Source organism: Muntiacus reevesi, chromosome 1 (genome assembly GCF_963930625.1).
Source record: "Muntiacus reevesi chromosome 1, mMunRee1.1, whole genome shotgun sequence".
Lineage (NCBI taxonomy): Eukaryota > Metazoa > Chordata > Mammalia > Artiodactyla > Cervidae > Muntiacus > Muntiacus reevesi.
The window spans coordinates 87,237,801-87,309,889 of record NC_089249.1 but is presented as its reverse complement, the minus strand read 5'-3'; the positions used below and the strand labels follow the sequence as shown (position 1 = coordinate 87,309,889).

Sequence of the window (72,089 nt, the reverse complement as noted above, 5' to 3'; positions counted from 1 at the left end):
CTTTGTGAATTCAGGATTTCCAAATACCTGCAAATATGATTTAAAATTCATCTTACTTTGAATTTTTTTTTTAACTTCCTAACTTATCACTTATTTGCCTGAATTGTGCAAGAGGTCTGAGTTTAGTTCATTATTTTCTGTTGCCTGGTCATTACTCACTGACTTATTTAGAAAAAAATTTTTTTTTCCAGTGTCTTCTCACATCATGACAGTCATAAATGAAAAATCTTCATTCTTTTTACACTGTTATGCTTGCATTAAGTCATTCTGGTTTTTTTCCTGCCAAGTATTTTTTCTCCAAGTCTTGACTGGGGTTGGGTCTACATGACACCAAAACATCCAAATGAGAAAGAAAAATTCAGTTGAACCACTCAGATGTTTATCCACCAAATCCAGATGTTTGGCAAGTGGGAATGATATTTTTGGATAATGAGTGATTCCCCTACAGTCAACATTTTCATCTTAATGCTTTAATAAAGACACAGCTTGACTATGTGCACGCACTCTGTAAAGAATGGTAGTTTCTGATAGGCTCAACTCCTGTATGAAAAGAACCTCTGCCCATCTCCAGGTTGAGATGAAGTATCTTCCTATGTGGATACAATGGGCTTATTACCATGAAGAATTGTGGATTACGAAGTGGGCATCTGTCCCAGCATAAATAAATCCAGATGCCATAAAAAAAAAAAAAAAAAAAAATCAAGAGAGAAAGAATCAGGAACTTGAATCTTCTTTGGCTGTAGAATCATGGTAAATACTTCTAGATATCCTCCACACTATTCAATTCTTTAAGTTTGCATAATTTGCCTAACTTATTCCTTAATATAATTAAATGAAAAACACACATTTTGCATTTAGACATTGACATTCTGCAAGATTTGAAATGCTGAACACACAGTGCCTTTTACGTTCTCTCAATATTCCAGTGAAAATAGTTTTATTATCTTAACTGATCAAATGATGAGAGTGAGGCTTAGACAGTTTCACATAAAAGGCAGAGAACATTTGAAGATTAGACTTGAGTCTAGGATTATAGCTTTGAAGGATCTTAAAGGCCTTTTCAGGAAAATCCCCACCCAGTGCTTCCACATGCTTCCCATGTGGCACACTTGTTGCGGGGTATCCAGGCAGTTCCAGAAACAAGGAATGGTCTCATCATTATTTAAAAATTTCCCAAGAACTACTTCTTGTGGCTTCCATTTCCTTACCCTCACTTCCTCCTTGAAGCCCCAGGACAAGCCAGGCTGTCTTTTCTACATCATTGTTATTTGAAGTAATTTATCTTATCCTTTACATCTGACCACCCACTGGTCCTAATATTTCGCCAGGACGCCTCTTCTCCAGCCACCTCTGCCCCTCCTATCATGAGGGCTGAGGTTCTTCCCAGAATGTGCTCCAGTTCATGTTTCTCTTAAAGTGCTAAACGCAGGGAGGGCATGCGCTTCCCCACGGCTCCCCTCCCCCAGACCACTGCCCCTGCGTGGAGTCTGGCAGCAAGCCCCTGAGGTTGGGGGGCTCACCAGCCAGATCTGGGTGGCTTCCATCCTGGGTTGTTTCACTTCCGAGTTCATCCGCACTGTGGAGGCCTGGCTTTTTTGACGATGAACATTACCTTGAGTACTGCCTCTCTCCAACACAGTTAACGGCTCCTCCTAGCAGCGGCCACCGCCACCAGGCCTCTCCTGGCAGGGTTCCAGCGCGAGGTGGGGGCTCCAAAACTTTCACATAGCATTAAATAGGTCAGGCTTTCTGACAGGTACCCGGACCACCTAACGATGGAAAGTTTGACCTGGCAGGTAGTAATCACCAGCAACAATCCTGGCACTGAGGGCAGAGTTGAGAAGCAAATGTCCATGCTCCCTCTATTCGGCAGGGGCGGGGGAGTCGCCCCCTTTTCTCACCTGAGCTTTCCTGAGGCTCCCACACATCTGCAGTGTCTTTACAGCTTCCAGCAGCCATTCTTGAGACCCCCATGGTGACTCCTTAGGTAAGAACACTGAACTTTCCTCCGACGTTTTTAGCCTTTCTCCAGGTACAGTGTAACATCGCCTGTTCCAGAACTGAAACCTCTTTGAATTGTGGTTTGTACCATGAGCACCTTGGGTTTATAAAAAAAGGGTAAATTTTCTGCCTTGTACTCTGGCTATAAAATCCCTTAACCTAATTTTCCAGCTGAGCCAATTTCAAATTAAACGGCTTCATGTCAGGAACATCAACATCTGGACAAGACTCTAATAGATCCTGTGATAAATCAGCAGCTGCTGTGGGCGAAAGGTCACTCTAATTCCAGATTCTTGGCCTGGAAAACACCGAGACGATAAATTACCACAGAGATTCTGTAAAACCCACAAGGGGTTCATGTGGGAGAGAGACTGAAGGTGAGCAGGACGGCCTTGGGTGGCAAAGTGGATGACTTCTATGATGTTGCTGTTAGCCTGAATGAGCTGGCAAGGGTGCAAACCAGAGGTGAGTGGGCAGCTTTTGCTCTTAGTCTGTGCCCCTTCATAGCAGAACCCATCACAAAATAGATCCAGCAGAAAATATCAGTAAAGACTTGATGGGGAAGGTGGTGGGAAAGAGAGGCTACCTGCATCACAGGCTACCTGACAAAGCCTCGTAAAGTCCTGTTTCAACATCTCAGTCAATTCCCAAGATTCCCCTATGGGCCTTTGTCACGTCATCTTTCCTCTCCAGTCTTTTTCAGGGCCAGCGTCTACCTCCTCCTTTCAGCTCCTACTCTCAGCCATAGCTCCAGCCCTACCCTGGGCCATCCGAGGGTTTCTCTCCATCCTTTTCTTATACAGAGCATTGCCACACCTTCTCAGCTTCTAACTGGCCACTCCATACCCGTGGCTGCATGCTGCAAGCTAAGGACTCACCTATGATGGGAGGGACGGGAGTGTGGTTGTAGCTAGCAAAAGTTCCCTAGAAACAAATAATTTTTCCTTGACACATGGTTAAATTATTTAGGACTGTATCTAGCATACAGTTCATGTACCAAAATGGGAGATTCTAGCATTGTTATTAATATTATTTTAGAGGGGAAAAAAAAAAAAAAAACAACAAAAACCTCTGAAACTCATTCATCTGTTCTCTTTGGACTTGAAATTCTGTTGATTTTTCAGCTTGAGGACTTTGATTATTTGTAGTTCCTTACCCTGGTGTTCAAAAGAATAACCTAAATACAGGAATCTCTATTTTAACAATCTCTGCAGGTAATTCAAGTGTAGGTGGTTTGGCCCACCTTGGAGAAATACTGTGTCACAACTTCCAACTTCTTCCTACTATCGATACATTCCTTCAACCATCTTGACGGCCAGATCAATTTTCTGGAAGCCTGATTCTGATCATTTCCATGCCCCCATCCCGTGCACCCTTCCTCTCACTGCACTGTACCATGGCCACCCTAACCTCTCTGAAACCTCACCAGAATCATCTGGAAACACTCCCAACCACCCTCCCAGATCCTGCCCTCACCTCCCTACAGTGAACACTTGGAACAGTAGCCGCGGTTGCCCCAGAGGCATTCTTTACTAATCACGTTTAGGTGTTTCTCCTTAGCTCAGAATCCCCCAGTGGTTTCCAGTTTCACTCAGAGTAAAAGTCTTCCTAGTTACCTCGTGTGCGCTGGCCCGTCATCTCCCTGGCCTCATTTCTTACCACTCTCCCCCTCTCACATAGGTCAGGGCACAAACGCTGTGTTTCCTGTTACCTCCTTCTCCTTGAGCAGAGGAAGTGGACTCTGCTGATAAGAATGAGATTCTTGGATGAAGCGCATCATGTGAGTGTCTGAGAAAGCCATGGGAAGTTATATTAAGTCAGGGCCTGACCCCACACACAGCTGTATGGCCATGGTGGCTTTGGCTGGGTTTCTCAACTGCCCCCGCTAGACTGTGAGCTTTCAAACACTGATATTCAGGGCTTTTGTCCACCATTACCCTTCTCTTCTCAGTTTCTGCACAAGAGCTCATAAATGTTTGTTGGGGAAATAATGATGTTACTGCTACATAAAAAAGATGTCTCTGTTCTACCATAGTATAACGACCTCAATAATAGCCTTTCCTAATATTATTCTGGATTATTCTGGATTCAATCTTTTGGAAACTCTTAAATGTGGTTCAAAGAATAATAACCACTGTACGTTTATTTGTACTACACCAAGATGGTACCCTTCTCTTCTATGTTATGAGAATGTACCTCTCTCTGGAGCAAAGACTAGAGTGCTTTATTGAGGCTGTAGTTTTGGGTCCCCAGGATACCTTTAAGGGATTCAGAATTAGCAAGAAGAGAAGCGTTTAAGAAATAGCTATTGTTAAGACTTCCCGCCTTACCTGTTCAAGTTTGTATTGCACTGACTTTCTGGTTCCAGTGAGAATAGCCAAGATTTTGACTGAGATTCCTTCCTTCTTTAGTATCATGGACAAGGACCATAGCCTTCCTAGATTTCAGAATACTGTCCAGTTGTCTGGTTCCTTGGAATGTTTCCTCCTAGCTGACACTGAGTAATAACTCTAGAAAGCTTCACAGGGCCAAAGTGGTAAGGAGCAGGAGAAAACCACTGTCTATAGAGCAGTTCCTCATCACAGGGATATGCTGCCTATCACTGGATTTATATCAAGCCCAGACTACTGTTGTGTTTCAGCATTCTTAAGGACATTATTATTTGTATCAAGCATGATACTTCTCTACAGAATGCACAGAGTATGATTTTTTAGGGCACAGGGATTGAGAAATGCTCCTTTGAGCAACTGGCTTTTTCTTTTCTTACAGATGCTGTGACTCCTGTAATTGATTATCTTTCTCCCTCCTCCCTTTTTTTTTTCTGGTTTCTAGGAAGCTCAGAGTCAGATTTACAGCAAATATGCAGGATCTTAAGGCCTTCATGTTTTATATTAATAATTTTCTATGTTAATAATTAATCTACTTGTTCTACATCCCCTTTTCATTAATTTTCTCACTTTAAAGACTATCTTTGTATAATCTTCCTAAAATCCTTTTAGAATAGGGAAGAGTTTTATAAAGTAATAATCCTTTACTATAACGGGTGTTCCCACCATGCTCATCAAAACACCAGCCACTAGCTCATCACAACACCAGCCACTATCTTCAGAGAATCCAGAAAATCCAAGGGCCTAGAGATGCAAGGCTTCCCTTACTGAGGCAACAGAGAAACAAGACCAAAGCATTTCTGCAGACTGTAGCTAATAAGTTGTACAAATGCCCAGAAGCCCACCCAGAAGCCTGAGAAATGTGGGTAGACTTCCCAGGGTTACAACAACTTAAGGCAAAGTTAGTAGTCAGAAAGACAAGCTCCACCCTTGCCTGGCTGTTTTCATTCTATGGATGTAGTTGGATGCTCAGCTGGTCCCAACTGGCACAGCTGTCTCCAGCTGGGGACTTGAGTACCACATAAGCCAGCAGCTGGGGAGAAAGAGGCACTGTAGCTTGACTATCTCTGCTCAGAAAAGCCATTAGCTTTAAACACCTCTTTGGCATAAGGAAGTCTCCAGACACATTGGGCTCATTCATTCATTAACTGGCTTCCACCGAGAGTCAGGCATCATGACAGGAAGTCTAAGAAAGGCAAACGTGGGTGATGCAGACTCCAAGGCAAGCAAAATAAGCCTGACACATAAATAGCCCTAATATAAGGTGAAAGTGCTAAGTGCCAAAAAAGCATAAGTAAACTGCTATAGCAGTTGGAAAGAGGGAAGGGCTCCTTTTAGCTAGGAGATCAGAGAAAGTTTCAGAGAATTTTCACTGCATTCCTGAAGTGTGCAAAATTTCAGCAGTACAGGCAGAGGGAAGTGTAAGAACAAAGCTCTGGAAGTATTTAAGTGCAGGGTATGTTTGGAGAATAGTAATTAGGTCAGAATGTGCCTGAAAGTGCAGGAGACTCAAGAGAGGTGGTTCCATTCCTAGGTCGGGAAAATCACTTGGAGGAGGAAATGGCAACCTGCTCCAGTAAACCCCATAGACAGAGGAGCCTGGTGGGTTACAGTCTATGGGACCATCCAGAGTCAGACATGACTAAGGATGATGAGTGACTAAAAGCGATTAAGCAGTACCAGCAGCACGAAATGGTAGGGGATGAGGCTGAAAACAGAATTGGCAATGGGAATGTGCTTTATGAGAATTAACCTCATAATGACAGACACCAGAGGCAGAAATTCTACAAGGGAACTGCCCTAACAGTCTAACAAGAGGTAACACTAGAAAAACATGCTAGTGACAGTTCAGAGAAATGTGAACAAAGGTACTGTCAAAAAGACAGATGTCTTCAGTCTCTGCCTTAGGCTATGCCCTCCCCATCTCTTCCACCCCCATGTACACTTTCACACAAACCTGCAAATAATTCCCATTGCTTGTAATCACCACCGAAGTTAGTTGCTCAAGAGTTGCCAAACTATTCGGAAGGGAAGCATATTCCCAAAGTAAACTGGAAAATCAAGGTATGAATGCAGGGAATATGTTGAGGAAAAATCTAAAGAATGCAGATAAATCTTTATGACTTTTAAATTTAATAAGTCACTTAACTACTTCAACTCTTTCCTTTTTTTATAGACAGAGGCTGAGTGCAGTGAAGCAGGCCCGTCACTCTCCCTGATCCAAGTGCAACAGCAGTGCTGAGATGAATATGGCCTTGAACTCGTGTAAAAGGTTTACTACCGTTGAACTTGGGTAGGGACTGATTCTTTTCCTTCCAAGAGTTAAGAGTCGAGTTGATTCTGGATTTCTCTCTTTATTGTATCACTGTTCCGCAGGACCAGGGAATTTAAGTGTAACTGGAGCTTTGGATCTTCAGATAAGCAGTTTAGATCTCTGAGTGGTATCCTTAAGAAACCCTGTTTTCTCATGACTAAGGGTGAGCCATATTCCTAAATCTTAGCCTGCTCCGCCTGCATCCTCATTCATTGCCATGCCTTCACCTTACCACCCAATCCTTGAAAACAATTTGAAGTTCCCCAAGCATCTGCAGTTTTTCATGTTTATGCATTTACATAGGGCTTCCCTGGTGGCTCAGACGGTAAAGAATCCACCTGCAGTGCGGGAGACCTGGCTTTGATCCCTGGGTGTGAAGATCCCCTGGAGGAGGACATGGGAAACCACTCCAGTATTCTTGTCTGGAGAATCCCCATGGACAGAGGAGCCTGGTGGGCTACAGTCCATGGGGTCACAAAGAGTCAGACACGACTGAGTGACTAAGCGCAGCACAGCACGTGTATTTACATACACTTCCGCCCACGCCAAGAAAGCCCTTTCCTGTCCTACCCAACTTGTTGGGCCCTCCTTGACCTTCAAGTTCATTCACATTTTCATCCCTTGAGAAGCTTTCTCTGACCTCCTATCTCAGATGCCTGTCCATGTAATCCCATGTCACTGAGGTTTACCTCTATCATAGTGCTTTGTTCATTCATTTCTTAAATTAATATTACTAACTGACTACCAGATGCCAGGAACTATGCTGAGTCCTGCATAAACCAAAAGTAAGCAAAGACTCCACAAGTGTGTATGTATACACACACACACACACATATATGGGGAAGGCAACCTATAAAAAAAAATGGCCATGAGACCCAGTGGGTTGATTCTAATTGCTGGCTTTCTTTTCTGATTTTCCTGCTCTGCTGTGAGTTTCTTCAGGGCAAGAAAATAGCTCAGTATCTCTTACATATCACGTGTCTAGTACTGAAAGAACAAATGGAAGCTGGCTACTAATAAGGAAGACTCAGCAACTGTAGATGTCAGGTCTTGGAATTACAGTGAGGTAAGCAGTTGACTGAGTTATCATCAGATTGGAGTCATTTGGGATTGGAAGGGACCCTAAAGGAAATGTGATTACGCATCCTGGTTTGACTGGGACAACCCCAGTCCCAGTCAACCCCCCACCTGTTCTCTAGCATCTGTCTGAGTTAGCATGTATTCCAAATTTTTCTTTATTTCAATGACATATTATTTTATCAAAGTAAGATGGGATGGATTTGGTAGACCTCCACTCTTTATTCTCAGATTATGCAATGAGGAGAGGGGCTGAGGATGAAGTTAAATCACCCATGGTCAATGATCTGATCAATCACGGCCATGTAGTAGAGCCTCCATAACAACCCACAGAGTTCAGAGATCTTCCAGATTTGCAAACATGTGGAGATTTGAGGGTGGAGGTAGCACTCTAGGAGAGGGTATGGAAGCTCTGTGCCTCTGTGCATCTCTTCTAGCTGGCTATTCCTGAGTTATATTCTTTTATAATAAGCAGATAATTAAGTAATTACAATGTTTCTCTGAGCTCTGTGAGCCACTCTAGCACATTACTCAACCCAAGGAGTGGGTTGTTGGGACCTTCAAACTACAGCAGATAGGTCAGAAGCACAGATCATAACCTGGATGACTTCTGGAATCTGAAGTGAGGGACAGGAAGCTGTCTTGTAAGACTGAGCCCTTAATCTGTGGATCTCATACTGTCTCCAGGTAGACAATGTTAATGTTTCCAGCTGGTTTGGTGTGGGGGAAAATTTTTAAATATTGGAACTGTAGGTGCCAATGTTAAAAATAATAAATATAATAACTTTTAGATAAATAATAAATGCAATGATACATTTTAATAGTTTCTAGTAATATTCAGTTACACAATAGACAACTGCTATCTTCATGATTTTTACATCCAATTCCATCACAAGTAAAAGGGTGTTACTATTGTTCAGACACTCAGTTGTGTCTGATCTTTGCGAGTCCATGGATTGCAGCATGCCAGGATTCCAAGTCCTTCACTATATTCCAGATGTTGCTCAAACGCATGTCTACTGAGTCAGTGATGCCATCCAACCATCTCATCCTCTGTCATCCCTTTTGCTTCCTGCCTTCAATCTTGCCCAGCATCAGGGTCTTTTCCAATGAGTCAGTTCTTCACATCAGGTGGCCAAACTATGGGAGTTTCAGCTTTAGCATCAGTCCATCCAACAAATATTCAGGACTGATCTCCTTTAGGATGGACTGGTTGGATTTCCTTGCAGGCCAAGGGATGCTGAAGAGTCTTCTCCAACACCACAGTTCAAAAGCATCAATTCTTTGGCACTCGATTTCTTTATAGTCAAACTCTCACATCCATACATGACCACTGGAAAAACCATAGCTTTGACTACAGGGAGCTCTGTTGGCAAAGTAATGTCTCTGCTTTTTAATATTCTGTCTACATTGGTCATAGCTTTTCTTTCAAGGAGCAAGTATCTTTTAATCTCACGGCTGCAGTTATTTTGGAGTCCAAGAAAACAAAGTCTGTCACTGTTTTCATTGTTTCCCCATCTATTTGCCAAGACATGATGGGACCAGATGCCATGATTTTCATTTTTTGAAAGTTGAGTTTTAAATCAACATTTTCACTCTCCTCTTTCACTTTCATCAAGAGGCTCTTTAGCTCCTCTTCGCTTTCTGCCATAAGGGTGGTGTTATCTGCATATCTGAGGTTATTGATATTTCTCCCAGCAATCTTGATTCCAGCTTGTGCTGCATCCAGCCTGGCATTTTGCATGATATACTCTGAATATAAGCTAAAAAAAGCCGGGTGACAACATACAGCTTTGATGTACTCCTTTCCCAATTTGGATGAGTCCACTGTTCCATATCCAGTTTTAACTGTTGCTTTTTGATCTGCATACAGATTTCTCAGAAGGCAGGTAAGGTGGTCCGGTATGCCCTTCTCTTGAAGAATTTTCCAGAGTTTGCTGTGATCCACACAATCAAAGGCTTTGGCATTGTCAATAAAGCAGAAGTAGATGTTATTCTGGAACTCTCTAGCTTTTTTGATGATCCAACAGATGTTGGCTATTTGATCTCTGATTCCTCTGCCTTTTCTAAATCCATCATGAACACCTGGAAGCTCATGGTTCATGTACTATTGAAGCCTGGCTTAGAGAATTTTGAGCACTGCTTTGCTAGCGTGTGAGTTGAGTGCAATTGTGCAGTTGTTTGAACACTCTTTGGCATTGCCTTGCTTTGGGATTGGAATGAAAACTTATCTTTTCCAGTCCTGTGGCCACTGCTGAGTTTTCCAAATTTGCTGGCATATGGAGTGCATTGAATGCATATTGAGGTAAAATGGTTGTCTGAGAAGGCCTTACAAATAGCTATAAAAAGAAGAGAAGTGAAAGGTAAAGGAGAAAAGGAAAGATACCCATTTGAATGCAGAGTTCCAAAGAAAGGCAAGGAGAGGTAAGAAAGCCTTCCTCAATGATCAATGCAAAGATATAGAGGAAAACAATAGAATGAGAAAGAGTAGAGATCTCTTCCAAAAAATTAGAGATACCAAGGGAACATTTCATGCAAAGATGGGCTCAATAATGGACAGAAATGGTATGGATCTAACAGAAAGTGAAAGTGACAGTGAAGTCGCTCAGTCATGTCCAACACTTAGCGACCCCATGGACTGTAGCCTACCAGGCTCCTCAGTCCATGGAATTTTCCAGGCAAGAGTAGTGGAGTGGGTTGCCATTTCCTTCTTCAGGGGATTGTCCCAACTCAGGGACTGAACCCGGGTCTCCCACATTGCAGGCAGACGCTTTACCGTCTGAGCCACCAGGGAAGCCCAGAAGATATTAAAAAGAGGTGGCAAGAATACACAGAAGGACTATACAAAAAAGATCTTCATGACCCAGATAATCACAATGGTGTGATCACTCACCTAGAACCAGACATCCTGGAATGAGAAGTCAAGTGGGCCTTAGAAAGCATCACTACAAACAAAGCTAGTGGAGGTGATGAAATTCCAGTTGAGCTATTTCAAATCCTGAAAGATGATGCTGTGAAAGTGTGCACTCAACATGCCAGCAAATTTGGAAAACTCAGCAGTGGCCACAGGATTGGAAAAGGTCAGTTTTCATTCCAATCCCAAAGAGAGGCAATGCCAAAGAATGTTCAAACTACCACACAATTGCGCTCATCTCACACGCTAGCAAAGTAATGCTCAAAATTCTCCAAGCCAGGCTTCAATAGTACGTGAACCATGAACTTCCAGGTGTTCAAGATGGATTTAGAAAAGGCAGAGGAAACAGAGATCAAATTGCCAATATTCGTTGGATCATCGAAAAAGCAAAAGAGTTTTAGAAAATCATCTACCTCTGCTTTATTGACTATGCCATAGCCTTTGACTGTATGGATTCAACAAACTGTGGAAAACTCTTAAAGAGATGGGAATATCAGATCACCTTACCTGCCTCCTGTGAAATCTGTATGTAGGTCAAGAAGCAACAGTTAGAACTGGACATGGACCAACAAACTGGTTCCAAATTGAGAAAGGAGTACATCAAAGCTGTATATTGTCACCCTGCTTATTTAACTTATATGCAGAGTACATCATGAGAAATGCCAGGCTGGATGAAGCACAAGCTGGAATCAAGATTGCCAGGGGAAATAGCAATAACCTCAGATATGCAGATGACACCACCCTTATGGCAGAAAGTGAAAAAGAACTAAAGAGCCTCTTGGTGAAAGTGAAGAGCAGAGTAAAAAGTTGGCTTAAAACTTAACTTTCAAAAAATGAAAATCATGGCATCTGGTCCCATCACATCTTGGCAAATAGATGGGGAAACAATGGAAACAATGAGAGACTTTATTTTTGGGGGCTCCAAAATCACTATAGATGGTGACTGCAGCCATGAAATTAAAAGATACTTGCTCCTTGGAAGAAAAGTTATGACCACCTAGATAGCATATTAAAAAGCAGAGACATTACTTTGCTGACAAAGGTCTGTCTAGTCAGAGCTATGGTTTTTCCAGTGGTCATGTATGGATGTGAGAGTTGGTCTATAAAGAAAGCTGAGCCCTGAAGAATTGCTGCTTTTGAACTGTCATGTTGGAGAAGACTCTTGAGAGTCCCTTAGCCTGCTAGGAGATCCAACCAGTCCATCCTAAAGGAAATCAGTCCTGAATATTCATTGGAAGGGCTGATGCTGAAGCTGAAGCTCCAGTACTTTGGCCACCTGATGTGAAGAACTGACTCATTTGAAAAGACCCTGATGCTGGGAAAGAGTGAAGGTGGGAGGAGAAGGTTGCAATAGAGTATGAGATGGCTGGATGGCATCACCAAGTCAATGGACATGAGTTTTAGTGAACTCTGGGAGTTAGTGATGGACAGTAAGGCCTGGTGTGCTGCATTCCATGTGGCCACAGAGAGTGAGACATGAATGAGTGACTTAAGTGAACTGAATGCATCACTTTCACAGCATCATCTTTTAGAATTTGGGATAGCTTAACTGGATTCCATCACCTCCACTAGCTTTGTTCATAGTGATGCTTCCAAAGACCCACTTGCCTTCCCATTCCAGGATGTCTGACTTTAGGTGAGTGATCACACCATTGTGGTTATCTGGGTCATGAAGATCTTTTATGTATCACTCTTCTGTGTATTCTTGCCACTTCTTCTTAGTATCTTCTGCTTCTATTAGGTCCATACCATTTCTGTCCTTTATGTGCCCATCTTTGAATGAAATGCTACCTTCGTATCTCTAATTTTCTTGAAGAGATCTCTAGTCTTTCCCATTCTGTTGTTTTCCTCTATTTCTTTGCACTGATCACTGAGGAAGGCTTTCTTACCTCTGCTTGCTATTCTTTGGAACTCTGCATTCAAATGGGTATATCTTTCCTTTTCTCCTTTGCATTTCTTTTTCTCAGGGATGGTCTTGACCACAGCCTGCTGTACAATGTCACCAACCTCTGTCCACAGTTCTTCAGGCACTCTGTCTATCAGAGTTAATCCCTTGCATCTATTTGCCACTTCCACTGTATAATTGTAAGGGATTTCATCTAGGTCATAACTGATGGGTCTAGTGGTTTTCCCTGTTTTTTTCAATTTAAGTCTGAATTTGGCAATAAGAAGTTCATGATCTGAGCCACCATCAGCTCCCAGTCTTGTTTTTGCTGACTGTATAGAGCTTCTCCATCTTTGGCTGCACAGAATATAATCAATCTGACTTTGGTGTTGACCATCTGATAATGTCCACATGTAGAGTCATCTCTTGTGTTGTTGGAAGAGGGTGTTTGCTATGAGCAGTACGTTCTCTTGGCGACACTCTGTTAGCCTTTGCCCAGCTTCATTTTGTACTCCATGCATGCAGAAAAGTCCCTAAAACCTTTGAAGCAATAAAGTTTGTATTTATGGTTTTTATTGTCATTGTTATCATCATAATAGTTATTATTATTTAGCATTTGTTGTTGTCTAGTTGCTAAGTTGTGTCCTCTCTTTTGTGATCCCATGGACTACATAGCCTGCCAGGCTACTCTGTCCATGGGATCTCCCAGGCAAGAATACTAGAGTGGGCTGCCATTTCCTTCTGCAGGGAATTTTCCTGACCTTGGGATCAAACCCACATCTCCTGCATTGGCACATGGATTCTTTACCACTGAGCCACTGGGGAAGCCGATTTTTTAGCATATATTTACTGAAATATGGGTGCTAAGACCTGCAGATACCTGGACAATGATTATGATACTAGGAATAGAAGAAAAGCTTATCATGAAATATCTTCAGGCTGTATAGGAAGATTGCCTGTTTTTTCATTTTTCACCATCTGCGTAGACCTTAGCTGAGTACTGTCAGTGGAAAAGCTCCAGGCCCTTAAAATACCATGGAACTCGGTACTGTTCCTGGCTCAGCCACCAACTAATCTTAATTCTCTCATCTAGTAAAATGGGGATAAAAGTGCCTAGATGTGCAAGATGGTTGAGAAGAGATGAGACCATAGTTGTAAAGAGGCCAACATAATTAGTGCCTAGAAAATCTAGATGTAAAGGTATTTAAAATATGATTGACTTCATGAAGTCTACTTGTATCCCACTTGGATGAAACTAGCTTGGTCAGTTCTGACATGGGCAGGCTCTTTGGCAGGAATAGCTGAATGAACATTAAAGGCCGAAGGTATAGCTCTTGATGGGCTCATGGTTGAGGACACCGCAGGCAGATTTCTCCAGTCATCACAGCATCACGGGTTAAAGGAAAGAAAATATTGATGCTTTATTGAATTACTCCTATAGGTCAGATCATGTATCACTGCTGTGATCTAAACAATGAGCCGGTGCAGGAGGAATGCACAGCTGAGACTGATGAGATAAGCCTTCCCCAGGCCTGACTCCTCCAAGAGTCAGTAAATTGCTTCCTTTATTTAATTACAAATTAATTGAAAACACTCCCATGCTGATAAAACAATACTAGTCCCCGATTTGTTGATAATAGCCTAATCCTCCTGTAATAGTCCCATAGACACCACCGCATGATTATGTCATCAATTTTACACTTGCGGGGTCTGGATAAACATGGCTGCCTGAGGCTCAGGAAAAGGATAGACACAAGGAGAGGTGCACTTCAGGAAGGCTGATTAGAGGTAAGTTTAGTGTCAGATGGTTCTTGGTCGAGTCCCAGTTCTGCCACTCATGAGCTAGGAGGCACTTTGGAGGCTTTGAAGCCCTTGAAGAAGAATAAATATATTAACGTATCTAGCATTGGGTTTGTCACAAAGTGTAGGACTCATTAATGTTAGCTGTGTTCTTTTTTCTCCTCTTCTATGCAGTTAGGGGAACTCATGCTTTTCTTATCAGTTCAGAAGGCTATCTTAGTTCCAGGAGATCAGAAACTACGATGATACCCTCTCTAGCACCCAAAGCCCCTTATCAGTCTGGTCTTCTGTATGCACCAGGGCAATTTGCACCCCATGGTCACTCCTTCCTGCTTATTATATACTTGCTTATGCTTGATCCCCAGATTGTCCCATCTTTCCAAAGTGAGCAATGGATCCAGTTGTGTGAAGTGGGCACCAACATTGCTGGCTGGTAAAGCACATGAGTTAGGGAGACTACTCACCCTTGGGTAAGGCAACTAGAGAAATGTTACTGCACTTAAGGACAGGGACACATAATAGAAAGTGAAGCAGAGTCCCAAAGCATAGGCTCATTTAAAAGGGCAAGTAAGAATGAGTTAACATTAAAACTCAATGAATTTTGGAGGCCAGGTCAATTGCTAAAATAAGATAATGGTCCCTATTAAAACAAGAATAATCTCTCCACTATAACTGTTAGAATAATAAGATTCTACCAGGAAGGGAAATTAATTTTCGTGCACTTTTGTATAGAGCAGAAATCAAGATTCTCTGTCTTTATTTTAGTGGATGAAACTTTGAGAACAGGGCAGAAGAAAATCAAATGCTGGTTTTGCCTACATTAAGAGGATGAACTGGTCTCTCAAAGTTTTTATCTTCAAGCTGAAAACAGGACATGGGCATGTCTATAAAGCAGAGAGGGACACTTCTATCATTTCTATGAGACTGGCCCAGGATTCATCGCTTCAGAGTTTTCAGACCACTTTCTATTTTCCTCCAGAACTCCATACCTTCAACCTATGGAAGAAGGCCAAGAAAGGAAGTTCTTTCTTAAGACAGTATCACAATCCTTATTACATGTCCATGTCATTTTTGCAGGAGTCATTTTTGAGATTATCTAATTGCAAAATGAATTGGTATGGGATAAGGGAGAATTTTTAAGTAAACCATCAGTCCAAAAAAAAAAAAAAAAATCCAAAGACTCTGATGCTGGGAAATACTGAAGGCAGGAGGGGACGACAAAGGATGAGATGGTTGGATGGCTTCACCAACTCAATGGACATGAGTTTGAGCAAGCTTCAGGAGAAGGTGAAGAACAGGGAAGCCTGGCATGCTGCAGTCCATAGGGTCTCAAAGAGTTGGACACGACAGAGCAGCTTAACAACAAAATCTTACAGCAGGGGTTTAGGGACTTATGAAAAGTCTTTATGTGGGATCAGAAAGAATGACTTTCTCTCTCTCCTCTGTAGTACATGGCTTACACCATCTCACTGGGTTTTTCTCCTGGCAGGCCTGACACTTCTCTAGGCATGAGAGCTCTGAGGGTAGGTTATGGGTCTTGTTCATCATTGAATTTCATTTACCCAGTGACTGTCTGACACATAGTAGAATATCAATAGCTATTTGCTTTATGAAATAACTAGAGAGAAAAAAAAACAGAGGAAAAAGGACAAAGAATGAAAAATTCTTTCAATCACAGAACTTTGTTTACTTCAAAGTTAATCAGAAAGTAAAAGCTGATTTTACATGTATTATAAGAAAAGATATGATGTTTTTGGATCTGAAAGTTGATAAGTCAGTATCACCTCATGTAACTATTTAAGCTACACACAGACATCTCTGGAGTTAGAGCCACAACAACTTGCAGCACAGTGCAAACACCAGTTTCACCAGGTGAAGATAAAGTAAACTTCTCAAATTCAAAGCACGTTTCGGCCAAGCCTATCACCCTGACCAAGGGACTAAGGTGCTATATTGAATAAGATCATCTAATTGACAAAGCCAAGATAAAATACTAATGGCAGATGTCAGTAATTCAGATGTCTGCTAGATTTCATTTTGCTAAAACTAAAGAAGGCATCAGATAAATTTTTGATTAAGATGTCTTACCGTTTCACTTTTTTTTTTTTTTTTTAGTGTATAGGAGTCAATGAAGGGGCTTAGTCTAAAATTTCATTCTGATCAACCAAGCATAATGGATTTACATCAATTAGAATGTGTTCAGCCACAAGTATATTAAAATCTGTGTATTGTTTAAAGGAAATACATTCAGTTCAGTTCAGTCTCTCAGTCGTGTCTGACTCTTTGCGACCCCATGAATTGCAGCACGCCAGGCCTCCCTGTCCATCACCAACTCCCGGAGTTTACTCAAACTCATGTCCATCGAGTTGGTGATGCCATCCAGCCATCTCATCTTCTGTCGTCCCCTTCTCCTCCTGCCCCCAACCCCACCCAGCATCAGGGTCTTTTCCAGTGAGTCAACTCTTCGCATGAGGTGGCCAAAGTATTGGAGTTTCAGCTTCAGCATCAGTTCTTCCAATGAACACCCAGGACTGATCTCCTTTAGGATGGACTGGTTGGATCTCTTTTCAGTCCAAGGGACTCTCAAGAGTCTTCTCTAACACCACAGTTCAAAAGCTTCAATTTTTTGGTGTTCAGCTTTCTTCATAGTCCAACTCTAACATCCACACATGACCACTGGAAAAACCAGCCTTGATTAGATGGACCTTTGTTGGCAAAGTAATGCCTTTGTTTTTTAATATGCTATCTAGGTTGGTCATAACTTTCCTTCCAAGGAGTAAGTGTCTTTTAATTTCATGGCTGCAATCACCATCTGCAGTGATTTTGGAGCCCCAAAATAAAGTCTGACACTGTTTCCACTGTCTCCCCATGGAAATACATTAGCTCACACAAATGGAAGAGCAATCATAACACACATTTCTCAGTTGGTTTGTCCAGTGGCTCAATGGTGTTATCAAGAATTCTTAGCATTCTCTTCTGCTGAACCATTGGCCGTTGTCAGTTTGAGCCTTTCTAGTTTCTTTCATGGCAATGGAATGGCTGCTGGTAGTAACTGGGTCTACTTTCTTCATCCCATCTAGTGGCAGAGAAAGAAAGGCCTCATTGCCTTTCTTTTAAGATAGAAGAAAAAATATTCCCCAAACTTTCACCAAATCCCCTCCTCTCATCTTATTGGCTAAAATTCGGTAATATACTCATTTCTGAATCAGTCGTTGGCAAAGAGATAGGATTTCTCTAAGACCCATCAGATCCATCCTTGAAACTAAGAATGGAGACCTGCTTCCCCTGTCTTGGTAGCAGAATGGGAGAGAGAGGAAGACTTTGACCTAGCATGTATGCATGCATGCATATATATATACAGAGAATGGGGAAAACAGATATGGAGATGGCAAACAAGAGGGTTTCTAAAAAGCAAAGCTGGACCAAATACACATTTTAACAGAATCCCAAATGGCCAGGAACTAAAATAGATATCTGGTTAACATCAAGACTTAAGTCAGATGTTGCCATCATAAAATTGACTTTTGGGATAAGAATAAATTGATAAACTTCCAAGATTATTATTGTGATTTATTATTTAAAGTATTATTGGCTCATACTCACAAGAAGATGAAGTGAGCACTACACATGTTAAAAAGATACTTGCAAAAGGATTGCATCTCGCTTTTGAAGCAGTAGAATTGAAGGAGAAGTCTCCAAACCCATGGAATAGATGATAGAAAATTCAAAGCAACAAGACTATGGATGGTTAAATGTTTCATGCTTGAAGCAAACCTGTCATTAAGGCATCAAACATCAATCTGGGGACTTCACTGGTGGTCCAGTGGCTAAGACTCCATGCTCCCAATGCAGGGATCCTAGGTTCAATTCCTGGTTGGGGAACTAGATCCCACATGCCACAACTAAGACCCAACACTGCCAAATAAATAAATAAATTTTTACTTTTTAAAAACATCCATTTGTCATAAACTCCCTGCTGATTAAACATATAAACATTCTTTTAAGAAATAACTTATATATGATACACTGTATTATATATGTATTATACATATATAATGTATTATAATGTATTATATTATACATTATTGTAATGCATTATACATTAAATAATGTATTATACATTATTATTTTTGTGTAAAAGATGATATTGTCTGGAAAAATGCAGATGAAAAATTATATAGAGGAGTTGGACTCACAAAATCATGGATGACAATTTATTTTGCTTCTGTTTTCCTTTTTATGTAAGCACCACCATAAATGGGAAAAAACTATATATAAATTACTATGAAATTTATTTTAATAAGAATAAATAAACATTCTAAATAATTAAAAAATGTTGGGGATTACATTTAAAAGTTTGACATTACAATGTAAGAACAACCTATTCTTGGAGACATTTGATGTTAGATGACTCCCGGGGCAATACTGCTCATTTGTGACCTTATTTAGGTACCCATTATTAACTAATATCAGTGGAAAAGCAAAATATTATTTGGCAAGCTCATGCTAGAAATGTTTTCTGTCTTTCCAATAGCAACTAAGGTGAAAACTTACCTTTTCTTTATCTCCTGAATTGAAGACTTGGCCCATGATTATGGCAGTCTGGTTGAAGCAATCCCTAACTGAAGGGACTTCCTGAATATTTTCAGAACTAGACTTAAATTGTTCCTCCTGGTTTTCATTTTATTTCTAACACTTTTGCAATCACTTCCTGCTTTTCCTAATTGGTTGGGTTTTTATCTTTTGATCTATTACTGTAGCTTTGGAGCTGTATCACTAGATTTCAAGATAACCACATGGCTCTGCCTTTTCATCTATACCTGCCTTCTTGGCGTGCACACAAATGCTAAAATCATAGCTGGAGCTGAGTGATAGAAGGCTCTTTACCATAGGATTCATTCATCAGTCAATGACTTTGCAGCAGGCTCCAGCAAACCACTTTCTTTGGGCAACCTTTCTTTTGTTAAATTCTGCTTTGTTAGGTACTGTCATTTACAAATTACAAAGTTCAGAGTTGTGTTATTGTTGGAACAGACTTTTAACTTGTACTTATTGTGATTTCATTTTATTTTTTATCAATCTTTTTATATTACAAAGTGCTTATCAAACCAATTAGCTGATAACAGGGACCCACTGTCTTTCTGGGTCTGTGATTCTGTTACATTATGCTGTGCTGTCACCCTGCTGAAGGCTGTGAATAAAATATCTTATGTTCATGACTTCTAAATTACTTCACCTGATTGTTCCACTGTCAATGTCAACTGCATCACATTTTCTCAGTCTGTAATTATTTCTTCAATTAGATTTACTATGCTGTTAGCTGTATAGGGACCCAAAAATCACCTGGCAGAAGAATAAAGCAATAGTGTGGTTTAATTCATCTTTAACCTACCATTCGGTGAAAAGTTAAACAAGAGTTGTGTTTGCAGTTGCAAACTGTCTAAACAGTGTGAAGAGTTATTAAAAGTGCTACTGCTTTGTCATGTAATTAGATTTTTGTTTGAATAAGTGTCAGATTTTCTTGAACACTACAGACTTTAAATAATAAACTCAAATCATAATATTCCTAAACATAACAAAACACTAAGAGTGTGTGTTGATTTACTGTATCATTCCTACATTAAATTCTACTAATTCCCAGGTTTGAAATGCAGTTTCACTATGATGAGGAATAGTTTTTCTATCTTAAGCAAGCTGAAGTTTCAAAACTGGATAAGATTCAAGAGAAGAATATGGGACTTGGGTTGTAAATATTTAGGATGAGTGTACTGGTGACACAGGTGATTATGAAAAAAATATAGGATATCATTTTACCATCTTGGGAGATTAGCCATGATTGGATGAAAATACATGAGACCAAGTTACAGTTATTTTTTAAGTAGAGAAAATGAGGCCAGGACACAGCACCTCTGTATTACGAAGTGTAAGATAATACTACCGCAGGGACTGATGGGCTGCTGGGCCTTCTGTATGGCCCTTAAATCAACAAGATTTCAAGTCTATATCCTTAGATCGGGTCAATTTCGTATCTTGTGTCCCTAGGTTCAGTTTAGCCACCTCCCTAGTTCTGTTTGTGCCTGCTAAGTCACTCAGTCGTGTCCGACTCTTTGTGACCCCATGGACTGTAGCCCAGCAGGCTCCTCTGTCCATGGGATTCTCCAGGAAAGAATACTGGAGAGGGTTGCCATGCCCTCCTCCAGGGGACCTTCCAGACCCAGGGATTGAATCTGCATCTCCTACGGCCCCTGCATCTGCAGGTGGGTTCTTAACCACTAACGCCGCCTGGGAAGCCCCCCACCCCAGTTTTATAAACATATTCAAAGCTTATTACCTGATTCAGGTTATCTACCTAAATTTCAAAAACCCCACTCAGACTATTTTCAATTAATTTATTTGATGTGTATTTGATTCTTCATTCTTTTCACCTTCCTGACCAGTTCTGGTCATTTTAACGTCTTTACGTTTAGCTCTGGTCAGAACTCTAATATCATTCCACTGAATTGTGAATTTCTGTACTTTGGCTGCCAATCAAAACTTTAAAGACAGAAACCATGAAAATCAAGAAAGCATAATTTATAAGAAAGTGAATGTTGCAAACCATTATGTAGTTTCTTCTCCTTTGTAAATGTATAGTTGGATTCTTACCAGCTGAGCCACCAGGATGGCCCAAGAGAAAGGATACACCAGTTCTTATTGTACTTTATGTAAGAACAATACTGTTTTGGTCTATCTGGTTCTCCTGATAAAGGAAAGATGCTGATACCAGGCGGCTCAATGTCAATTTATCAAAGGACAATTCCCTGAACACCAAATTGCCAAATAGCTAATTCACAGACTTGCTAATTAACTAGATTTATTTGACTTTTAAAAACTACTTATAATGTTTATAGTAATTCATACCAGCTTTTGGAAATTTCTGTGAAGAAGTTTTGATTGATTTTTATTTTGTACTTGTAGTAGCATGCCGAGGAATGTTCAGTTTGTTCCTGGCTAAGTCCCTGTTCAAGCAGCTGGAGAGACCTAAGGCATATTAAAAGAATCCTCTGCAGTGGAAAAGACTAGAAAAGAGTGAGCACACAGCTCAGAGTGGGCTATCAACCCTAGAGCAGGGGATGCCTGAGGGCGGGACTATAGGGCAGGGAAAGGAGCAGACAGAAGGACTGGTATTGGACATACCCTTGAATATAGTATTTTCTTCAGCTTTAAGCTTTACTGAGGTATAAATGGCATAATAAACTGCATATATTTAAAATACTCAATTTTCAAAGTTTTGGTATATGTGTATATCCATGAAACCATCAGCACAGTCAAAGATTATAAACATAGCCATCACTTCCATGATTTCCAAATATATATACAGGAAGACATTTGAAGTCATCGTAAGATGACTGCTATTCTGTTCATTTTTCTTCAGTATTTTTCTCTCTGAGTTCCTTTTGGGTAGAACTTATTACTTGTGACAACCATGGGGTTAAAGAATGAGATAAACAGACAAGCCTAAGGTAAGTCCTCACTTTTCAGCCTGGAAGACTGGGAAAAGTGTAGTAATGTTAAAAGAAATTAGAAGTCCAGAGAAGCAGGTCCAGATGATGACCTAACTCCTAAATGACAAGACTCTTTTCAGGAAGACTGAATTGGGGAAGCCTCCTGGGAAATACAGTCTAGTTGTGAGAGATCAGAACTAGAGTTAGATTGGGAAAACTGTCAGCTCAAGGGTGCTGGGGAGGCTTACTAATTAAGATGAACCTGACATTGAATCCCTGGTGGGGAGCTCATACACTTAGGGGACACAAAATGTATGGAAGGTGTTTCAGTCTATGACTCATCTCAAAATGAGATGGATACACACAAAAGATGGGGGAGTGCAATGAAAAAGGCACAAGCTTTGCAGACGGGTGGAATGAGGCAGCTTCTACCAACTGACCTGTTACCTGTAGCCCAGACTCTTTCCATATTTTGGCCTCAACTTGCCTACTGTGTCACTTTCAGCAAGTTTCTTATCCTCTAATGTTCAGTTTCTTTATTTCAAAATGGGGATTATAATAACTAATCATAAAGTTATTGTGCATCTTATCAAGGTAACAGAGTAGAACCGTGAACAAGACTGTCTTGTAAGATACAAAATCATAAAGCAACTCTTTCTCCCCTTGTTTCCTCCTGCCCCTCTATGAAAACTTGAACAAGTCCCATATATTTGCTAGTTTTGTTCAGTCGCTCAGTCATGTCCGGCTCTTTGTGACCCCAGAGACAGCAGCACACCAGGCTTCCCTGTCTTCTACCGTCTACCGGAGCTTGCTCAAACTCATGTCCACTGAGTCAGTGATGCCATTCATCCATCTCATCCTCTGTCTCCCCCTTCTCGTCCTGCCTTCAATCTTTCCCAGCATCATGGTCTTTTCCAGTGAGTTGGCTCTTCCCATCAGGTGGCCAAAGTATTGGAGCTTCAGCTGCAGCATCAGTCCTTCCAATGAATATTCAGGGTTGACTTCCTTTAAGATTGACTGGTTTGATGTATTAGTCTGCTATTGCTGCTGTAATAAACTACCTCAGACCTGGTGGTTTAAAACAACACACATATATTATCCTATAGTCCTGGAGGCTGGAAGTCTTCAAGGGTCAGCTGGCCTGTGCTCCTTGTGGAAGCTCCTTGTTTCTAACTTCTCAAGGCTGCCTCATTCCTTGGCTCCTGGTCTCATGCTCCGTCTTCAAAGCCAGCAGTGGAACATCTTCTGATTTCTCTGTTGCTCTGGTTCTGTAATCACATTGGCTTCTGCGTCTGTGACCCTCCTACCTCCCTCTTAGAAGGACCCTTGGGATGACACTGGGCCAACCTGGAAACTCCAGGATAATCTCCCCACCCCAAGATTTTTAACTTAACTGCATCTCCAAAATCCCTTCTGCCACTTAAGGAAACAGACTCACAGGTTCTGGGGATGAGGTTGTGGACATCTTTGGGAGCCCATTCACCCTATCATACCCTATTACTTCTCCGGTTGCTCTCAGGTAATCTATGTGCTACATTGTTCATGTCACAAATATTTCAATTAAGAGATTAGAAACCACAGTTTCATGTAACAAAGCTAAATTTTATTTAACTTGATGCTTCTGCTCATCAGCATCTCATGCTTCTTTGAGCAGAAAGTGCGCAGTCAGTCCTAAAAAGAGGTTGCAATGGGCTCCTCTTCTCTTTCCTCATGGAGTCATCCTCTATTCTGATAAGCGCTTCTGATTTCCCCAGGGTTAGAGCAGGTGGGGAGAAGGGAGAGGTGAGGGAAACAGAAGTCTGGGGTGGTCCACAGTCAGCAGCCTGTGGACCTGTAGATATTTAAATGACTCTTCCTTTACTGGATGCTTCTTGAAAGTCATCACTAGGGTTTTCTCACCTTAAGTTCTCCCATGCATTAATACCTGGCTTCTTGTGTGGCCTCTGGGCATCCAGGAGTCTACCTTTGGCTTCCCTACTCTTTAGGTCCTCTTGTCCCTCCAGGAAGTTCTCTCTAATCATTTGGTTCATAGGAAATGCACAAAGTCCTTGCCCTGACTCTGGGAGCATATGCAATTCCCATACCTTAGCTGCCTACTCTGTTTCAGCCAGCCTCTGCTTGTTTATATTTTTAATAGGTGGTTCAAACATCAAACCATTATGGTCCCCAAAATTCACAGGAATCATATTAAGATCTTGAATTGGTCTCTTCAAAATTCCTCTTTCTAGATTTGGGTTTAGGAGGTGGTATTCTCAACCCTCTCTCCCTCAACAGGGCAGGGGAGAAGACACATAGTACTGGTCTCTCCGAAGAAATCTCTTCAAATATGTACCTCTTGACCTTTTATATCCTTAATGTGGGTAAGTAATTGACCCTGTAAGAGTTTCTGGACATCTTCTTTGCCAACTGAACAAACTGGAATGAATTGTTTCCTTGGTGTCTTAGTATCAAGTTCCATTTTACCATCCTGTTATATTTGTCAAATAGCTACCACAGTGACTGGCACAAAAAAAGCACTCAATAAATGTTCATTCCCTTGTTTCCAAGGAAATGAGCAAAGCATAATTACAGATACATAATTAAATTAGTCAGATGTTTTGAGATATTCCAGATGGAAACACCAAAGAAGGTGTAAAGCACTATTCTTAGAGCAATTTTCATCCTCTCTCTTCATTCTGGGCAGCTGGCAGCCTTCTTATATGGAGTGCTGACACATTCTGATGTGTCTTTCTCTGGGACCAATTTTGATGACAGGCAAATACAATTTGACATTATTCAGAGCTGTAAAATTCCTCCATTCTCCAGGAAGCATGTACATCAAACTGATCATCTCGGCTTTTTAGTTGCTTTTAATATTTCAAAAGTATAGCAGGTAAACTGAATTTTTAGTATGTATCATTGATGCCACTTACCTGGAAAACTAGCCTATCACTATACATGTGATGTACCATGATTTAATTGACCCCGGATGAGTAAATTACATTGTTTTACAATGACGCTATGATAGGCAATAACGGGGCAATGAATGGTTGAATTGATCTAAGTTTACTGGTGAGATTGCTAAAATAAAGTTTAAGGTCTGTAAGCCACCTGATACATGAATTGGGTGGGTCAGTCAGGGCTTGATTTGATCTTTTAAGAAGGTCAATCTGTTAGTTTTCGGGCATTTAAGAGCAACTGGACCCTATTGACCTCTGCTTCTATCAAAACTGTCAGCACAACCTCAAAACTCTTCATGCCTCCACAGGAAACAGGAAGCATAAAAAACTGAATGGTCAACCAATCAGGCTTTCTCATATGAGGATTATTTCTCTACACAGATTGATGGAGTTCCACCTATAGAACTCCAACAGTTGCTTACCAAGATTTTAACAAAACTTTAGCCTCAGTCATAATTTATATGTGCATATAATTCTGGAAACTTATTAATGAGGAGGCTTTATTTTCCTCTCTTATCTTCGATCATCAGTATCCATGCTAAAGATTCTTTATTTTCATGGATCAAATGATTAGATGTAGAACAACAGGATCAAGGAGTCTATATAAATCTTTTCTTTAAAACTTTTGAAATATAATTTCCAATTGTCCTCTATAATGGTTGATAATAAGATATACTTCCTCTAAGGTGGATAAAAGTGCCTGGTTTTTCAGGTTTTTACAAATACTGGTAAATTCTGTTGGCCCTTGACTTTGGGAGCTCCCATGCAATCTTACACTTGCACACTGTTCCTTCTGTTGTGATAACTCAGGAACTGGTATCAGCAACTGCTTTCTATACTCCTGACCTTGCTTTTGATTCATGTATTAAGGTTTGGTATGATGTTAAGATTTTATTTTTTTGGATCGCCAATCTATCCTTCATCTCATTTAGTCAATCTTATCTCAGTCTTGTACACTTATTGTGACTGATATGTACCTCATGGCCAAGATAGACTAGAATTGAGATTCTAGAAATATTATCATAGGATGAAGACTTTATGAATAAGACAGAGACTCTCAGGCTTGGTTTATATATTGGATGGCTGATTCCCTGGTGGCTCAGTGATAAAAAACGCTGCCTACCAATGCAGGAGACTCGGGTTTGATCCCTGAGTTGTGAAGATACTCTGGAGAAGGAAATGGCAACACAAATCCAGTATTCTTGCCTGAGAAACCCCATGGACAGAGGAGCCGGGTGGTTTACAGCCCATGGGGTCACAAAAAGAGTTGGACACAACTTAGCAATTAAGCAATAACAAAATATCTTGGATTAGTTACAGAGGTTAATGAAAGCTTAAAAAAGATTCAGAGCTCCTTAAATTTCCCTATGGTCAAAATCAGTCCCAGAGCTTAGAGAAGGGCTGAACCTTTTGAAAATGGGAGGGAGGTGCAATTGGCTCTCTGGTGGAGATAAAGGGCAAGAATTTTAAAAGCACAAATTCCCCAAGTTTGTTTTGTGGCCCTCCTCCTCTCTGTAAAATCTCACCTTATTCACACTCATTATTTCAAATATCAGTTTGTACCAATGACTCTTAAATGTATATCTCTAGCCCTGACCTTCTCCAAACTCCAGCTGATTTAACAACTTCTGATGAATATATACATAAATATTCATATTTTGAAACTTCCATTGTCAATATCAGATTTAATCCCTTGAATCTATTGCTGGGAGAAATATCAATAACCTCAGATATTCAGATGACACCACCCTTATGGCAGAAAGCACAGAAGAACTGAAGAGCCTCTTGATGAAAGTGAAAGAGAGTGAAAAAGTTGGCTTAAAACTCAACATTCAGAAAACAAAGATCATGGCAAGAGGAGAGTGAAAAAGTTGACTTAAAACTCAACATTAAGAAAACAAAGATCATGGCATCTGGTTCCATCACTTCATGGCAAATAGATGGGGGAACAGTGGAAACAGTGACAGACTTTACTTTTTTGGGCTCCAAAATCACTGCAGATGGTGACTGCAGCCATGAAATTAAAAGACGCTTACTCCTTGGAAGGAAAGTTATGACCAACCTAGACAGCATATTAAAAAGCAGAGGCATTACTTTGCTCACAAAGGTTCATCTAGTCAAAGTTATGGTTTTTTCAGTAGTCATGTATGGATATGAGAGTTGGACTATAAAGAAAGCTGAGCACCGAAGAATTGATGCTTTTGTACTGTGGTGTTGGAGAAGACTCTTGAGAGTCCCTTGGACTGCAAGGAGATCCAACCAGTCCATCCTAAAGGAAATCAGTCCTGAATATTCACTGGAAGGACTGATGCTGAAGCTGAAACTCCAATACTTTGGCCACCTGATGTGAAGAACTAACTCATTGGAAAAGACCCTGATGCCAGGAAAGATTGAAGGTGGGAGGAGAAGGGGACGACAGAGGATGACATGGTTGGATGGCATCACTGACTCAATGGACATGAATTTGAGTAAATTCCAAGAGTTGGTGATGGACAGGGAGGGCTGGTGTGCTGCAGTCCATGGGGTCACAAAGAGGTGGACATGGCTGAAGTGACTGAACTGAACTGAGTGTCAATATGCATAAAAAGAAAAATCTGTGTTTCTTTGCTTTCTTTTACAGTTAAAAAAAGAAAATGGAAAGGGCCCACAGAGATGAGTCAGCACAGTTCCTGCCTAAAAGAAACTCACAGGTTGGTGGAAACAACAGATAAATACATAAAGACTCCGGCACAATGTGGCAAACGATCTGATGGTGTGGGGCCATAGGACCAAAAAGAAGTGGGGTGTGTGATGAACTGTATGTATGTAAATTAGGAAAAGTTTCACATAGGGCTTGACATTGGGTTAGTTCCTCATTTCCAAGAGGTCTAGGAATTTGTTGTCCCCAAGAAGAACAAGCAACCAGCCATATTTAATTTAAGAGATTCATCCTTAGGGAAAGTGGAAATTGGGAAGGTAAATCACTCTGGGTTCTTTCCAGGACAGGATTGCAATGAAAGCCACAAGGAAGGAAATTTCCAGTCCTTTCCCCTGGTGATGACACCATCAACAACAGCAATCACAACAGGAGTGATAGCTTATACCTACATAGCACTTAGTATGTGCTGGGAGCTGTCTTAAGTGCTTTCCATGGGTAAACTCGCATAAGTAAAATAGGTGTTGTGGGGTGGAGTCTGGATGAGGGTCCCTGCGTTCAGGCATGGGCTTGCCTGGCTTAACTCTCCCACCGTTGCCAAAGGAGGAAGCACTCAGCTTTCTTATTCACTCGCCCAGATATCAGACACAGGGGAGAAGTGGGAGTGAGGCTTAAATGCTGTTAGGAGTCCAACATTACAAAATGGCGTCACATTCTATTACAACGCAGCCTGATGGTGTCTGACTGGTGAGTGAAATGTGCCATTTTTCAATGAATTCAACTTGACCTTCTTTAAGTAAACTATTAGCACACTCTACGAAGCCTGCAGCCTGAAGGCAGCTAAAAAAGATGAAAGTTCCCCTGACTGCTTCCCAGTCATGTCTTCAAGCCCCCAGCATCATGTCTTCTAAGAAATGAAATGGATGCCTTGGTTACCATTGGATAGTGTCTGACATTCCGAGGAGCAAAGGAGTGTCCTGACCAAACCTTGTATCACGGTTGGCAACTGCCACTCTGTGGCTTATACCATGTGGGTTTCTCGAGAATACCTAGCAATTTCCTTAGAGCTACCCTCCTATTAAATACACTTTGGACAAGATGATTTTAACAAGAGTTTAGGGCGATCTTTAAAACATTTTAGATTATTTGCACAGTGTTTGGCTTATAGTAGGCATGCAATAATTATGTAGGGGAAGAGTCCTGAGATTCAGCAAGTATTTTAAAAATTAATGTCTGGGGACAGACATATCCTTAGGATATAGAAAGAAGTGGGGCCTCCCAGGTGACACTAATGGTAAAAGAACCTCCTTGCCAATGCCAATGCAGGAGACATAAGAGACACAGGTTTGATTCCTGGGTCAGGAAGATCCCCTGGAGAAAGAAACGGCAACACACTCCAGTATTGTTGCCTGGAGAATCCCATGAACAGAGGAGCCTGACAGGCTATAGTCCATGGGGTCGCAAAGAGTCGGACACGACTGAAGCAACTTAGCATACAAAACTCACAGAAAACAGTACCAGTAACACTGGATACTAACTACGTGCAACTAATCTGAATAAACTGGCAAATGTGACCTTAGGGCCTCTTTCTGCTTTTCTCCTTCTCACTCCCACCCAATGAATCATACCCAGGCCAAGAACGGGCTTGAATCTCTGCCCTCACTATCTCAATTTCTCCCTTGGTTAGTGTGGGGGCTGAAGACAGTTTCAGACTGAAGTCAGTGAAATGAAGCAGAACTGTTTTTGTTTTATTCTGCCTACCCTTCTTAAATATCCCTCAACTGTAAGCTTTTTCCAGAGAACCATGTCTTCTACCATTACATCCCCCATTCCTAGCACTTTGCCCTGTACTCAGAAGGCACCCAATAATGTGAGAAGATCACCACCCCTCAAACCCCTCATGGGAGGTGAGCCTGTCAATCCAGCTTGCCCAGCAGATGCGCCCAGAGCTCTTGCCCTTGAGCCTATGGCCTTGGGCCAGGAAGGTTCTACTGTGCTGCTGTCAAGTTTTCCACTGTGTCCTCAGTTCGGCCCCAAATAGCTGGTGTTGCTGTCCTCACACTATTTTTAGTCATAGATCAGTTATCCCTGACACGCAGTGATGGGGATTAACAAAATGCACCCATGTGCATCTCTGAAGACTGAGCGTGTGTGTCTCCAGCCTAAAGTAGTCTGGGCAGTTCTGGGTAGGATTAGCAGGCTTAGGTTTTTTTTTGTTTGTTTTTGTTTTTTTTTAAATTGTCTCTTTCTACTGCTCCTGGCAGAGAGATCCTGGCCAGAACCGGTCCTAAATTGTTAAAAAAATTTGGTAGGACAGTATTCTAAACAACACATCAGATCTCCACTTTGCCACCTTCTGTACTTGTGGCCCCTGTTGGTATTTGGGTGAGGTTTTCCTTCTGCCCGGGGGAAGGGGCCTGTTGCACTCCACCCTGGTTTTATGAGAACACACTGTAATAGGTCACACAGTGGGGATGTCCCCACCAATCTCTCATGTGGTGAAGGTTCCACATGCCCGGGGCAGGGAATTTCAAAATGCCCCATGCCAGCTGGGATGGCTGGACATGACAGAGTGAACACCATCGTAATCACATCATGTCCTGAAACTTCAGCCCTGATTACTCTGATCTTTATCCTCTTTTGACCTGAGATGAATGCAAGGAATGGTCTTCAAATGACCCCGTTGTTTTCAAACTCTAGTACAGTGTTTGACTTGGACTTCCCCAGTGACAGAAAACCACACCAGCTGACTTGAGCCTGCTTGACTTATTTATTTAATTATGTTAATTTGGGGGGGGTTGCTTCACTTCATCAAATGACCCTTGATTTTTACATAACAGGGAGGTTAGGGCTTTCAAGACTTTATCTGAGTTTTTGTAAAATTGGTTGCCTTACTTGAGAAATCCTTTCCTGCCTGCTGCTTACACATCTGCATTTATTTCATGACCCTGTTGTTCTCTGCGGAGACTTTGTGGTCAGCTTAGAAATACTGGGCTGGGGGACAGGAGCCTGACATGACCGTCTCAGATCTTACAAGTTATGCCAACATTATTTTAGGATCCTTATTCACAGGGTTAGAATCTCTTGGGAGATCTCAAAAGCCAACCTGCCATTCTCCTGTCTGTGCAATTCCTTATTTGCTATGGTTGTCTAGGCTTCCCAGCAGGAAAGCCGCTCCAAACCATTGGAGCCAGTGGTTTTAGTGCTACTTGATTTTTATTCTTTTACCATCCTTTCCTCTGCCTCCTTCTTTAACTGTCCCCTCTGTCATGATTCCAAGGCTCTAGAAAAATTCTTCATCATCATCATGTAAACAACAAGTACAACTACCAAAAGGAAAAAGAAGGAAGAAAAAAACACCAAAATCTTTTTGTTTGTTTTTTAATCAGGCAATAATTATTTATTGAGTACCTAGTATATGCCTGGGGAACCCAGGGACTGGGGAGCCTTGTGGGCTGCCGTAAATGGGATCTCAACAGAGTTGGACATGACTGAAGCGACTTAGCAGCAGCAGCAGTATGTGAATAGCAACAACGGTTTTACATGCCTCCCCTCCATGAAAATTCTCTACATGTAACTTTTCCTATTTAGGATTTATCTGTAGATGAGACCTTGCTCCATACTTGAGACAAATCTGGCATGGGATGAAAGGACGCATGTTAGAACTTGCTTTAGGTCTCTCTTTTAGCATTAAATAAGAAAAAGCAAACTTTAATCTCCAGTGTACAAGCGTCTGCTGAGTGACACTCCCCAAATAAGCTGGGGCACTTCTTAGGAAGTTTCTGGACTCAGTCTCAGCCTGGCCACATGTTGCCCTTATTCACCAGGTCTCCAGGGTCTGACATCCTGATCCTTCCTACTGGCTATGACCATGGAAATACTTGGTGTATTTATTTCCTCAGTTTCCTGCTACCTGTTACCAAACCTCTCTGATAGCACCTGTCTGTTCACTTACTGACCCCTCCTCATCTATGTCTCCCTTGCTTTCAGAGCCTTTCAGAGCTCCCTCTTTTCTTCCTTCTGATCTCCTCATCTTCTGGGAATTGGTTCCCTATTTTTTATGTCCCCAGTTTAATATATCCTTGGTCTCACACATCTTCAGACCCACCAGTACACTTGGTCTTTACAACCCATTGAGCCCCCAGTTATGATATCAGAGGACAATAGCTGTGGGGTTTTTAAAAATTATGGTTCACTTGTTTATTTTAAGGTGCTTGTGACCTAGATAGAAGGGGAAGATAATTCTATATGAAGATTGCATAGGGCAACTGAGTACAAAATTTTTATTTTCTGCTTTAGGCTATTCCTACGGATGATTCATGCTGATATTTGGCAGAAACCAACACAATACGGTAAAGTATTAACCTTTAATTAATGATAAATAAATTTAATTAAGAAAACAAACAAACAGTTCAGAGAAGCAAGATTCTGGTGGTAAGTAATGCAGTAGAAACAGGTTGAAGGAGCTGCATGGAAAGCAGATTGGAACCTGAAGAATGGACAGGTAGGGAGTGGAAGAAAGGTGGTCCCAACAGAGAAGAGTGGCATGAACTAAGGCAGAGAGAGGTAGGAATGGGAAGGGTATGTCCAACATGTATGAAGAGATGGAGCTGGTTAGAACCAGGAATGAACCCTGCAGTCACTGGTGAAAGATCTCCGGGCTTTCACTTGGACATCTGAATGAGAGATGCCTCCTCTGTTTCTCTAATCAGACTCTCCAGGTGGAAAGAAATGCACAACACAGTCTTCTTTCCAGTTTGCATACTTGTTTCCTGTGTTCAGACATCCAGGCAGCACATTCTTTCAGGGAATTGTCTGTGAAAGCTGGCAGCAAGTGAGACTTGCAGCCTTGGGTGGAGAGAGGCACCTCAACTGCAGAGGCCTGGGGGGGTTTCCCCATTTACGTAAGCCCTTTTAGGTGAAGTCACTATTTTATTAAGCATATGAGAGAAAAACTGGGGGAGAAGCAACCTAGATACTCAGCAAAAGAGAAAGGTTGAGTAGATTTTGACCATTCATGGGATGCAACATTACGTTGCCATAGGTGGCACAGTGGTAAGAATCTGCCTGCCAATGCAGGAGACACAAGAGATGCAGGTCCAATCCCTGGGTCAGGAAGATCCCTTGGAGAAGGAAATGGCAACCTACACCAATATTCTCGCCTGGAAAACCCCATAGACAGAGAAGCCTGGTGGGCTACAGTCCATGGGGTCACAAAGAGTTGGGCACAACTGAGTGACTAAGGAGAAATAACATTTAGCAAAAAATTTCTTAAAGATACAGATATTTATTATAGTAAATGAAAAAAGCAGGATTCAAAAGTGTACACACACTTTGATTTCAACTTTGCGAATAGTTCTACAGATGGACGTTCGGTAGGACAGGTTAAAAATCAACTGAGTCTGAGAGACTGCTCCCAGAGGGCATATGAAACTGAGCAAGAGGATGTCAGGAACAGGATGCACCCAGCTGAGGTCTCTAGAGACCACCGCTGAGAGGAGAAAAATGACTGAGATTGTCTACCTTCATGGCTCAGAGACTTGGCAGGCCCATAGTCCCTGGAGGTGAGGATTTGAAGGAGAAAATGTTACTGCACCTGGGGCTAGATGTGATAACAAAAGCCACCAGTTTTAATACACAGGTTGACAAAAGGGAGCAGGCCTAAGTATTTGGGTTAGAGCTGAGAAACCTCTGGAAATGACTGAATTACCACTTAATAAGGAGCATTTGGAGTTGATTTGCTTTCTGAAATGTCACTGTACAGAGAAGCTTCCACCCATGCTCTAGCCAGGTATGCCCTGGACTGGAGAGAGCCCTTGGGTCCTGGACAAGTTCCATAAATCAGTGCTAAGTCATGTAATCAGCTGTCTCCATGGTGTTTGCACGATATCATCCCAGGAATCCAGGCCAGGATTTTCCTGTAAGCTAGAAGGGGTTTGGGTTTCCCAGGGAACTCGGTGTCCCCTCCGTCCCTCCCTGGTTAATGCCAGAGACATCATCATCTTCATTGTCTTTTATTGAGTGCCTACTATGTGTGAGGTACTTTACAGATATTATTTTTAATCTCCTCCACAATACTACTGGATGGGCAGTATTACCTCAATTTTATAGATGATGGAATTGAGACACAGTATGATCAAGTAACTTGCCAGAGGCATAAAATTAGTAAGTTTGAAACTAGATGTCTGCTTCTCTCTTTCCTGTGACACCTTTCAGCTTCTAATTTGCCACTTTGTGCATGTATATGTGCCTGTTGTGTGCATGTGAGTGACAGATAGACAGACCTAGGTGTATTTGTGAGTTTGAGTGTTTCTAAATTGCACCTATTTCCTGGCACTGGTTTGTTTCTCAAATGTTCTCTTTAACACACCTTAGTTCTCATCTGTCTTTGTTGTAAGTCCAAGCCATAGGTGGAAACAGGATGAAAAAATAATGGTAATTTTTGAAACTAAAATTTTGGTTAGAAAGCAAAATTGAGACTTCTAGTCTCAGGACAACAAAAAAGCTCATATGTAAGTTAGGAGCAACCTAAAATTAATGCCAAAGATACAAAAAGCACACTTCAACAAAAATCCCCCACTTCATGTCTGGCAGAGCCCACGCTCAGACCTTTGATTCCACTGCTTCTCTGCTGTGCTAGGAACCATCACTGGGTGTTAGCCTTCCAGACCTAGAAACTGAAGTTGACTTTGTACAGATTTAGCCCTGATCAATGTGGATCCAGTAATACAGCATCTTTGTGCTTCTCTCTTCCTTTTCTCAATAAATATACAGCTAAAGTCAGGCACCATGCTAGGGAACAGCAGGGAAAAAAAAGATCACAATGAGTATGGTCCCTGCTATCACTGGGGAAAGAGAAAACCGAGGGGTTAGGATACAGTGTGGTAAGCGATCTGATCAGGAAAGCAGAGGAGCTCAGAGGAACAAATTTGGTCAGCAAAGGCTTCCCTGCTCAAAATACCTCTGAACTGAAACCTGCCAGAAAGGCACATTTTAGCTCTCGGTCTCTGTCTCTTTCCACCACGTGTACAAGAGTGTGGCAGACAATCGATTGGGTTTGTTTTTAACTTTTTAAATTGAATAGCATTAGAATTCAAGGAATATAAGAATTCCCCTGGTCTCTTAAGAATTTCACAAAAACACTGAGGTAAAGGGAAATTCCACAGAGGAATCATAGACCTCAGCTTGGAATTGTTACCTGGGGAAAGGAATGCAACACGCATTTTCTAGAAAGATCTTGGGCCCATTGAGGGAAAGGCTGTGTGGTGAGGTTTTGCTCTATACCACAGTGGGCTATACTTTTTCTGCAATAAAACCAAAGCACTTGGTGTGTCGGAACTGAGTCTAATTCAGAGCTGTGACTGTGACCTCAGCCACAGAAGAGGACTAGAAAAACAGCCATGGGTTGACCTTGAAAAGGCATGGAATAAGATTTAGCTCACGACAGCTTGTTAGAGCCACTTAACATTACAAAGAAATTCTAGTTCAGGATATACAGTCTTCAAAGATAGCACCTGAGGATATAGACACACTAAATATTTGAGCCCTGGTCTAATTCCAGGGTCAGTGTTAGGATGAGATGGACTGATTTTAGGTTTATGGGGATTTCAAATGCACGGCCTGTTACTAAGGGTCTAATTATATAAGAAACTCCATATTAACATAAGGCTCAAGATTAATTGGCAGGGCTTCAAAACCAATGTTATTATTAGAACTCTTTCCTAATTATACAAGTTTATCTTTTCACAAAGTTCTTTTTCTTTCCTTCTTCTTCCTCTCCCTCCCTTCTCCTTTTAAGTAATAGTACATAAAAATACATCCCATAAGTTGAATGCTTAGTATGGGGTGGGCCAGAAAGTATGTGTGGGTTTTTCCATAATATATTATGGAATGAACTTTTCGGCCAACCCAATATTTGCCACCCATTATAACAGGAGCTAAGGCTCACTCTATTACATAAATCACTTAATTATTCTGTGGAGTAGATATTATTTCACTGATTTTAAAGATGAGGACACTGAGATTTAAGGAAGGATAATTAACATGTTCATTATAAATGGACACACAGATCATCACACAGATGGAAAGTGTCTGAGCTGGGATTTAAACCAATTTTGTCTGAATTCTCAAGTCTGTGCTATTACTGTCTGTGGTTGAGCAATTAAAATATACTTGCTGGCTGTAATGTCTGCCTGCCGCCCCGTGCCTTCTCCACTGGAAGCCGGGGTCTAGCTTTCCTAGTTCTCCTCTTCGCCGATTCTTCTCTCAGCACAGCCAGAGCACGTGGTAGGATGTCAATAAATGAGGAAGGGCCTGGTCTACATTTATCCCTGTCACACAAATCGCCAGACTTTGTATCACTCTTATAAGGACAGGTCTTGCTCCTGTCTGAGGCCTGAGCACCCATAACAGAGAGCTCCCTGCCACGGTGACAACAGGAAGCCATGGAAAGGAAAGCCATAAATTAGGCCAGGGGAGCCGGGCAGAGGAAAATAGATACAAACTGCTGACAAGATTAATATGCAGTTGACGGGGTGTGCTTTCACACCCGAGTGCCAACAAATAAACACAATTCAGAAGGCTCATCCCTGCCTTACCAGAGGAGGCAGATTCCCGAGCCAAAGAAAGGGAGCAAATGAGCAAGAGGAAGAGAAGAGAGGCCTGTGGGTGCACAGGGCTTGGTTTGCCAGGAATTCCTCTACGTCGTCAGACAGCTGAGGGATGATGCAAGCAGCAGGCCCTGATGACACGTTTTCTGACCAAAACCAGGGAAAGGAGAAACAGGGCCAGGCCCTGCAGGGGAGATGGGTTGGAGGACACTGTGTGCAAGCTGAAGATCAGCGCCTTCCTTGGGTACGGCCTGCCCGGGGCTGCCAGCTAAGTTAGGTGTCATTTCTCACAGGAGTCAGCAGAACTGCCGGGCCTTTGGTTAGACTCCTGATGGGCTGTCCCACTTCCTGTGGTAATGAATGGGACCTCAATAAGACTTCAGAAATGAGAATCAGTTCTTCTGTTTTTTCATTAGGTTGAACCATATGAAACTGCCATTTTTGAAGGTCAAGCGTACTTGAATATTGGCACTTTTATGTGATTCAAGATAAGAGTAAAGGCAGAGATAGTTTTCAAACCCAGGGATCAATTTTATAATAAAATAAAATCAATTTTATAATAAAACTGAGGCTCTTCAACCATGCATTGCCAAGGTATAGTACTGAGTAATTTAAAGCAATGGTTACTTTATTTAAAAAATAAAGTTAAGGCTCTTCACCATTGTGCTATACAGTACTGTTTTGCTAGGTAATTCTTTGAACATAAAATCTAGACATCAAGCTTGGCCTAAAAGAAATTTCATGATCTGATCTTTTCTTAGGTGGCTAATTTCTTCCTCTAAAGTAAACTAAACTTCTGGCTATTCAACTATTACTTCAGGTTATTAATTCTTTACATATACTCTTTCTTCTTTCTGGAATACTCATACCACCCCCGTCTTTTCTGCCTCATGTATCATTCCATCTTTCAGGCCTTTGCTATCATGGCAGTTATTAGGCTATATTGCGACCTCCACATGGTGAGGAGCTGTTGGTCACCGTTCAGTTAAAGGCCTGGAACAGAGATGGATAGATGAGTAAACGGGTGAGTGAATGAGTTACATTACCCATACCCTTCCACACACGCACACACTCTTTCTAGGGCTAACTTGCTATTCCAAATTAAATAATTCTCTATCTCATCACGTGGATGTCCAGTTTCAGAAAAACCTTTTGACCCTGGCTAACACTCTTACAGAGTTAGGTGACACATAGAATGTAAGCCAAGAACACAAGTTAGAAAATTCAAGAACATTCAAACATACCTTGAGGACCTAGCTCAGCTCTTGGTTTTACATTTAATACAGTAAGTTTCTCATTTTTGCATTCTGTTTCTCCTGTGGAGCCTGGCTTTCACTGGCAGAAATTTCCACAAGTACCACTGCTGCTAGTGCTGCTACCAAGTCACTTCAGTCGTGTCTGACTCTGTGTGACCCCATAGACGGCAGCCCACCAGGCTCCCCCGCCCCTGGGATTCTCCAGGCAAGAACACTGGAGTGGGTTGCCATTTCCTTCTCCAAGGCGTGAAAGTGAAAAGTGAAAGTGAAGTCGCTCAGTCATGTCCGACTCGTAGCCACCCCATGGACTGCAGCCTACCAGGCTCCTCTGTTCATGGGATTTTCCAGGCAAGAGCACTGGAGTGGGTGGCTATTCCTTCTCCGCAAGTACCACTAACATAAACAAATAAAACCTTTTGGAGGCATTTGACCAGAACTTGTTACAGATTCTGATGCTGGTTAGAGATAATGGAGCTGTTATTGCTGGTGATTAGGAAAAGCTCAAACTATTTTATAAGGTTTGCTTAGTTGGATTTATATAACATCTTTCTCCTGAAGAGAAAGTTATGGAATAAAATGGCTTCATAGCAGCTAATCATTTCTAAGGGTCATATTTGCCCCCTCTTGTTTCTACTAACCCAAGATGACATAGGTCTGTGCTATGCAGACGGAAGATTTTTTAAACTATACATGCTATACAAACATTCATCAAAACTGAGCAAAGGAGGTGTTAATGAGTTCCCTGACAGTAGAAGCCCAGGATCAGATGCTGGGTATTATCTGTCAGCCATGTTGGGATAAGCACTTCTGGAATAAAACACATCTAAGAGTCCTTATCCCCACAAGATTTTATGATTCTATGGTCATAAATTCTACAACCACCAAGTTTTGCTCTTAGCTTGGTATGTAATTTTAATGTAAAGATAGAATATACATATATGCATTTAAATAGAATCACATTTAAATGTTATTTTTAAACATTTTAAGCATGAATGTATTTCCATGTCTATTTACTCCACAACTTTATTTTTAATGGATGTATAGTATTCCAATGTATTTCATAATTTAACTAAGATCCTGATTTTTAACAGAAGTTTTCCCCTAATTTTTGATATTATTGGTAGCATCAATGAATACCTGAATACCTCTGTCTATATTTTTGTGGATATGCTTATTTATTCAAATTGTAGAGTCAAAGTGTGTCACATTTTTCAGGGTTTTGATGTCTATAAAGATATTGTCTTTCAGAAACATTGTATAACTTATATCCCACCAGAGGTCACTCCATGACTCTTGATGATGATTTTCTGGCAATATAAACTATCACATGAGAAGTCCCTGGAGATTGGGACTGTACTAGATCCTGTATTAGATCCTCTCTAGGGACAGTCTCTTCTCCTACAATAGAATAGAACTAAAGGAAGGCAACAGACACACTCATTCATTATACACAGGCTTAAAAGTTAGAATTTGGTTCAAACTCTGCCTCCACCATGTATTAGTTCAACAACTCTAAGTGAGCTACCTAACCTCTCCTAACTTGATTTATCACCTATAAAATGACAGATTCTATATGGTAGGGTATTTTTCATGAAGGCGATATAGGAAAAGGGCTTAGCATAGCAGCAGACATATAGTAGCTATTTTCAAACCATTAGTCAATATTTTATTATACTATGTCTAGTCACTTGCTTCTTGCAACAACCCATTTTCCTTACAGTGAATGGAAGCATGAGGAGGGACGAGAAGGGAGAAAGGGAGATGAAGGACGTAGGCTGTTCCAGAAAGAGCTTTTAGGGTGTGGAAATATGTCTTTATCTTGCTGGGCAGCCTCTCCCCTGTAAGCTCTACCTTTCCCTCTAGAATTCACAGCAGGTGGGGAAAACCCTCCACCTGCCAGTGTCGCTTGGGGCTTCACTGGTTTTGCAAGCTTTCTGCTTGTCGCCTTTCCTAGCTCTGAAGGCAGCTCTGCTGACCTTGAGGGTCCAGGACATGGTGTTGATCCCAGGAAAGACAGTAATAGTTTTGTTGACAGATACTTTTCAACAGCTGTATGGTATCTGGGAGGCTGAGAGAAAAGGTGGGGGGAGAATGACTCAGGGTTAACCCCTTCTTGACCCCAACAGTATTCCCTTCATCAGAAACCCTTGCACTGATGGAATTTTCTTTGACTCCAAGAACTGGATTTTTTAAGAACAGACCCTCTTAGTCATTTTGTTACAAAAGCAAAGTAATGTTTATGATTCAGAAACATATGACACAAAATTTCAAAGCATCTGAAAGCACTGTACTTAGTAGAATACAGAATAAGGGGCTGCTCTAGGAATGAGATGACCCTGAAGTGCCCTGGGATTCTATCATCTTGCATCTTCAAGGCATATTTGAGCTGCAGAAGATGAGATATGGGTCCTTAATTTGGGAGCAAGAACATAATTTATTCTGTCAAATTTCATTCCAGTGTTTATAGCAGTTAATATTCACATGTGGTTTACATAGCTATTTTCCTATCTTTTAACCATGTGGTATCATAGCCAAGGCCTCTTTTTAAAAAGTATTAGAGTGCCTTAAACGCAAAACATTTTAAGTGCTAATCCACTGGGACCTTTTATAATGTTGAGGGATAAGGCAAACAACCCTTTGCAAGCTGACTCTCCTGTCAGACTTTGCCTTCCAGCTTTGTATATTTTAGGGGCAAATTAATCTAGAATGTCTGAGTTAGTGTACTAAACTAGATATATAATGATGAGTTCTATGGGAAATTAGTCTATTTCATAGGAAAAATTCATCAGTAAAACTACAACTATATTCACTTGGTTTTTTATATACAGTCACTAAGAATTTAGTGAAAGACACAACTGAAGCATTCTAGGGAATACTAAGCACTAATCACCTGTTAGGATCCCTGACATGGAGAAACTGCTCCCCGGAGATGCAGCCCAAACATTTAGAATTAGCTCTAACACAAGGCAGAAAATGATGATTCTCAAATAAATAACAAACAATGGGAGGTCTCAGGAGATTGAGGTGTCAAACAGGAAATACAGTTTAGGCTTTGTGATTAGATTTGGTTTCGGTGCCATGCTCTGTCCCTTATTAGCTAGGTAACCTATATACTGTATTTAATTTCTCTGAACTTTATTTGCCTTATCTGACAAATGAACATACCTAACATAGTATACTGGTGAAACTTCTAGTAGAGTGCATCAACATCTGGTAGAGTGAATTTTCATAAATGATAGCTAACAGTGGCAGGTGAAATTAAAGTGGTATGGTATACAAGTACTTGATTCTGGAGAGATGTAAGATTTGAGCTGGACTTAGATGTGGGGAGAGGGCATTCCAGGTGGCGAGGATGGTATTATCAGTGGTGTGGAATGGGATGAGAGCACGCTGAGCACCTTTAGAAATTGAGACTTAGACTGAAGGGCTGGAATACAGGGCGCACAGTTTGGAAAACTTACCCAATAGCACTCCAACTGATTTCAATACTGGGGGATAGAAAGGTGGTCTGAAGAGCTGATAAAGGGCCGAGATTGTCATGTTAAGAAGGGTGGGTGTTATTATGGTTGACAATGGGGAGCCTGCCTGTGTTTTGGGGGATTACTCTAGTGACCTGGAGGCTGGATTATAGGCGGTGAGAAGAAACTAAAGGCAGGGAATTCTAATAACCGCGCCTAAAGGTAAGCCCGAGGCTCTTTTTACTAAAGCAAAATAAGAAACATCACCTGTGGCTTGAAAGGGCTGACTCTCAAAGTAAGAGTTAGTAGGCTTTGTGTGATTGGCTCTTTGTTCTGATGGGGTGAATCATTTCCCCACAGTTGTGCTGATTTCCTCCTCCTTCACTTTGCGTATCTGCCCATGGACAATCACCTGTTCATATTCTTACTTTATAACTTTGTCATCTTGAAAACACTACTAAGAAGCAAACTCTAGGCCACTGGAAACTGAGCCTGGCTTATCCCAGATGGCTTATTGGAAATACAGAAACCTGAAACCTCTGATTTTGTAGGTCTGAGGTGAATCCAGGAAACTTCTTTTTCTGAAGGCTTCCCAGATGACTCAATGGTCAGCCAGGTTCCAGTACCACTGTGCTAAATTTAAACTTGCTCGGCAAGCCTGTTTCTTAGCCATTTTGGAGTCTATAGGAACCTATCACATTATTGAGCCCCTAAAAGTGGTCCCATGAATATTTAGCATACAGAACTGAAGTGTTATAATGAGGGCAGAAAGAGACACTCAACTTTAGGGAAATTATAGCTGCAAAACGCCTAGCTGGAACCCAGGGCAATCTTTGTAAAGAGCAATTTCAGCTTCTGTTCAGGCAGGGGGCAGGGCTGGAAGCCTAGAGCAGCACTTTCCTTGATTGATTGCCCTGTAACTTGAGGCCTGACTTTGACCTGAGGGTTGGAGCATTGAGTCTACCAACTTGCAAATTATTAAAATATTGTTAAGGGGCAGGCAGGTGTTCTCATAGAACTCATTCTTTTCAGTGAGAGGACTACAATCTTATCTCCAAAGTTAGTACATCCTTCATAAGTAATTAAAGAAATCTGAATGAAAATAGAGATACTTTTAAGTTAGTAAAAATATATTTTTTTAATGTTAAGAACTAAGGCTATTAACACTGATGAGATCACAATGACCCAAACGTTTTGAAGAGCAGTTTAGAATTTACATCAAGACCCCTAAATAACTCATTTCATTTGACTCAGTAATTTCATGCCCTGTAAATATACCTTAAAAGTTATCTGAAATTCTAAAAAAAGATTACTGCACAAAGATGTTTATTGCAGAGAAATTCATAAATGTGAAGTAACTAAAAGTCCTACAATAAAGAAATAGTAAAGTCAATAAATTGATCAAATTTTAGGCAGTCATAAAAAAATGATGTGACATTTGGTATATATCATCATGAGAAAAAGCTTATGATACAATGTAAATGAAATAAGTTAAATGAAAAAAATTATATATGTTAGAATTACAACTACATAAATAAGAAGCATGTTTATAACAGACTGGAGGCATGTGCACAAAAATATTACAAGTGTTCAGATGGTGGGATTATGTACATTCTCGTTCCTAGAATGTACAGGTGTTTGTAGTACTTTCAGTCTTTAAAATTAAATATATTTACATATTCACAAACAAAGTAGGAGATTGGATCACAGTCCCCTACTGAGCCAGCAGTAAATTGAGGCAAGTATCTAGATAAGCCAGCAGAGTACAATTTCCCTCCCTCCATCCCTCAGGGACTACCACACTATTTTCTGAAGAATGGCATCTGGTTTTGTTACACCCTTCTGAGTTTAAAAATCAGAACAAAGGAAAAAACAAATTAACAGGAAAAAATTCCCCCAAACAACCTTATTTCTCCTCCTCACCATTTTCTACAGGGCTTGTATCAGGAGAGGTCATTACATTTTTAAACATTTTTTTGTTTTCTCTGTTGAAAGGTCTTTTCCTGCCTTACTTGAACATGAGATATATGCATTATCTGGATTAATATCTAGATCTGGGTAGGCTTTTCAAAGACATCCAGGAGAAAGAAGCATCTGGGGCAAGTGTGTAACGTTAAATAAGGTCATGCTTGCTGTTGTTGGTGATCTCGCCCACATGACAAGGTCCTATTTTTAACTGAGACAATTGGTGAATGACTCAGGAAGACCTCTGAAGCCAAATGGCAGCTTGGAGGAATAGAACTCGCTATTAAGTGAGGTGAAAATAACTAAAGCAATCAGCTGAAACTGCCCATTTTATGCTTTCAGTATACCTGGCAACCAACTAATGCCATAATAAACCCAGTTTAAAAAGGTCTCACTCTAGATACAGGCATGTTGCTAGTTAAGTACTCTTTTCTTTCTTGTTCAGAAAATAATACTGTGGGAAAATAATTTTGGAAAATGCTAAACAATAAGCATCCCTTTTGGATGTTTATAGTATAAATTTGTATAATAGAGATTGTTTTTGAATGGATTTCATTGCAGATGATTCATTTTTGTGGAGGTGGGAATAAATGGGGAGCAAAACATATAGAATGTTCCAAGGAACACAGTCTGGGAAACACTGATCTAGTGTGATACCCTCATTTCACAGATGAGAAGAACTGAGACCTAGCATGTTCTATCAACTTGCCCAAGAGCACCCAGCTGGTAAATACAAGAACTAGGGCTAGAACTCTATTACATTTACCCAAACCACCAGACTGTGTCTGTCATCTCACACAGACCATGCTGTTACACAGAATCCACAGCTGATGTATCATTAGATCTACAATGGGTGGGTCCACTAATACTGCCACTATTATTCTTGGATTTAATTTTCTACTTAAAATCTTTGTAGTCTCTGGAGTTCTCAAAAGTCCCATCTGCCACAAACATAATTTGTTACTCTTTGAACGGGAGGTGCTTTCTACAGACAGGTCATTTTATTATTATTATTAAGGCCCTATGGCGGGTGAAGCACAGAACTGGGACTTGAGGCAAAGCTTTTACTGCCACATTGAGCTTTCTTTCTGAGCTAATTTTAAAAGCAGCGAACCTCTTTGTGGTAATTAAGGGAATTTCAGACTGGGGTTGGCCAGGAGAGGAGACCGTCTTTCTTAAACCGAGGTGAAGTGACCCCATAGAGCAGGAGGGGAAGAGGCCATACCTATTGCTGCAATAATGGTAACCAAGGAAATTTAACTCCGAAAAAGCACTTTAACTGTGTTGTCTCAAAGACTGCTTTAAATATCCAAAGTCTAGAAAACTCTCCCTTTACATCCCCGTGAAGTCCATACTATGTCACTTTTCCTTCACAGGTTTGAGGGGATAGTTGAGACAGCAGCATGTCAATGTCATGTTGTTTTCCTTTGGTTAAGAGACAGCTTCAAGGGCAAACTCAATGGCACAGCGTCTCAGCAAGGGCTTCGGGTTAGGGCTTAGGAAGGTCACATGTCTTACTTTCAGAGAGGGGGGAGAAAGCTGAAAATCAGCTCAATAACTCAGCTGTAAGAAGAGTGGCTGCTTCCAGGCAGTACGTTGTAGGGGCTGGGGTGCTTGGGGGTGGGGAGCACTCTTAATTTAGGTCTAGAGTCATCGTTATGTATTAAGTGCCTGTAGACTTTTGTCTAAATTTTAATAAGCTACCTATATGTTTGGCTGAGTTGATTGAATCCACCTGAATAATTTCCTGCCTATTTCAGCAGCATTAATCATATGTACTGTTTCCTGACACTTTTACTAATGTGGTATAGGACATGGACAAAAGCTGTAGTTTCATTCTTTTTGCTGTGCCTAAAATATCCATATAGACTCATATAGATGACTGGCACTTGAAATAGAGAAGAAAGTATATATTTCTATTTTAAATGGCCAAGGTGTCGGTGAACTCTACCATGAGGTACTGGGGGAAAGCATTAATTGAATAATCTAATTGCATGAGAGCAATCAAAAGATGTATCCCTTGGTCTTCATAAAAGCACAATAAGGAAACAGATAAAGCTCAGAGAGACCAAATAACTTTTCTCAAGGTCACATAAATAATAAAGGTGACTTCAGAATTCAAATCCAGTCTGAAATTTTTCCTTGCACCAAGCTCTGTGAAAATTAAACTCTCCTGAGCACAGCTTTTATCTGTCAGTGAAGATTCTGCAGACACTTCAGAAATGTTCAGGACCTCAGATGATTGCTCCAAATGTTAAGTATTATATTATAGATGTATTCACATATACATCTTTACATATAATATGTATTATATGATATTGTATTTGTAGCACAAAAATGCTTGTTATTTACTTTCATTAACAGAAATTTGTATTATAAAGAATTTTCAGCATGGATAAAATTCTAGATTGTTTATCCCAGGTGAATAAAGGTACAGTACTAACTCAGAACTTGATAGCCTTTAAAAGTCAATGTGAGACCCTTGCCTTCATTTGTAAGGTTAGGATAACAATATTTGATCCTATTTGTGATGCCACAGTGAGGGATGTTATTAAAGGAATTTGGGCTCACATGAAAACAAACAAATTTGTGATGATAAAAGCATCCCATGAGTTTGTCTAGGGACCAGTTTTTGCAAATTTCCCAACCTGGTAAACTTCTTAGGAGTCATGAAAAATGCATATAAAAATGGGGATTAACATTTTGAATGTGCCTGTAGAAATACTTCATATGGGAAAACGTCTTAGTGGTTTTATTATGTTGAATAAAGCCAAAGAAGGATTATTTTTACATAAAGCCTCTCACCTAACTAGGACCACCTGGTGTACAATTGTGTCCCATAAACCAGTGATGTCCCAAATCCCCTTCCAAAGCAAAAGTCACATTGCTGAGATTAATTCTGCTCTAATTGGAAGGCACAGTCAGTTCTCCTTTCATACTCTGGGGGGCTGCATGCTGCAATCTTTAAAATGTACAAGCCCAGACACTGGCCACTTAACTTTCCACTAGCTTTCTTTCCTTTTTCTAGCTCGTAAAGTGATTAGGTATCTTACCAATGGGTTGAGTTTCTCGAAGAGCAGTCTCTATGTGTACTGACAGCTAGTATGTGTAGCTGGTGAAGAGACTTCAATTTTACTGATGGACTTCTTGTAAATAGCTACCAGCTACTGTGTATTTTTTGGTATAAAGTGCTACCGGCATTATTAGAAATTACAAATGAGAGGTTCATCTGAGGTTTCTCTTTATGAACAAAATGTTCAATTAGATGATTCTTAAAGCAGTTAAAAATCTCTTACAGTTCCCTTGGTACATGTGATCAAAATTATGTGTACTCTATTGAAAAATGTAGGTACACACATTTTCAGGTGATTCTTAGTTTTCCGAGAGCCCATCACTCTATTAACCATTGAGAATTCCTGTTTTACAATGCCTACACATACACACAGCAATATTGTTATCAATAACTAACATTTACACATATTAAACTTGGCATAATTGGTAAAACAGTCAACCTCAAAGATCTAAATGTTTATATATGTATACCTATGACTGATTCATGTTGCTGTTTGGCAGAAACCAACACAGTACTGAAAAGCAATTATCCTCTCAATTAAAATAAATTAATTTTAAAAAAAGCAAACAAGAATAAACAAATGGGAACTAGTCAAACTTAAAAGCTTTTGCATAGCAAAGGAAACCATAAAAAAAATGAAAAGATAACCAATGGATTGGAAGGAAATATTTACAAATGACACAACTGATGATGAGTTAATTTCCAAAATATATAAACAGCTCATACAACTCAATTAAAAACACACACACACACACACACAATCAAAAAGCGGGCAGAAGACTAAACAGACATTACTCCAAAGAAGATATATAGATGGTTAATAGGCACATGAAAAAAAGATGTCTGACATTGCTATTTATTAGAGAAATGCCAGTCAAAACCACGGTGAGGTATCATCTCATATTGATCAAAATGTCCATCATCAAAAAGTCTACAAACAATAAATTTTCAGGAGGGTATTGAGAAAAGGGAACCCTCCTACACTGTTGGTGAGAATGGAAATTGGTACAGCCACAATGGATAACAGTATGGAGGTTCCTTAAAAACTAAAATAAAAGTCATCATATGATTCAGCAATCGCACACCTATGCATATGTCTGGAAAATATGAAAGGTCTATTTTTAAAAGACACATGCACCCCAATTTTCACAGCTGTACTATTTATAATAACTAAGACATGGAAACAATCTTAGTGTCTATCAACAGATGAATGAATAAAGAAGATATCATATACACAAACACACACACACAATGGAATATTGCTTAGCCATAAAAAGAATGCAGTAATGTCATTTGCAGCAACATAGAAGAACCTAGAGAATATCATACTAAAGAAATAGGTCAAATGGAAAAAAGGCAAATATTATATGATAGCACTTACACATGGACTCTAAAAATTAATACAAATTAATTTATTTATAAAACAGACTTTGACATAAATAGAAAACAAACTTATGGTTAGGAGTATGCAACCCATGTCTCCTCCATCTCCTACACTGGCAGGCAGATACTTTACCGACGGAGTCATCAGGGAAGGCCAATTAACAGACACACTACTATATATAAAATAAATAAACAAGAGGATTTACTGTATAGCACAAGGAACTATATTTGATGTCTTATAATAATGGAGAATGACCTGAAAAACTATGTATATATAATTGAATTACTTTGTTGTCTACCTGAAACTAACACAGTATTATAAACCAACTATATTTCATTTTTTAAAAAAGGAAGACTTTTAAAAAAAGAATTTCTGGATTGAGATGGACAAATTTGCAGAGAAGAGTCTCCTACATATTTCCTCTGTGTGTGGGTATCTGGGTGTGTATGTGTATGCGCAGGTGAGTGTGAATATGCATATTTGTGTGTGTGGGAGTTTGTGTGTGTGGGTAGGTGTATACAGATTTATCAAGTATAACATTTTGCTATATTTACTCTCTCTTCATATATACACAAATGTATATATACACATATGAATATGAACCCTTATATATAACCATGACATCATTACCACACTCAAGAAAACATTCTGAAATTTCTGCAACTGTCTCAGAACGTCCCTATATTTTTCTCAATTCCAGAATTCAATCAACGGTAACAGTCTGCTTTTAGTTGTAATGTCTCTTTAATTTCCTTACATCTAGAAGAGTTTCCTGATAGCTTTGATTTGTCTTTCATAATGTTAGCATATTTGAAGAGTCCAGAGAAGTTGTCTTGTAGAATGCTCCACAATGTCTTTATGCTTAGATTCAGGTTAAATCTTCTTGGTAAGAGGGCTCCACAAGTGATGTGGGAACTGACTCTTCAGGCCAGCTCTTGCTGTTTTTGGATCGCTCACAATGAACATAGTATCAAGTTCCTCACCCTTTAGGCACTGTTAAGACAACATTAATTGCACATAAGATATCACACACACACACAAAGCATACACTCAAAAAGATCAGATTTTTTAAATGTATCTATTTCTAAGGTTTGCCACAGATCCCATGAGGATATTTTGGAAGGCAGTATGAATCCACTATTTCACTGGCCCCAGCCTTGGAAGGTTTTCATTAAAAGGGAGGGGTTCACCAAGAGGATTAAGGTGTCTGGAGGCCTATGGACTTCGATGATAGAAAACCTGAAATCTGTGGAGGGTCAATGAGAACAAAGAAGAACCTGATCAAAGGAAAGAAAAAGTTAAGGAAACCAGGGAATATGTGAGAGAGGTGATGCGGACCAGGGTAGACTGACAGCGAACTTTGAATCTCAAAGAATTCTAGCTGCAATGTTTAGTAAATCTTTTGGTAGTTTACTAGGATTTGCCCTTGGAAAACTTTATCTTTTTGTTTCTAAGAAATTTAAAAAAAAAAGAAAAAGGAGGAGAGGGCTTGAAAAGCCTCTTGGACAGAAAAGAGCACTGAGAGAAACAATATTTTGATGAGTTAGTGCTAAATGAATTAGAAACATGTGGACTGAATTTCCCTTGAAATACAAATGGATTGAATAATTAATGGAAAAAGCACTTGGCAAAATGTACTTGAGGTTTTTATTGAACCCAAACCAAAACATTTGAAAATATTTTGAAATATGTGAAAAGTACAATATACATCTGGATTTGCCCAACTCTAGTAAGGATACAGGAAATATTATTTTTATTTAACATTTATATGATAGCTGCAGTGTGCCTCAATCCTAAGGTATTTCATACAACAGCCCTGTGGTCTGGGTCATAATTATTATTTTCATTTGGGGCAAGAAATTTACCAGTACTTGCACAGAGAGCTTCAAGTACCACCTTCTATTGGTCTGTGTTCTTTAGAAATTTTTGTTAGTAGGAATACTGAACTAGAAGACACAGAACTTGAGTCCAAGTCCTGGATTTAATTCTTATTGGACCAATCACATTGTTAATCATTTTGGTAGATTTTATCATTATGTAGCTTCTCCCTTTTCCCTACTAACACATTTTGATTTATAAACTATTATGCCACGTAGTAATAACTATCACTGTACTTGGTTTTTTTTTTTTTTTTGACTATCTGCCAAATATATCTGTAGTAGGAAGAACAATGATTTCCCAAAGATGCCCCTGTCCTAAACCCTGGAGCCTGTGAATATGTTATAATACAAATCAAAGAGGAATTAAGGGAGCAGATGGATTCAAGATTGCTAATAGATAACCTTAAAAGAGTGAGATTCTTCTGGGCAAAGTAGTCACAGTGGTCCTTAAAAGTAGAAGTGAGAGGAAAAGGAAGAGAGAGACAGAGGTGTAATGGCAGAAGTCTGAATGATGGGATAACAGAAGGACTCAACCAGTGTTGCCGTCTTTGAGGATGGAGAGGGAGGGTCATGACCCAAGGAAGATAGCCTCTAGAAGCTGGCAAACACAAGGAGCCTCCAGAAAAGAACGCTGCCCTGCCTACACCTCAATTTTAGCTAAGTCCCATGTTGAAACTTTAATCTACAGAACTTTTAGATAGTAAATTAGTTTTCCTCTAAGTCACTAAATTTGTGGTAATTTGTCACAGCGGCAACAGAAAATAAACATATATGAATACCTTTCATTTTGAACCATTCTGTGCATAAACAATATTTACAACAGCTAGTTTCTTAAAATCAGTTTCATAATCTTTGTCTTTTAGTAGCTATGTGATTCCATTCACATTTATTATGATTTGTGATCTATTTGAACTATTTCTGGCATAGTATTTTGTCTTTTATATCCTATTTTTATTTCTTTTCTGCTTTCAGTTCTTTAGACATATTTTTAATTCTTTTTTTCCTTTACTGGGTTGAAAAGTTATATAATTTATTTATATTATTTTGGTGGTAAACCTACAATAGAAAATAAGCTACTTTTTACTGAACTATAATACACATACAGAAAAATCCAGGTCATAATTGTACAATGAAATGAAGTATCATAAAATGAACACAGTCATGTCATATTAAGTAACTTTTTATCAAGAAATAGAATATTCCTCATATCCTAGAAGTCTCCTTGATGCCCCTCCAAAGCACTACTCCTCTTCCTTCCTCCTCAAAGGTCAACACTTGTAACTTCAAAAAAGCCAATAAATTAGTTTTTCCAGTTTTAGCATTTTTTTTTTAAATGAGATAACAGGGTATTAGATATTCTTTCTTGTGAGATTAATTGATTTTGTTGTGAAATGTTGTATTTCATTCATTTCCACTGCCATATATTGTCCTATGTGCATCCAAAGAGATGCATAAGAATGTTCAAAGCAATGTTATTCATAACAGCCCCAAACTGGAAACAAGCTAAATGTCTAGCAACAATAAACTGGATACATACATTTTGGTACATTCATGTCTTTACATTTTTAACATCCACAATTAAAGTTAACCAATATCTTCATGTGTGTTTTTAAACAATAGAACTTTAGGACAGTTTAACTCTTTGATATTATTACTGCCTAGAATTTTAGTTCCAAATCAATTTAAACTTGATCCCTACTGGTCATTATAATTTTTAAAACAGGTAGTAAATATTTAGCATGTGTAGCAATTTTTTTGCTTACTTGTACATCTTGTTTTTTCTATTCTTTCACATTACATTTCATCTTGTTAAAGTTTTATCCTTTCGTAATTCTCTTAGCACAGATATGGAAATAGTAACTGCAGTCTTTTTATGCCTGAAAATGTAATTTCTGTGCTCACTCTTTAAGGATGTTTTAGCTGCTTATAGAATTCAGCCCTTCTGAGATGTTTATTCCACTTTAAACTGGCATCTGTTGATGAGAATTCTACCTTCCTACTGCCATTCCTTCATAAGTAACCTGTTGTTTGGTAGGTTTTTGAGGGTTTTAATGCTCTACACCTATCTAGGTATGGATTTATTGCTATTTGTCCTGTTCAAAACTCCATGATTCTTCAATCTATGGACTCATATCTTTCTTTAGTTCTGGAAAATTACATCCATTGCCTCTTCCAAAGTTTTCTCTTTACTCTTTCTGTTGTTTCCTTCTGAAATTTGAAAAAACAAAACAAAATTTCAATTCTTCTTTCTTTCTTGTCTCTTAATTTCCTCTATCCCATTATCCTTTCCCTGCTGCTTTTCTATGTGATGCCCTTAGATTTGCTTTCTAAAGCACCGGTTTTTATCTCTATCTATATAGTTTTTTTTTCCCTAATGTCTGATCTTATCTATTTGTTACTCTTAGAACAATCTGTTTTTGACTAGACTCAGAAGTAGAAGCTGTCAGAGAGGACAGCCTCCATCTCTTGGCAATCTGTTTCTGCTGTTTCTCTTTGGCTTCCTTCATTCTCTTGGCCAAAAGCTTAGCATATTCTGCAGCCTCTTCTTTATTTTTCTTAGTATGCTGTTTCTTCAGAGCAATTCCACCCGCGTTTGTGTTGCAGAACTCGTGGAGTCACGAGGCACTGAATCTTGGGTGCTTTAGTCCTAGGTTTCTTACCTTCTTTGTTTAGGGGCTTTCGCACAACATGCTGGCGGACATCATCTTCTTTAGAGATTGAAAAGTTTGCGGACTCTGCTAGCTCTTTTGGGATCAAGGCAACCAGGCACTGTAGTATCAGTGAGTCCAGGAATATTCTTCTTCCTTTTTTCATGATACCAAATTGAGAACACTCAGATTGGCATCCACAATGCAAGCCCGTACAGATTCGTACTTTCTCTCTCCAGTCTTCCTTGGTCTGTAACAGGAATGCCCCTTACTCAGCAGCAGGCAACTCGGCCATGGGTCAAGACACCCTGCTTCATGGGGGAAACCCTGCTTGTCGTTCCCATCACTGATCTGGACCACATAACCCGTCCATTCTTCAGCCAGCATCAGCAGCAGCTTCTGTGTCCATATGCTTCTCGTAGAAAGTACGAAGTTTTCATTCACTTCAATGAGCTTCTGGCAGCCAGTGGCTGGGAAAGAGATGTTCAGCTTCATTCTGAAGCGGCTGATAGCCTCCAAGGTGCCACGATAAAGAGTAGAGTTGTTCTTTAAGCCATACATTCAGCTTTTCATATCAATGACTATATTTCCCATTTATAGAAAACTATTTACTTATTACTCATATTAATTTTTTCTTTCTTTTAAAAATATTCTTTTTCTACTTTATGTTGCATCAATTCCTTGTTATCTGTGACCATTTCAGATGTATTTATAGTTCCCTTTAGATTGTTATATTATCTCATTTTTGGTGTGCAGATTTCTTTTCTTGTAGGGTCTACTGTCTCTTCTGAATGCTAGTTTATTTAACCACAAGATTTACAATTATATTTTAACATCATTTTCAGGCACAAAATACTTTCTACTGGAGTTCAGTAAGTTTGGGGATGTGGAAATGCTTCTCTAAACTATTCTGCAGGAACCCTGTGATTTCCCTGGACCCATTCCAGTTTTCAAGTTAATTTCTCATTTTGAGTAACTTTAGCCATATGGTTCCATGAACTTCATACCCACCTACTATATAAGCCTGGGTTTCCAGTTCTCATATATCTTCTACTTATGGTTCTAAGTGGATTCTAAACTTCTCTGTTGCTCTTTCCCTCCCTGGGCCAGACTCTTAAACTCTCTTCTTCCATGCACTTCTTTGTGAATTTCCTGTGAGCCCCACAGCATTTGTACCTTTTCTTTAAGAAATTTTCTCATACTTTCTGAAAACTGGGATTTTCATATCTTGACTATCTTTAATCACCCTTGCTATATTTGAGGAATGGGGAATCTGATGAGTTTGATGTGGGAGAGATTTTTCATCTCAGTCTGCCTGACTGATGAAAAGTTTGGACAAATTATTTAATTTCTCTGGACATTACATTCTTCAAATGTAAAACAGAGTGGACTATACCTATTTTATAGAATCTACATGTTATCAAAACAGAGTTGTATATTCAGAAATTCTCTTTTTTACTTTTAATATGAAAATAATTTAGTATGCCAGCAAATTTAGACTCTTTGGACAATAATGTTCAATAACATAGTCACAAAAGTATATGATTATTTGTCCTGAACTTAGTGGTTTAGCAGTCAAAGGACTTTATCAGTGTTGGGGAAAGAAAAGAATGGCGTGGTGAAGATGAACTTGAGGATGAGAGACTAGAGGGGATCCTTTCACAAAATGTTGACATAATTAAGATTATAAACGGCATCCAAAACACAAAGAGAATGTCTATTAATCTTCTTTGAGAAAAAGTTCAATAATTCTGTTATTGTAATTATCATCTCATATTTGTGTGAAGCATTTACTGATTAAGTAAATGTCAATGTGCTGGACACTTTATAAATTACTTCTAATCTCATTTACAGATGAGAGCTAAAGCTTTAAACTACTTCTGATAGAAAAAGAAAACAAAAAGTGAATACCATTGTTCTCAGAACACATACCTGTGAAAACAAAGGTCCAGACAGTTCAGGTGACTGTATGAGGGTCCACTGTTACCAGAAAGGGCAGAACTACAAAGTACTCTTTGCGTCTTTTATCACCCAGCTCCATTCCCAAAGTAAATTTTTTTAATCACTTTGCCCCTATTTTCTGTGCTGTTTTTTATACACACCAAGTCTGAGATTTAAAAATCAGTTTCCAGAAAATAATTAATGTCTATACTTCTGACCCTGTTAGAACCATTCTGTTTTCTTATTTTTCTATTTTTTAAAATCATCTTTTGTATCATTACAATTAGTCTCTCTTTTTCAATACACAATTTTGAACTGGAAGTACCCATTTTACTTAACCTACTCTATCTTTTGGTTGACAGTCAATGCATACACTCAGTCAGCTAATGTTTGCTGTTTACTCCCCTGCAAAGATCTTAGAAGATTTTCTCATACTATATACAAAAATAAACTTATAGTGTATTAAAAACCTAAATGTAAGAGCAGAAACCATAAAAATTCTTAAAGAAAAACACAGGTAGAATACTCTCTGACATAAATCATAGCAATATTTTTTTGGATCTGTCTCATAAGGCAAAGGAAACAAAAGCAAAAATAAATAAATGGGACACAGTTAGACTTAAAAGCTTTTGCACAGCAAAGGAAACCATGGACAAAATGAAAAGACAGTCTACTGAATGGGAGAAAATATTTCTGCAAATAATATGATAAATGAGGGGTTAATATCTCAACCATGTAAACAGCTCACACAATACAATATCCACACCTCCCTCCCCCCCAAAAAAAAACCAACTCGATTAAAAAACGGACAGAAAATCTGAACTGACATTTTTCCAAAGAAGATATACAGATGGCAACCAGGCACATGAAAAGATGTTCAACATCATTAATCATCACAGAAATGCAGACTGAATCACAAAGAGATATCACCTCACACCTGTCAAAATGGCTATCATCAAAAAGACCATAAATAACAAATGTTAGCGTGGATGTAGAGAAAAGAGAACTCTTCTGTACTATTGGTAAGAAGGTAAATTGATGTAGCCACTGTGGAGAACTTTCCTCAAAAAGCCGAAAACAGACCTACCTATGATCCTACCTATGGATCATAGAGAAAATGAAAACACTAATTTGAGAAGATGCATGTACCCCAATGTTCATAGTAGCATTATTTATAATAGCGAAGATATAAAAGCAACCTCAGTGTCCATCAACAGATGGATAAAGAAGACTTGGTTTATATATACTATGGAATACTACTCAGTCATAAAAAAGGATGAAATTTTGCCATTTGCAACAACATGGATGAACCTGGAAGGTATTATGTTATGCTTAGTGAAATAAGTAATACAAATACTGTATGTTATCACTTATATTTGAAGTTCAAAAAATAAAACAGAAGAATGAATATAACACAATAGAAGCAGACTCAGTGATATAGAGAATGGGTGGTTACCAATGGGAAGAGGGAAGTGAGAAAGGGCAAGATAGGGATATGAGTGGAGGTACAAATTGTACAAAATAATTAAGCTACAAGGATATATTGTACAGCACAGGGAACACAGTCAATAGGTTATAGTATCTTTAAATGGAGTATTATCTTGAAAAATTTGAATCATTATGTTGTACACCTGAGACTAATATTGTAAATCAAATACATCTCAATGGAAAAAAAGGTCATGACCACCAGAGGTCTTAAGATATTTTTACACCCTCTTAACTTTAAAGTATATTGGGAAAACACTGCAGACTTTATTTTCCCTTTATCAAAACACATTACCCATGATCATAAGCAAAACCAGTACTATATTCAAATTCTGACTTTGCCTGCTTACTAGCTGTGTGATCTTGGGCAAGTATGCCTTAATTTCTTAGCTGTACCATGAAGATAATGGTAGTATCTGTGTATAGGGTTGCTCTAAAGATTATTTGGGATTTGTAAAGCACTGGAATGATGCTTTCTACATGTGTATATATTAAATAAAATGAATCAAAACTCCATCTTTCTAGACTTCAGTCACCAAAATCTTTTGAAGTCAGGGCTGGGTTTGGTGACCCTGAAGATTCTCTTCAGGTTTTAAGTGCTTCAGTCTTTTGTTCACCATCATAAGTAGTCCAAATGGGTATCTACTGACCTACTTCTCCAGGGGTAATCATAACAGCATCTCTCATTAATACGACTCAACAATCCAGTTTACTTTCAGTTCAGTTCAGTTCAGTTGCTCAGTCGTGTCCGACTCTTTGTGACTCCATGAGTTGCAGCATGCCAGGCCTCCCTGTCCATCACAAACTCCCGGAGTTTATTCAAGCTAATGCCCGTTGAGTCGGTGATGCCATCCAGCTATCTCATCCTCTGTTGTCCCCTTCTCCTCCTGCCCCCAATCCCTCCCAGCATCAGGGTCTTTTCCAATGAGTCAACTCTTCGCATGAGGTGGCCAAAGTATTGGAGTTTCAGCTTCAGCATCAGTCCTTCCAATGAACACCCAGGACTGATCTCCTTCAGGATGGACTGGTTGGATCTCCTTGCAGTTCAAGGGACTCTCAAGAGTCTTCTCCAACACCACAGTTTAAAAGCATCAATTTTTCGGCACTCAGCTTTCTTCACAGTCCAACTCTCACATCATACATGACCACTGGAAAAAGCATAGCCTTGACTAGACAGACCTTTGTTGGCAAGGTAATGTCTCTGCTTTTTAATATGCTATCTAGGTTGGTCATAACTTTCCTTCCAAGGAGTAAGCATCTTTTAATTTCATGGCTGCAGTTACCATCTTGAGTGATTTTGGAACCCAAAATAAAGTCTGACACTGTTTCCCCTGTCTCCCTATCTATTTCCCAGGAAGTGATGGGACCAGATGCCACGATCTTAGTTTTCTGAATGTTAAGCTTTAAGCCAACTTTTTCACTCTCCTTTTTCACTTTCATCAAGAGGCTTTTTAGTTCCCCTTCACTTTCTACCATAAGGGTGGTGTCATCTGTATATCTGAGGTTATTGTTATTTCTCCTGGCAATCTTGATTCCAGCTTGTGCTTCATCCAGCCCAGTGTTTCTCATGATGTACTCTGCATATAAGTTAAATAAGCAGGTTGACAATATACAGCCTTGTCATACTCCTTTTCCTATTTGGAACCAGTCTGTTGTTCCATGTCCAGTTCTAACTGTTGCTTCCTGACCTGCATACAAGTTTCTTAAGAGGCGGGTCAGGTGGTCTGGTATTCCCATTTCCTTCAGAATTTTCCACAATTTATTGTGATCCACACAGTCAAAGGCTTTGGTGTAGTCAATAAAGCAGAAATAGATGTTTTTCTGGAACTCTCTTGCTTTTATGATGATCCAGCGGATATTGGTAATTTGATCTCTGGTTCCTCTGCCTTTTCTAAAACCAGCTTGAACATTTGGAAGTTCTCAGTTCTCAGTTTACTTTGGATTCTGGTAAATCTACTTTTCAAATATGTATGTAAATACTAGAAGTTGGACAGAATTACTTTTTCTTCAAACAGAAATCTGAATATCATGTGAACACATTCTCTGAGTCAAAGCATTTTCCAAAGCATTTCGGTTTCAACTACCTAGATTTTTTCAGTATTATTGTTAATTATTTATCTGTTAAGTGATTACATATATTATGATCCTTGGAGTTATTTAGGTAATATGGCATTCCATTAGTTGCATATAGGTTAAATAATTACTTCCCTCAGTATGTGCTAACACAGGCACAGACTATTAGAGCTGGAGGGGACCTAAAAGATCACCTAGTATAATCATCTCACTTTATAGTTCAGGAAGTGAAGGCCAAGAAGAAGAGTGGCTTACCCATTCATATTGTTAGTTGACTAACTTAGGTCTAGAACTCTGGTGCTCTGACTGATAATGATGTTCTATCTATTAGCCAGAGGAATGACAATTCAATTCATAATAACCTTGAGATATCATAAGATTCCAAAGTACCCTTGCCATAGCAAATAATAAAAGTTAAACATTTCAGTAATATTTTGGTATTAAAAATATCTGGCTGTATTGCAGCTTCCTGAATATCAGTCTTTCATGTGCTGTACAATACAATTTCTTTCGATCAGTACATCTGATTAATCAGAACTTTGCTCTTTCAGTTCAGTGGCTCAGCTGCTTCCGACTCTTTGAGACGCCATGGACTGCAGCACTCCAGGCTTTCCCGTCCATCACCAGCTCCCGGAGTTTACTCAGACTTATATCCATCGAGTAGGTGATGTCATCCAACCATCCTCTGTCGTCCCCTTCTCCTTCCACCTTCAATCTTTCCCAGCATCAGGGTCTTTTCAAATGAGACAGTTTTTCGCATCAGGTGGCCAACGTATTGGAGCTTCAGCTTCAGCATCAGTCCTTCCAATGAGTATTCAGGATTGATTTCCTTTAGGATTGACTGGTTTGATCTCCTTGCAGGCCAAGGGACTCTCAAGAGTCTTCTCCAACACCACAGTTCAAAAGCAACAATTCTTCGGTGCTCAGCTTTCTTTATAGTCCAACTCTCACATCTATACATGACTACTAGAAAAAACCATAGCTTTGACTAGATGGATCTTTGCTGGCAAAGTAATGTCTTTGATTTTTAATATGCTGTCTAGGTTGGTCATAACTTTTCTTCCAAGGAGCAAGTGTCTTTGCTCTCTAACTGTAGAAAATAGAACATTCAATGCAAAATTTTGATTTTTGGAAATGATGTTAAGTACTAATACTAATAGATAAGATATGTTAGTCTTAGATTTTTATTGATTTTGATAAACTATTTTAAAAACTTCACCATCATCACTAATTGCATTTCTTGAGTGTTGGAAGTAGCTTAAAGCTTTGTATTATCATGGTAATATAAGATCTAGTATTTCAATGGAGCTGTGAATATAAAGAAAGGAAAAAATGAGTCGTCATGGTCACTTCATTTTAAATTGAGGTGAATTTTCATAGTATACTAGGACTTTTCAGGTGGCACAGTGGTAAAGAATTGGCCTGCCAATATAGGAGATGCAGAAGACACGGGTTTTATCTCTGGGTCAGGAAGATCTCCTGGAGTAGGAAAAAGCAACATACTCCAGTATTCTTGCCTGGAAAATCCCATAGACAGCAGAGCCTGAGGTCACAAAGAGTCAAACATGACTGAGGACACATGCACATAGGATATATAAGCTTAGAGAAAGCCAATGCTTCTTCCTACTGGCAAGTTCACAGAAAATGCAGGAAAAAGACATTTCAAGGAGATAATTATGCATTATAAATAAAGGGCAGCATATTTTGGTAAAAGTAAGAGATTATTCAACTTTTCAGAGTAATAGTTTCAATATGGAAATAAGAATAAAAAAGCTAAAATATTTTTTAAAAGTGCTTTATTTTAAAAGTGCTCTTTTTTAAGGTAAGCATCAGCCTTACTGTCTGTAGATCTTTTGAGCAACACTACATAAACTGATATTTAGTTCATTTAGCTCTAGCAGTACAATGATTAGTAATGTAAAAGTTAACCTAAAGAATATAGCATGGGTTTGTCAAAATATCAAGTAGAATTTTGTGTATAATGCATATTCAATGTGGATAATCTAGAGTACAGTATAAATCCTATATTAAAAACAAGATAAAACAGGTTATTATTTTACCCCATTTACTTCAGGTAGAGGATGGTTCACTCCTTTTGGACTAAATTATAGTTGTCATGGTGACTTCATTTTTACTGCAGTTTTGCCTAATCTCCATCACTGTATTTCCTTCAATTAAATTTTCCTGAAGCTACATTGAGGAATAGCACTCTGTATGTTTGTTTCTAAACTGAAGTCCTAAACCAGGAATTTTTTGTGTTGTAACAAGGGAGGATAAACTAGATGAAAATAAAAGTTTGCTAAGTATTTATTCACTTAAAAAAAAAAAAAGAAAGAATAAAAAAGCTAGAACATAGGAAGCTTTCCTATAGGGAAAGAAACAGACAAGCATCCATCTCGTTAGAACTAATTCTAATAAAAATAAATGAAAAAAAATAAATTTAAAAAAAAAAGAAAAGAAACAGACATGCAAACAGGCAATAGGAGACTTGGAATTTCAGAATAAAAACCTTGGGGGCATATCTGGAAAAAAAAATCTGATGCCAATGAATGTCGAAATCATCAATATGGATGATTTTCTCCTTTCTCTTTAAAGATTTATGAAGAGTCTAAAATCTCTTTCTTTAGGCTACTCCAGTATCCACATTGAAATTTCTTTTTTCTGTTCCACAAGAATCTCTGGTGCCCTAATTATCTCTAATCTTCCTTTAGTGCTTGGTCGGTAAGCCCAAAAAATACTACCATCATAGAAACTGTAATGAAAGTAATGAAATCATGTTTATACTGATTACTATTCTTTCTCTGTCTCTTCCTTTCACTTGTACCCTCATTGTCAAAACTTTTAAGAATAAAAATATTCACAGGCTAAGATGGCTATCCTCTTGAAGAAATTGTAGCAGGCTGCATCTAAACCCCCCTTTTTTTTTCCTTTTTTTTTGCTACAAGAGAAACAAGTTTCAAAACTTGCTCAGTGATCACCTTGTAAAAATTATTGCCCCAGGTTCTGGACTTTGGACTCATTGGAAATCCACATGACTAGGTTGTATGTGTGTGTTGTTTAAACAGATTCCCAATTCTGGGAATAGAACAATTGACAACTACAGAACACCAGGAAGCATCAGCCATGACAACTGGTCTCTCTTTCCGAAGCCTGACTCCTCGTGAATCAGAGTTTCCCCTTTTCCAGTCTGAAAGGTTAAACATATCTGTCTCTCCCCACTCCCAGCCAATCTGGCAGTCATTTGACTTGCAGAGGGCCCCGGCTGATTGGTGGAGAATCAGGGGTGCTCCTGGGAGGTTTACCAACCACTGGCTCACACTTCTCAGATGCTGCCACTGGAGAGCCTGGTGGCAAGCCTGGTGGTGTTTGCACTCTTCAGTTACGCCTGGAGCCCTGGATATACAGAGGGAAGTCAGAGGTGATCCCAGGAGTCCTCTTACAAAGGGTAACCTTGGGCACTGTCACTCCAGAAGTACTCACCCCCAGACTGCAATTGTAGGCAAGTGTGGAGGATAAAAATAAACACAGCAATGGCAACATATTTGTACCAAGCATCTGGGTGAGACGACAACGTGAAGCAGAACAGTTTCTATCTGAATTTACAAGTCTATCCCCATTATTGTAGCACTGCCATCTGCAGCCTCCCCTGTACCGCCCAGGGTGGAACACCTCCCTTTACCTGACGGGCTAGGATAGATATACAGAGAGCAAGATAGACAGACACGTGCTCAGTTGCTCAGTCGTGTCCAACTCTTTGTGACCCCATGGGCTGCAGCCCACCAGGTTCCTCTGTCCATGGGATTTTCCAGCCAAGAATGCTGGAGTGGATTGCCATTTTCTACTCCAGGGGATCTTCATGATCCAGGAATTGAACCCATGTCTCCTACATTTCTTGCTTTGGCAGGCGGATCCTATACTATCAAGCCTTGTGGGAAGCCCAGATAGATAGATAGATAGATAGAATTCAAAATAGATTTCTATTAATAGAATGTGTTGCCATTTACCAGTTGTGTGATGACCTTGGGCAAGTCACTTAGGGTTTCTTCATTTCAGTTTTCTCTACTGAAAAATAGGAATAATAATAGTTTATGGTTTAAAATATTGTTTCACTTTGGTCCAAGCTAGGAATGAGTTCATATTTGAAAATTATTTAGAACAGTATTCAGAACACAGTAAGCACTTAATAAGTATTATCTTTGTTTTGTTTTTTATTATTATTATTTAAATTAACTGACACTCTTAGATTTCATAGCATTTGAGTTCAAAGGACCATGACTTACTTAATTGGGTATTCTCATTACTGAATATGATAATGTAAAACAGTAAGTTCCTCCCTAGTGCTATGTTTCATGGATTATATTTGCCTGTGATACAGAAACTTCTTTCACTATTTTGTCAGGTAAACATTATTATCTGCCAGAACTAAGAAGTAAAGCACTCAAAGACAAGTTTTCAGTTTTTTGCATTCCTCAACTCTATCCCATATTTTCTGAAAATACATCACTTATGTGCTTGGCCCATTCAAAGCATTTATTTCCTCTGTCAGCCTGATTTTCTTTTTCCTTCCCATCCAAAGAAAGCCTTGGAATTCTATCAGCACAGACTTGGGATACATACATACCAATTATACATTAAATAGAAATTTTCTTTTGAAACACAAACACTTTTGCAAGTAGTAACACCAAACATTAGGAAGTATCATGTGAATGTGGCCACAGGACTAGAAAAGGCACAGGACTAGAAAAGGCCACAGGACTAGCAGTGGCTACCAGGACTGGAAAACGTCAGTTTTCATTCCAATTTCAAAGCAAGACAATGACAAAGAATGTTCAAACTACCACACAATTGCACTCATCTCACATGCTAACGGGTAAGCGTCTGCCTGCAATGCAGGAGACCTGGGTGCAATCCCTGGGTTGGGAAGATCCCCTGGAGAAGGAAACAGACAATCCACACTGGTACTTTTGTCTGGAAAACCCCATGGACAGAGAAGCCTGGTAGGCTACAGTTCATGCAGTTACAAAAAGTTAGATATGACTGAGTGACTTCACTTTCACTTTCACAGGCTAGCGAAGTAATGCTCAAAATTCTCCAAGCCAGACTTCAACAATACATGAACCTTGAACTTCCAGATGTTCAAGCTGGATTTAGAAAAGTTAGAGGAACCAGAGATCAAATTGCCAACATCTGTTGGATCATCAAAAAAGCAAGAGAGTTCCAGAAAAACATCTACTTTTGCTTTATTGACTACGCCAAGACTTTGACTGTGTGGATCACAACAAACTGTGGAAAATTCTTAAAGAGATGGGAATACCAAACCACCTGACATGGCTCCTGAGAAATCTGTATGCAGCTCAAGAAGCAACAGTTAGAACCGGACATGAAACAACAGACAGGTTTGAAATCGGGATAGGAGTATATCAAAGATGTATATTCTCACCCTGCTTATTTAACTTATAAGTAGAGCACATCATGCAAAATGCCAAAATGCCGGGCTGGATGAAGCACACGCAGGAATCAAGATTGCTGGGAGAAGTATCAATAACCTCAGATATGCAGATGACACCACCCTCATGGCAGAAAGTGAAGGGGAACTAAAAAGCCTCTTGAAGTTGAAAGAGGAGAGTGAAAAAGTTGGCTTAAAACTCAACATTCAGAAAACTAAGATCATGGCATACGGCCCCATCACTTCATGGCAAATAGATGGGGAAACAATGGAAACAGTGACAAACTTTATTTTCTTGGGCTCTAAAATCACTGCAGATGGTGACTGCAGCCATGAAATCAAAGGACACTTGCTCCTTGGAAGAAAAGCTATGACCAACATAGGTAGCATATTAAAAATCAGAGACATTACTTTGCTGACACAGGTCCATCTAGTCAAAGCTATGGTTTTTCTAGTAGTCATGTATAGATATGAGAGTGGACCATAAAGAAAGCTAAGTGCCAAAGAATTGCTGCTTTTGAACTGTGGTGTTAAAGACTCTTGAAGGTTCCTTGTATTGCAAGGAGGTCAAACCAGTCAATCCTGAAGGAAATCAGTCCTGAGTATTCACTGGAAGGACTGATGCAGAAGCTGTAACTCTATTACTTTGGCCACCTGATGTGAAGAATTGATTGATTGGAAAAGACCCTGATGCTGGGAAAGACTGAAGGCGGAAGGAGAAGGGGATGACAGAGGATGATGGACATGAGTTTGAGCAAGCTCTGGGAGTTGGTGATGGACAGGAAAGCCTGGCATGCTGCAGTCCATGGGTTGCAAAGAGTTGGACATGACTGAGTGACTGTACTGAACTGACCTTGTGAATGAGCTCACTAGATCTCTTTTTTATATAGACAAGACTTGTTAGGGGATTGTGATATGCATGTGTGTGTGTGTGTGTGTGTGTGTGTGTGTGTGTGTAAGAGAAAGAGAGATGTGATGGGAGGGGAGCAGGAAACAGTACTAGCCTCCTGATTCCAAGGAATGGCACATCTCCCTTCTGAGATCATTTTCACAGTGTCCACAACCTCTCTGCCAACAAGTGATACAAATGAAAGATTTTTTCTCTATTGGAAGCTAACTGTGGATGCTCTGGGGGCCTCTCTACCTTATTAGACTTGGGAGTAGTGCAATCGTAACCCTGGCATAACCAGAAGGTTCTAGAGAAGAGGTGAGCTTCCCTATTCATACCATTTTTCTGCTCGTAAGTAGGAATGTGAAGCGCAGTACAATGGAGCCCTAAGGACTGGAGTCGGAGCCAGAGAGCTGCTTTCAGTTTATACTGCCATATGCTGATTATGGCAGTGTTTATTTCCCTATAGTATTGCTAACAGTAGATATCCTCATCTAAGCTTGCTTTTATTAGCTTGAGTGGGGGACTGAAACCTTATTGTTTTAACTAATATTTCTTAAACATCCTTGTGAGAGTGAACATTTTTAGTATGTCTATTGGTCATTTTTATTTCTTCTTTTTTGACTTGTCAGTTCATGTGCTTAACCCCCTTTTCTACTGTTGTTATCATGGTATTGCTATGTCCAAATGTGAATTTGTTATCCTTGGTAGTTTCTTCCATGCTTGATATAAAGTTGCATTCTCACCAGAAGTTCTTTTGTCAGAAAAATTATCTAACAATTGGGATAGGCCTTTGATTACAAGAAAGTGCTGGGTATGACTTTCTATTGATTATCTGTTTTACAACTCTTCAGGAGCAAGGGTAACCATGAGAACTTTTGCCCAGTAGAGATGCAAATAATTACTGACTGATAGAATACATGACTAAAAGGTTTATAGACCTGTTAGACATTAACCATTTTGTATCTAACCCATAAACTTATTAAATTGCCTATATATACTCAGATTCTCAAGTACGCATAAGACCAGTTTTAGGATCTTACTGTTCCCTCATTAACTAATGAATTAAATAAAATCTTTGACGTATGTTCATTTTATACTTGTCTGGAAGTTATGAGTTTATATCTTTTCAAAAATTATACTTTAATACCATTGGCTTTGACAATTTCTTTCCAACTCTGTTACCACTCATTGCTTTTAGTGAGTACAAAGGAGTTTTAATGTCTAGAAGACATTAAAAGATCTCTAGAAGAGACAGATCTTGACCCTTTCTATACCCTAGGAACTCATTTCGCTTTAAGTTTAAAATTGAAAACTCAAAAGAAAATCCAGCTCCTGGTCCTCCTTTTTGACTGAGAGTACAGGGTTCCTTCCCATGAAGCCTGCCAGGACTCACAAACCTAACATTTTCTGTTTCCAGGTGGCTGCAGCGGAGTTTTTACAGCCCCACTTTCCATCTCACTCAGCTTAATTTTAATGGCTGCCTCTTTCCGGGGGTCTTAGTGAACTGTTCCAGGAAGGGTTATAACCCACATTAAATAATAATCATTAAAAAAGAAAGATAGGGAAAATAAATTCCTTCTGTTTACACATCGGAACCAAAGGTCATTGTGAATGGGTTTCTTGGCTGATTTGAGAAAGACGTTAGTTACCCTCATATTTTTTGCCTGGGTTTCTGCAGTAGCCTCCCAAGTGCTGTCTCAGCCCCACATTCCACTCCTTCCCACTCCTCGTAACCACCAGCAAATACATTCCCCATATATCACTGATTTGATTTCATTTAGAGCTAAATGTCATCATTTCGTTCCCCTCATTAAAACCCTCAGTGACTCCTCACTCCTGTGGGGCTGTAATGAAGCCCCTGCATGTGACTAACATGGCCCTTCAGCTTCGATCTTGCTGTAACCTTTCAGACTTACAGTATATGGCATCTGCTCACACTCCTTTCATTCTAGTAGTTCTGGTTTACAACCCCTGAACGTCCCTAGCTGACACCTCCACGCTGTCAAGTAGGCTTACTTTTGTCCAGGATGCCTTCTCCCTCTCCAGTTGATTCTGACTTGTCTCCTAAGACTTAGCTCCAGCTCCATCTTCTCCTGCAGGCATGACCTAATATCCCCTCCCTGCCTGAGTTAGATGCTTTTTTGAAGTCCTCTCATAGCAGCCAATGAACAGGCCTACTGTAACCCTTAATACACTGTTTTATAGTCATTACTTTTATTCTGCATCATTTACATGGGGGCAGTTTTACCCTTTTTTGTATCCTTAGGACTTACCCATTGGATTCATGTGGAGAATGCTCAAAAAAAATGTGAATGTATGACCTCATCTTATGACTTACACCCTTTTGCAACAAAGAAGTTCCATAAGAACTGTATGGGAAATTTTAGACATCTTTAAAGTACCCTAAATTATCAAACTGAGAGTTTTTCAAATGTGAAAGAATTTCCAATCACCCCCTTGTCATTAAAAATCTGTTCTCTGAGTACTGACTGAGCCTCTCAGTGTGTGGACTGCTTCCAATGAAGTCATAAGATAGAGGTACAGAATATTTGACAAATCTGCTTGTGTAAAGTACTTCAGGGAGGAGACAGTATCTTGGGTTTCTCTTAAATCCCCTCCAGAACCTAATATATAGCTAACCATTTACCAAGAGCTCAGTAGATACTTGGTGTTCGATTGACTGTATGAAATATACACAGTCAGTGCTGCCAAGAAACTCCCATACTAATTTATTAAGTGGTGACAAGTTAGTGGTACAATAGGGAAAATTGGGGATTATATCATAGCAGCATAGCACGATAATTTGGGAGGCATCTTACTGGCAGTCACTTTGTCCATAGACTGTATTCAAGAGAACAAGCCAATTCATCTGCCTCATTTATTCAATAACATCCACTACTAAAGTTTTAAACCTTTTTTTTTCCAGTTTTTTTCTACCTGACATTATATTAGCTTCAACATGTAGTTATACAACAATGACGCACACCCCCAGCTTTAATCTGTCTCTTAAATTACAGACTGTACTTCCAACTACAGAACATCCGGACTTGGATGTTCGGCAAGTATACCACATGCCCAGATGTGAGCTCACTGTCTCATCCTTCTCCTCAAACCTTTCCCTACGTTATTGGCCACTAAGCTCTCTGCTATTTACTAATTTGTGGATAAATGATTTAAACTCTCTAACTTTGGTTTTTCTTATCTGTAAAATTATATTAAATTAAGTTTCTACCTCATAGAGTTGTTGTAAGGATTAAATGAGTTATTATATGTAAAGCATGTAGAATGGTTCCTGGCACATTCTAACTCTCAGAGAGTGAGTATTTACTGGCATTATTTTCCTTACTCAGCCTCAAGACTTCAAAGTGTCTGAGTTGTCCTTACTACCACTCCCTTCTTTACCTCCATATCCATGGTCATTAATTCTTATACATTCTCCTTTGTATTGATTCTCTTGTGTTAATTGTGTATTGATTCTCTTGTGTATTGTATCTCTTGTGTTAATTCTCCTATTTCCAGTCAGGAAAATAGACACTGCTACAGTAGTATATCTATCAGAGAGGCTATTATCCAGTTAATTGGTTTCAGTAGGTAATGGAAGAGCTGCGAAGAAAAACAGAGACATTGAACATTTAACAAGAGTAGGAAACCACCGTCACTTATAGGGCTAGAAAGACAATGGGACAGCCCTGGCATTCTCCTCCTCTCCATCTCCAGTTTTTCTCTAGTACCTCTGCTTTTCGTTTCTCTCCAGTATGACTGCTTTATGTTCAGTCAGTTCAGTTCAGTTGCTCTGTCACGTCCAACTCTTTGCTAACCCATAGACTGCAGCACGCCACACTTCCCTGCCCATCACCAACTTCCAGAGCTTGCTCAAACTCATGTCCATTGAGTCAGTGATGCCATCCAACCACCTCATCCTCTTTCGTCCCCTTCTCCTTCTGCCTTCAATCTTTCCCAGCATCAGGGTCTTTGCCAGTGAGTCAGCTCTTCACATCAGGTGACCAAAGGATTGGAGTTTCAGCTTCAGCATCAGTCCTTCCGATGAATATTCAGGATTGCTTTACACTACAAGGAACTAACTTCCTTCCTGGTCTCACTTGGTGACTAGCTCCCGTATGGTCTTGGCCAAGAGGAGGGACAGTTGTTGAGCCCCTCAGCTCCCTCTCTGTCTCGGTCCTGCCCGTGTTTAGACTGTCGGATCTTGTGCCTAGACTGTGTGTACAGTCTCCTCAGAGGCTTTCCTGGATCAGCTTCTTCCTACTGTAGTGCCTACTTCAGATGATCTCCAAGGCTATCCTACTATGAAACAATTCCATGCATGTCATTTGGACTTAAAAGCTTTGGTTTGCTCTGCATTTTCCATAGGATAAAGCTTAACGTTTCTATCAAAAAGGCATATATGATCTTTCATTCTCAGAATCCAGGTTAATGTAAATTTAAAAATGGTTGAATAGAAACTCTTTTTTTACAGTTTAACCTAAAATCTCTCTGGCTGTATCTGCCATCATTTTATGGTACAGGCAATAGAAATTTACACCAGTCCTTTTCTGGTTCCTTAAACTGCCTTGGAAAACAATTTTTCTTCCAAGAAATATCACCTTTGGAGCTTTTCCATGGGCCTCTGAAGTTAGTTGTCCCTTCCCTCTGCTCCTTTTGCATCACTCCATAACTCGTTCTAGCACCTTTGCTGTCGCTTTAAATTGTCTGCTTTCTTGCCTGTCAACCCAGATTATGTTCCTCCGTGTACATTCCTCCTGAGCACACTGAACAAAACTTCATGGGACCCCAACAAATGTTAAATAAATGATTAACACTGCATATATTCACTTAGCTCAAATCTGCCTGATGGAATGATTTTGTGTGGGCTCCAACTGGAGTCCTGGGAACACTGCTGTGTGAGCAACAGCATCCTTTCATTTTTGTCAGACCTCACAGGCTGATTTATTTCACCAGATCTTCCGGTCAATCTAGTCTGCACACTATGAATGGAAAATCAATCTGAAAATTATTTTGAGTCCATCATTTAAAATTAGAGTTTTCTCTCTTGCATCCTTTCCAATTTTCTGACCCATAAATTCTCAAGATACACCTGGCCATGAAAACATAGTCACCACACACTAGGGTGTCCTAAGCCCTTGGCTGATGAATCTAAAATATTTTTGGTATGATGTTTGTCAAGAAGCAGAAAATTTCTTTGATATGGTAAGAGAGTCTAAAATCAGTTCCACCTTTTGGGTTTGTATCATTTCACCAGAGTCCTCTGAAGTAAAAATGTTCATGCTGCTTCAGCATTTGACAGTTAACTTTTCTTTTTCAAAGGAGGAACTGACATTTGTCACAAAGGCACAGGGAGTGTTTCAGTCATTTCATTCTAGCTCACTGTACCTAGTTTGGATGCAACCCCCAAGGCTGAGAGCATGACCTGCAATCTCTTCTCATTTAAGTTGTGAATAATCCAAGCAGACCCATGGGGCTCCTTGTGCCTTGGAAGGATTTGTTGGAAATGTCATTTGAAAGTGAGTTAAAACTGGATTGATTCACAAAGAATAGCTTATCTAAGCCTTTTAATAAATGAATGCATGGAAGTTTTTAGGCACAGAAGGGATAAATCCTACCTTTGGGACCAAGTCTAAAAGCAGTTCCTACCTTGCTCCAATTGCTGATCCATGACTATATGTCTATAATATTATGTAGTAAGTGCTACAATAGAAGAACAACGAGCACGAAGCAAGATCAGCTTAAGGTATGGTGGAGCTGGGGACGGGAGGGACAGGATGCCTGTCAAATGATACAAACGACTAAGATCTTCTAAGATAAGAAGACACGTATCAAGCAAAGATTTGGGAAGTAGTACCATCTCTTGGTTGGGATAGTAGGGTTAATGAGGTGATTTTATCAGAGGTGATTTATCCCATTTTAATCAAAGCAATAAATGAGGTATGCCAGCCAGAAGTATGCCGGGTCTGGCTTCTTCCCTTGTTTTCCCTTTGCCCTGTCTGGAAATATCCCAACTAGAGAGTGAAATGAATATTGGCAGCAGTGATGACATTTTAAAAATATACCTTTATCTTATGAAGACCTTGAAGGAAACAGTGTGCATGTGTGTATAACTTTTAGTCACTAAGTTATGTCTGACTCTTTTGTGACCCCATCGACTATAATCCACCAGACTCTGCTGTCTATGGGATTTCCCAGGCAAGAACACTGGAGTGGGTTGTCATTTCCTTCTCCAGGGGATCTTTCTGACCCAAGGATGGAACCTGCATCTCCTGCCTGGTGGGTGGATTCTTTACCACTGAGCCACCTAAGAAGCCCGTGTGTGTGTGTGTGCGTGTGTGTGTGTGTATACATATACATATACACATGTCTGTATATTTAATGATTTAAACAATTCTTAGGATAGGAACATGATATTATTCATTTTTATACTAAGATTCTTGCACAGTGCCTGACCCTAAAACATGATGACATTCAAAATATGCTTGTGGAATAAATTATTGGATGGAGAAAGTGTGGAAATCATACACACAGGGTGAATTTTAAAATAAGATTCTTCCTTGCTGTGATTTCTGGTATGAGAAAAAAAATGGATGAGAGACATGAGAAGAAAAGTTTCTTAGATTCTTTCTTGAGGACTGGCTATGACCTATGCTACTTCTTATAGGACAAATACAGGTAAACAATGTCTAAATTACAAATGTGCACATTTAGCTAAGAATGGGGTTATCAAGAATTCAGTACTTAAAGATGTAGCATTCAGCAAAAGCTGTCTTGATAGCAATGAATGGATCTATTTTTAGAAGATGAAAGCAGGAATGCAAGGGACAGAGCTGACCATATACAGATAAAAAGGACTAGTTCAGAAACTAAGAGTCAGATTCCCATTGAGGCCAACCATTCATACACAGTTTGGGAGCAGGTACCCTAAGGGACCAAACCAGACTAGGCAGAACTGTGAAGACCAGGCACTAACTCACGATTAATGCGGTCTCTATCTACACAAGTGCTTCTTACTTCTATTCATATCAAGACACACATAGAAAAGGATAATGTAAGTGTTACAACTCATAACTAGAAATGGTTGGAAGCTCTGTTCTATTCAGGTCCTCATGAAGTTTGTCTTTGGAGTCTTTGGTAGTCAATCATCAGTTCTGCATGTATTAGGCAATTAAAGCCACTAGGTTTATGGAAAACAATTTCTTCTAACTTATATTTCACTGAAATATTATTTGTGGTAGAAGTGAAACAAACTTAGTTAATGTCAGAACAAATTCTAATTGCTACTAAATGCAATCATCCATGTGAGGCAGAAAACATGGCTTGACTGATATAGGAAAAAGACTCTATGAATTGAGTTTTCACCCATCCTTTTCTATCAATTTCTAAGTTTACCATAATCACTAGTTAATATTTATCAAATTTTCATGGCAGGCAAAGTTCTAGCCTTGGCATTAACTGTAATAAAACACTGAGAAAGCTACAGCCCTACTACGTCGGTACTTTCTAAACAATGTCTACAAAGGTGGGGGGAAAGGCTCTCTCATTTTTAATTAAAAGTATTATATAATGATAATTAAAACCATATTACAAGTCTAGACATTTTCTATTTTAGTTTTTTGGTTAATCCTTTTCCAATATAAATAAATTTATTGAGTCTTAAATATGTAACTCAAATGCCAAGAGTATTGCCAAGAGTATTTCTATGAGTTAAAGTACTATTGTTAGCCTCATTTTACAAGCTAAGGCTAACAATAGTCCTCAAAATTACATAGCTAGAGAATGGCAGAGCCCTGACCCAAATTCATATTTCTCTAGTTCCAAAGCCCTTATTTTTACTAGGCCATACTGAGTTCTCAGTTCAATTCAGTAGCTCAGTCGTGTCCAACTCTTTGTGACCCCAGGACGGCAGCACACCAGGCTTCCCTGTCCATCACCAACTCCCAGAGCTTACTCAGACTCATGTCCATTGAGTCGGTGATGCCATCCAACCATCTCATCCTCTGTTGTCCCCCTTCTCCTCCTGCCCTCAATCTTTCCCAGCATCAGGTCTTTTCCAATGAGTCAGTTCTTTGCATCAGGTGGCCAAAGTATTGGAGTTTCAGCTTCAGCATCTGTCCTTCCAATGAACATTCAGAACTGATTTCCTTTAGGATTTACTGGTTGCATCTGCTTGCAGTCCAAGAGACTCTGAAGAGTCTTCTCCAAAACCACAGTTCAAAAGCATCAATTATTTGGTGCTCAGCTTGCTTTATAGTCCAACTCTCACATCTATACATGACTACTGGAAAAACCATAGCTTTGACTAGATGGACCTTTGTTGGCAAAGCAATGTCTCCCCTTTTTAATATGCTAAGTTGGTGATAGCTTTTCTTCCAAGGAGCAAGGGTCTTTTAATTTCATGGCTGCAGTCACCATCTGCAGTGATTTTGCAGTCCCCCAAAACAAAGTCAGCCACTGTTTCCATTGCTTTCCCATCTGTTTGCCATGAAATGATGGGACCAGATGCCATGATCTTAGATTTCTGAATGTTGACTTTTAAG

At 39.7% G+C, this 72,089-nt stretch overlaps 1 pseudogene; it reads right to left on the bottom strand.

Moving 5' to 3' along the window:
* Positions 1 to 51,445: 51,445 nt before the first annotated feature.
* Positions 51,446 to 52,204, bottom strand: LOC136144355 (small ribosomal subunit protein eS6-like; annotated as a pseudogene).
* Positions 52,205 to 72,089: the final 19,885 nt, after the last annotated feature.